The sequence below is a fragment of the Natrix helvetica genome, assembly GCF_964273705.1.
Source record: "Natrix helvetica genome assembly, chromosome: 14".
Classification (NCBI taxonomy): domain Eukaryota; kingdom Metazoa; phylum Chordata; class Lepidosauria; order Squamata; family Natricidae; genus Natrix; species Natrix helvetica.
The window spans coordinates 2,934,816-3,006,904 of record NC_138564.1 but is presented as its reverse complement, the minus strand read 5'-3'; positions in this window follow the sequence as shown (position 1 = coordinate 3,006,904).

The window sequence follows — 72,089 nt, the reverse complement described above, 5'->3', positions numbered from 1 at the left end:
CAATTACCGACCTTTATGAGGCTTGGAGAGTGGCCAGGCCGAGATCTTTCAGACGCCGCAATACTTGGCAAGAATGCAGGAATGAACTCATGGTCTTCTGCAAACTCCACTCCCCCTTTGCTCCTCTTTTATTCCCTCTGGGAGGGGCCATTCACCGTCCACCTGTGGCTTTACCCCCAAGTCTACCCTTGTTCCTTAGATGTTCCCTTTGTCTGGCAACTCTGAGCATGCGCACACTGGGAACAGGCTCCAGTTGTTCTTCTGCCTAACTGATGTCTGAGTCTGAAAGCAGCTGATAACTGTCAGATGGCTGTGGCCCCCTCTCTGCCTCTGACACAGAGCCCTCCTCAGAGCCTTCCCCAAACTCCAGGACTGGCCCAGGTTCCTCCCCAACCTCCTCACTCTCTGAATCTGCTGCCAACTCCACTGGCAGGCCAAAACAGGAGTATTGCTGCTGGAGGAAGGAAATGCAGGATATTTTCCAAAGGACCAGAAGGGAACACAAGAAACAATGTATGGAAACTAATCAAGGAGAGAAGAAATCTGGAACTGAGGAGAAATTTCCTAACAGTGAGAACAATTAACCCATGGAACGGCTTTCCCTTCGAAGTTGTGGGTGCTTCATCCCTGAAGGTTTTAAAGAAGAGACTGGAGGGTCACTTGTCTCAAATTGTATAGAATCTCCGGCTTGGGCAGGGGGCTGGACTAGAAGACCTCCAAGGTCCCTTCCACCTATATATTGAATGAAATGAGTTTGCCTTTGATAGTTAGATGTTCGCAGACCTCCAAGGTCCCTTCCAACTCCGTTGTTCTGTTACGATGGCACACATGACTTGTCTGACATGGTATAGGGTTTTCTGTCTGAGCAGTGGGTTGGACTAGAAGACTTTCAAAGTCCCTACTCCCCCTTTCTGTCCTTCGGCTCATTACAGAGGACCATCCAGGCAGAAAACCATCTTTTTATTTTTAATGTTGCCTTTTTATATTTGTGTTGTATTTATGCTGATAAATAAATAAAGGGAGACTAGTATAGATCTATTTCAAGCTATTTAGCTCTCATCAGCTAGCCATACCCTTACTGGGAATCGAACCAGGGCTGTATTGCATATTAGGCAGATTTGTTAGCCTCTAAGCCACAGGCTCTCCTCCTTATCAGCTGAGCCAGGGAAATAGGTATGTATTTGTGTTACAACCCCTGGTATGCCCAAATATGAGAGGGAGCTCACTGCTCCCCCTTTCTGTCCTTCGGCTCATTACAGAGGACCATCCAGGCAGAAAACCATCTTTTTATTTTTAACGTTGCCTTTTTATATTTGTGTTGTATTTGTGCTGATATATATATATATATATATATATATATATATATATACACATACACATACACATACACATACACATACATACACGTATGTATGTATGCATGTATATATGTATGTATATGTAGTATTTGTGCATATATATATGAAGAGTCTCCTGATCGTTTGCGGCGCATCTAAGAGCCAGGTAACTTGGCAACCGTGGCGCTTATAAAACTGCTCTCCCGACGTTGTATGTTCCAATTACGTCCCTTTCTTTGCAAGTTAAAAAACCTTTTCATCCCCCCCCCTCCTTCTCTCCCGCCGTTCTGTCTCCGCTGAACAAAAATTCCCCAGACGTTTCCTCCAATCGCGGCTCGTAGAGAAGCCCCTTCACGAGCAATCTGCAGAGAGAAAGTTCCCTTTCTAGAATTCGGTCTTTGGGGGATCAAAAACGCCTTTGGTTTTCATTCCGGGGAACATGAGAAGGATCACAATTTCCACCGCAGCTCTCAGTTCGGGCTTTTAATTAGCAACTCAAACATGTGTTCGTGGCTCTTTCAAAGGCTGCTGTGGGATGCTTCGTCAGTACCTCCCAGTGTCTGAAGCAGACATGACAAGGGAGCCTGCGCACACAAGGAACAAAATAATAATAATAATAATAACTGGCCAAGAGAACCGCTGGGCCTTTCAAGAGAGTCCCGGGGCTTCCTTGCCTTCCATGATGCTACAACATTCAGACATGCACCCGAGGAGCAATGCCAAAGCCAGGAATTGGACTTCTTTCTCTCCCAACCTCCACCTGCTGCTTTGTCTTCCAGCAGCATCATTAGCGTCAGGCAGAAAAAGCCTCCTGCCTCCTTTTTTTCTTCTTCTTCCCCCAATCAGGTCTCATTTAATTTGATGAAAGGGAGCTTGCTTGCTGCAACTCCTTTTGGAGAAAAGAGGATTTTGAGGATGCTTTCCTGGGGAGAAGGGGTGCTTCCTGCACTTGCTGTGTGACGGAGCAGGTGAGGGGGGCGTCCTTTCATGAGTCCGTCTTTGAGCCAGGGGAGTCTGCAGTGGGAGAAGGTCAGGACAGGCTTAAGGAAGAAGCTCTCTTTGGGCGGGTGGGGGTGGGTGGGGGGATGGGGGGGTGGAGAGATTTTTCAGTTCAGACAGTAAGGATGGGCAGGGAAGCTGCGGAGGGATGAGAAGGTCTGTGAAAGGGAATCTGCTCCCCGGCAGCCTTTCAACCTGTCCAGAGGGGAAAGATTTGGTGGGAAGTAAGAGCAGCCGGGCAGTCTGCAGAGGGATTGTAGGGGAGTAGCAGGAAACCCACCTCCCCAGGATCTTGTAAGGGGCAAACCTTATTTCACTGAAATAGAATAGAATAGAATAGAATAGAAACAATGGAATGGAATGGAATGGAATGGAATAGGAATAGGAATCGGAATAGGAATAGAATAGGAATAGGAATAGGAATAGGAATAGGATAGAATAAAGCAAAATAAGGAATGGAATAGAATGGAATGGAATATAGAATTAGAACAGAACAGAACAGAACAGAATATGGAATGGAGTGGAATGGAATGGAATAGAATAGAATAGAATAGAATAAGGAATGGAATGGAATATAGAATTAGAATTGGAATTGGAATTAGAATAGAATAGAATAGAATAGAATAGAATAGAATAGAATAGAATAGAATAACAGAGTTGGAAGGGGTCTTGGATGTCTTCTAGTCCAACCCGCTGTTCAGGCAGGAAACCCCCTACCATTTCAGACAAATGGTTATCCAATCTCTTCTTTAAAACTTCCATTGTTGGAGCAGTTACAACTTCTGGAGGCAAGTTTTGAAGACATTTGAAGCATCATAGACAGCTTTTGATGTTGCACGGTCAAGAATTCTGTTATTTTATATTTGGCTTGTCCTTCTTTAGTTCTTTGGCAGATCTATTTTCCTTGACATGAGCTTTTTAAATGCACATTTTCCAATAAAAGCTCTCACTTGGAAAAAAAAATCTCTGCTGGTTTCCTGCAATTTTCAGTCGCATGACTTCCTGGATTTTTGTTCAGAGAATCTGGAGGGAATGACACATCTAAATTAGGTGACATAAACATGAAGAGCCCCAAATCCTGGCATAAACACTTATTGGTCCCTAAAGCTGGGAACGTCATCTTCGGATCTTAAATCTTAAGCTGAAAGTGTGAGCAGAGTGGAAGAAGCTTAAGCAGAGGCAGAAAATGAAGGAAATGCAGTTTGCTCTGTTTTATCTGGTAACTCAGGAGGAGATTCCAGATATATCAAGAGAATCTCTTTGCTTCCCAAACATAAACAATGAAGGACTAACATGCTTATCCAAGACCAGTGCATTCACACAATGCTAAATCTCCTTATGATTAATCATCTATTAGTTTATCCATGGTTTAACATGCTGTGCAAAGCCAACCAACTTAATCAACTTGTAATTTAATCAATTTGATTAATTCAATCATCGTGAAATGTGTTATGTCCAGAAACTGGGCATGGCTAATCTAGTGAAGAGAGGATCAGGGGAGACATGTTAGTAGTCTTCCAATTTTTGAGATGCTGCCACAGAGAGGAGGGGGTCAATCTATTTCCCAAAGCCAGACAAGGCCAGACAAGGAATAATGGATGGAAACAGAACAAGGAGAGACTCAACCTGGAAATAAGGAGGAATTTTCTGACAGTGAGAACCATCTATAGATAGAACAGAAGTTGCCTTTGGAACTTGTGGGAGCTTCATCATTGGAAGCTTTCAAGAAGAGATTGGACTGCCATCTGTTGGAAATGGTGTAGGATATCCTGCTTGGGTGGGGGTTGGACTAGATGGCCTACAAGGTCCCTTCCAACTCTGTTAGTCTGAATCTATCTAAGATGAGCAAAAGCCTGGAGAGTAAAACATACAAAGAACTGTTGCAGGAACTGGGCATGGCTAGTCTGGTGAGGAGAAGGTCCAAGAGAGACATGATAGCAGTCTTCCAATATTTGAGGGGCTGCCACAGAGAGGAAGGGGGTCAAGCTATTCTCCAAAGCACCTGAAGGCCAGACAAGGATTAATGGATGGAAATTGAACAAGAAGAGATTCAACCTGGAAATAAGGAGGAATTTTCTGACAGTGAGAACAGTCAACCAATGAAACAGAAGTTGCCTTCAGACGTTGTGGGAGCTTCATCACTGGAGGTTTTCAAGAAGAGACTGGACTGCCATTTGTCTGAAATGGTGTAGGGTCTCCTGCCTGGATGGGAGCCTGGACTAGATGACCTACAACAGTGTTTCTCAACCTTGGCAACTTTAAGTCCTGTGGACTTCAACTCCCAGAATCCCCATAGCTGGCTGGGGAATTCTGGGAGTTGAAGTCCACAGGACTTAAAGTTGCCAAGGTTGAGAAACACTGACCTACAAGGTCTCTTCCAACTCTATCTCTCTGTTACCATTTATTGAAGTTGTACATGCTCCAACACTGGAGGTTTTAAGAAGAGATTTGAGAGCCATTTGTCTGGAATGGTAGAGGGTCTCCTGCTTGAGCAGAGGGTTGGAGTAGAAGACCTCCAAGGTCCCTTCCAACTCTGTTATTCCGTTGTTATTATGAGAGTGGTTAAGGCATCAGGCTAGAAGCAGGAGACCATGAATTCTAGTCCCACCTTAGGCACAAAGCCACTTGGGTGACCATGGGCCAGTCACTTTCCCTCAGCCCTTGGAAGGAGGCAATGACAAACCAATTCTAAAGCACCTTGTTAAGAAAAATTCAGGGACTTGTGCAGGCCAAAATCGGAGATATTGAATAGAATACAAACCCATCAAGTTACAGAAATTCTCCCGGGTGAGTCTTATTGAACTAAATAGACTATACAAGAGTATCATAACGGAAATGTCACTTACTGCTTGCAAATGACAGGTGATTCTCTATTAAAACCATCAGTGGCAAGGCCTCAAATAATAGAACTGTCACTGACTTGATGTGATGGAGGAGTGCGTGTTTCTGGTTCCAGGGCCTTCCTGCAAAAGGCAATCCCTGACTGCATGTCACAAATCTCTTGGCCACAATTCAAAGGAGCCATCATTTCTTTCCCAAAGGAGTTGGAATGTCACATCCTTTCCAATATTAATGATCAATTCCAATATTAATCAATTTAATGGAATAGGTCAGGGGTGTCAAACTCCATCTCATTGAGGGCCGTGTCAGGGTTGTGCTTGACCTCGTGGGGGCCAAGGGTGTGGCCATGGCCAGCTTGATATCACTCATGTCAGGGGCACCTGTGATGGCCCAGGTGGGGCTTGGGTGATCCAGTGTCTTCAGCAGAGGAACTTCTCAATGCCTCCTTGCCTTGTGATCAAATGCCACTTTTGCTAGTAGTTTCTTTTGCTAGCCCTCTGTTGTGGCCAGCCAGTGGCCAGCGGATCTGGCAGCAGATTCGGACAGTGAGGAGGTTGGGGAGGAACATGAGCCAGTCCTGGAGTCTGAGGAAGGCTCTGATGAGGGCTCTGTGTCGGAGGCAGAGAGGCGGCCAGGGCCGTATGCCAGTTATCAGCTGCCTACAGAATCAGACAACAGTAAGGCAGAAGAACAGCTGGAGCCTGTTCCCAGTGTGTACATGCACAGAATTGCCAGTCAAAGGGAAAAGCAAAAGAACAGGGGTCGACTTGGGAGTAAAGGCACAGGTGGACGGTGATTGGCCCCCATAATGAATAAAGAGGAGCAACTGGGGAGTGGAGTTTGCAGGAGACAGTTAGTTCAACTCATTAAGGTGAAGATCTGTTCCTGACTTCTGGCCAAGGAATTGCTGCTACAGCGTGGAGTTTGGAAGATATCAGCCTGGCAGCTCTCCAAGCCTGTTCAAGGGCTGTAGTCGTGAAAACTCATGAAAGACTGCTAGCCAGGACTTTGCTGGAGAGGAATTCCCTTTAAAATGAAATAAAAGGGGTTTTATCGAGATGAGGAGTCGGCTTCATGCTCTTGGGAAGCCTAGGTCAGAACACCCTCTGCCAGCAAAATGGAACTCTGGAAGGTCATGTGTGTTTTCAGCCGGAGCCTTTTCCCGGTGAAAACAAAGTGTGCAAGACCTCCCCAAGCTCAATTTTCACTGGCAGAAGCAACACGGGTCGGTCCTTTGCTGTTTCCCTGGTCAGGAAAGCGGCGGGTGACCGTCCAGGACTGTCCAGCATGGGCGGCGGTGACAAGCAGTAAGGGAAGTGGGTCTTGGGAGAGACCTCCCCTCCCCCTCCAGAGAGCCCATGTGGGGAGAGAGGAGGCGGGCTGGTTTGAATGCAGGCGGTTTGTGGCCAGCGCCTCTTTTGCCCTTGGTGGCTCGCCTGGAAATTCCCAGGGTGGCACCAGGGCAAGCGATGGAAGAAGAGGGGCCGGAGAAAGAAAGGAGGTGCGTGATAAAGCAGCCCCCGCTGCCATGAGCGAAGGGGCAAACCTCTGCTATCACGTGCCTCCTTTCCCAAGACGAACCGAGGCTGCGGGGAGCTCCCCGCGTGTTGCATCCCCCTCCCAGTCTTTGCTCTCCTGCTAAGGGATTGAGGGGGGAGTCAAAAAATGTGGGTGGGCTGCCCTGAGCTGGCTTGCCCTGTTCTGGTGTAGTGCCAACAACTCAGAGTACCAGCCTCCAAGCTTGCAAAACAGAAATTTTCACCGGTTCGGTGGGCGTAGCTAAGTGGGGTGGGTGGGTGACTGAGTGGGCGTGTGCCTGAGTGATGTCAAGTTGGCCACTCCCACTCAGTCACATGGCCCCCACCTAGCCACGCCCACCGAACTGGTAGTAAAAAAAATTAAACCCACCCCTGGCCTGCAGGCCTTGAGTTGGATCCCTCTGGAATAAGTGTATGCAATAGATGGGAAGGATATAGAACAAGAAGCAATGGGTGGAAACTAATCAAGGAGAGAAGCAACTTAGAACTGAGGAGTCAGAACAATTAATCAGTGGAACAGAAGTTGCCTCCAGAAGTTGTGAATGCCCCAACACTGGAAGTCTTTAAGAAGATGTTGGATAGCCATTTGTCTGAAACGGTATAGGGTTTCCTGCCTAGGCAGGGGGTTGGACTAGAAGACCTCCAAGGTCCCTTCCAACTCTACTATTGTATTGTATTGTATTGATATCATTAAAGGAAGATAATCTTTCGGAGACCTGATCATTTGTTCTTCTAGATCTCCAGCCTTGGTCCGTATTAGATCTCTGGGATGAACTGGCCAGATGTTCAGCAATGGAGGGGCAGTTGGGGAGATCCCTCCACCTCTGGAGAACCTCCAGTCTTCCAGCTCCTTAGACTGTTTTACAAAGAAACCTTTGATATGAAGCATTTTCTTGTATGAATGTCAAAGCAGAATTGGGGGAGGGGAAGACTTGTTTGATTTACATCCCAATGCAAATGTATCTAATTTTGCATTTTAACCAATACATTAAACAGCATAGTTATTCCTCAAAATGTGCACTTCACAAAATGCGTGGTTCATTAATTAAAAGAATATATAATAGGAGGGGGGGGAAACGAACCAAAAAAAGTCATATATTCATTAAAATGATGTACAGAAATGCATTCTATTTACATACACAATTCCCCCGAGCCTTTGTTTGAGTTGAGCAGCTATTGAAATGGAATAAATAAATAAATATCGTTTATAGTTTTGCCTATGGTTGGGAAGATATGCATGAATACATGCACAGATTGTCAAACTGTCACAGGGATTATTCGAAGCACAAAAATGGGAAACAAGAATCAAAAAATTAGGGCAAAAAAATTAGGGAAAAAAGGAAAAGCTATTCGCAATTGGTGAATAAATTATACCAGAAGGGGGTGTGGTTTAGATGGTTGATGCCTGAAGGTATGCTGATATTCTGGGAGGAGACAAGAATCAGAATCAACACACCCATAGAGGCACAGGCCTTTATGGAAAAAAATAAAGCGAACCTAGAAAAAACAGAAGACACCACAACGGTCACACAGGACACGGGAGGGGCCGGAGCTCTGCCAGCGGGGGGTGAAGGGGCAACACCAAGAAAGCTCAGATCACAAAAATAAATAAGAAAACCACAATGTTATAAACAGACCGAAAGTAATAATGAATTCATAACTAGACTATATATTATAATATATAAACTGATTGAAAATTATTTTTTCTAGAATTAATATGCTGATTTTTTATGATTATGTATTAAGGTTTGATATTTAGATGTAACCTAGGAGTTTGGAGGGAGGGGGCGTCTGCCACACTTGCAACTGCCAAAATTTGTAACCATTCCACTTACCCTTTTCCGTATAAATGTTTTAAAAAAACCAATAAAACTTTTTGAAAAAAAAAAAAGAATCAAAGCTGAAGGCTTTTGTCCATTCCTGGGAGCATAAGACTATAAGAAAGATGTTGAGACTCTAGAAAAAAGTGTAGAGAAAAACAATCAGGATGATGAGGGGACTGGAGGCTAAAACATATGAAAAACAGTTGCAGGAACTGGGCATGGCTAGTCTAGTGAAGAGAAAGACCAGGGGAGACAGGAGAGCAGTCTTCCAATATTTGAGAGGCTGCCACAGAGAGGAGGGGGTCAAGCTATTTTCCAAAGCACCCGAAGGCCAGACCAGGCATAATGGATGGAAACTGATCAAGGAGAGATTCACACTGGAAATAAGGAGGAATTTCCTGACAGTGAGAGCAATCAACCTATGGAACAAAAGTTGCCTCCAGAAGTTGTGGGAGCTTCATCATTGGTGGCTTTCAAGAAGAGACTGGACTGCCATCTGTCAGAAATGGTGTCGGTAGGATCTCTTGCTTGGGCAGGGGGTAGGACCAGATGACCTACAAGGTCCCTTCTAACTCTGTTAATCTGTTAATCTCACAGTCTCATCAGGAGGTTGGTAAAATAAGCCAGAACAGGAGCTGAATATTCTGTTGAGGGCTAAGCCAACAAGGCTGAACCCAAGTTGAGAAGGAGGACTTAGACAGGCAGGAAACTGTAACATTGATGCTAATAGGAAGGATCACTCACCAAAGCAGATGTTTTTGCATAAATGCAACAAGAAAGCCAGGAAAGAGAATTTTGAATCCTAACACAGGAGGACCACGATAATATAACATAAGCATCACTGAACAACAAGGGATGAGAAAGTTGATGGGATCCTAGCCCTGGAAGGGTTGGGAGAAATATCCATCTGGTTCAGTTCCAAGCTGGGAGAAAGACACTAAAAACATGGAGGCTAATTGGAAAGAAGGTTTAATGGCAAAGCAGACCCACCAAGCCAGAGGTGGTATTCAGCCGGTTCTTACCGGTTCAGGTGAACTGGTGGTGGTTGCTGGAGGCTCTGCCCACCGGCCCTGACATAATGTGCGACCTTCTGCGCTTTCACATTTGCGAACCGGTAGCAAAGGTAAGTGAATCCCACCACTGCACCAAGCACGTGAGATTCTGGGCAGCTGACCACATGGAGTTGAGAATTGGGGGTTTTTATACCTTCTCTTGGGCTTTGGGGAAGCCCAAGCACTTGAGCGTCCTGTTCCTGTGCAAGAACATGTATTCTATTGGCTGTTGTTATGTAGGGGTCATAGCTGGCTCTCTAGGTTGTCTGAGCTCCCAGGTTTGGTTGAGGTTTTGTGGGGGTGGAGCAACTGAGATGATGCAATGAAGGGGCTTGTGTTCTGAAAGGGAATTGGGCAATTTCTATTACGGCTGAGGGCTAATCCTACCTTTGTTGGATCTTGGGTGAGGGCATTTGCTTATGAATAGAGCTATCTATCTCTTTATCTCTGCTGAGGGCTATTCAGGAAGGTGGGGGCTGCTTCCCAAGAGCATGCTCCTCCATTTCTCATCCAGGGAAATATAATATTCTGCCTTTTAAAAAACATTTCTCAAATTGTTTCATTCTTCTAGGAGAGGGCTGGGTGCTAACTTACTACGGAAGGCTACCATTTATTCGAAAGGAAGAGGCTCAAGAGGAAGGGATTGGAGTGTTGTGTCGTGCATAAAGAAAGCACATTCCTGCACAGAGATCAAAGCGGGAAAATCCCCTTGGAACTGACCAGGAAAGAATAAAAAGAATGCCCCCCAACGGTGCTTTTTCTGGAGGCAACTGGATTTCCTTGTTTTTTTTTCTTTGAGGACATTTCGCTCCTCATCCAAGAAACTGACTGTCAGATCCGTGCATCTTCAGGGCAAGCGGGGGGACCCTTGCTTATTTTTATACTTTATTTCTTTCTCGCTTATGTCTCCTGTATCCTGTAGTCTATTGATTTATAACCTTTAGCCTGGCGCTTAGGCACTTGGGCAGTTTCTCACCTTTTGGGCCAAGCCGGCAGAGGATGACCGTGAGAAAGTTCCCTTCTCGCTTTCTCAGAGCGGCCAGTACAATAACCTCTTCACACCTGCGGATTGGCTGAATCCACCTTGGACTGTTGAGAAGGGATCCTAATCCCTTTTATTCTAACTGTATGGCCTGAGGGCCCTCAGAACCTGCTTTGCTTTCGCTCCACTATCACTTCTATTCAATAAAAGGTTCCTTTTGAAATGCTAAGTTTCGAGAGCGTTTACTTTCTCGAATAAGGAGGAGAGGCCGGGCCTTACCCTGGCTGAGAATCTCTGCAGACTTTTAATAAAAGGAGAGGGAAGCAGAAGTGCCATTCTCGTGATGGTTTAATACAGATCATCATAAGGACAGGCAGAAGATACCAACGAGATCTTTATGCCACAGTTGACCAGCCTTTCGAAGAGGCACGAGTTGATGCTGTGGTGGACATCAATTATCACGACATCTGCTGGGAGCAAACTCTGCCCACAGTAAGAAGTCCATAAAAATGTCTTCTTCTCTCTTCTTGACAGCTTCATTTGCCAGAAGGTGGAAGAAAGAATAAGGGGTTGGAGGCTTTGGGCCTCATTCTTCCCAATGGGCAAGAGTTGGTGGGAAGTACCCCACAAAAGGACAGTGCCAGGAACCATTAAAACTGTGCCAAAAGACTTAAAACAGCCCTTTCCCCTGGAGGAGTATATGAATCGATATTGGCTATTTGCTTTTATTATGAATTGCTTACGTTACTATATAATTGTTACTGATTAAACCGATATTTGCTGTTTGCTTCAGATATGATATACTGCTAGAAATCATTTATTAAGGATTAAGCTTTGTGATTGGCTTCTGCTTATATTATATTGCATACCGTCAGAAATTAGTTGTTTTCCAGCCTAGCAAATTGTAACCTTAATACTGGACGGCAAGTGTTATCTCACTGCTTTTGGGAAGCCTAGGTCAGAACAACAGCTGAAGCACCAGTGTGGATGCGCCCAGAGCTTTCAGGAAAGAGCCCGAGGCAGGCGTGGAAGGATGCCTGGATAACCAGAGAAGGAGGCAGCCACAGAAACTGCAGAGATGGGAAGAGAAACACTGAAGCACAGAATGAGATGTGGCTTGAAAGAACCCAAGCCTCCAAAGGCCACAATCAAAAGGGAAGACGACCCATAGCCGTGATGGCGAACCTATGGCATGCATACCACAAGTGGCACATGGAGACATCTCTGCAGGCATGTGAGCCATCACCCAGGTCAGCTCCACTCCTCAGGTGCACACGCCTCCTGCCAGCCAGCTGATTTTCGGGTCTCTGCTGAGAGACAGGTTTGCATGCGTATGTGTGGGGGTCAATGTGCATGGGTGGGAGGTTGCACACCATGTGTGGGGAGTGGGGGGATGCAGCACCCCCCCATACTCCATTTTCGGTCCCAGGAGGCTTCAGAGAGGCCTGCTAGTTCCAAAATGGGGGTCGCGGGCACTTGCGGGCGGCGGGGAAGTACGAGGGTCGTGCGTGCATGCGTGGAGGGTGTGGCCTGTGGGGGAGCATTGCATTATGGGTGTCGGCACCTGTGGGGAAGAAGGTTCACCCTCACTGACCTATAGTCTCTGGAGTGGGGAAAAGGGGCAGGAGGAACAGGTGATGATAAGGAAGCAGAATCTAAGCTGGGGGTGTCAAACTTGATTTCTCCCTCCCTCCCTCCCTCCCTCCCTTCCTTCCTTCCTTCCTCTTTGCATTGCAGATCTTGCCACTGGAATCTGCACCCAGAATCTACTGCCTGCCTCTTCTCGGCTGCCAACCACACAGGTCCAAAAACTCAGCCCTGTGGGGGCTCCCATTTCAAGCTGTATCCCCGCTTTGTGCAACAATTAATTACTGGCTAACACAAAATCAATGGTCTTGATGCTCTTCCTCTCCACCCTCCCAGCAGAAGCGTTGATGGATCCAATCTCCCCGTCTGACGGAGAAAACAGCCCGTTTGAGTGACAGGTGCCCCCATATTCCCGCCCAGACTGATCATCTCACAGCATCCAGCTCACTTTTCCGAAGGGTCAATGCGCACCGAAGACTTCCTGAGGAAGGAGGGAGGCTCTCTGCCGCTGGAGAGGGGGGAGCTGTCATTGCCCCATCAGCTGGCAAAGGTCCCAGTGATGTGGCCAAGATGAGCAAAAGGGACACAGCCCAAGAAGCTCTTTTTCTTTCTTTCTTTCTTTCTTTCTTTCTTTCTTTCTTTCTTTCTTTCTTTCTTTCTTTCTTTCTTTCTTTCTCTCTTTCTCTCTGTCTTTCTTTCTCTCTCTCTTTCTTTCTCTCTCTCTCTTTCTCTTTCTCTCTCTTTTCTTTATTTCTCTCTCTCTCTCTTCTTTCTTTCCTTCCTTCTTCTTTTTCCTTCCTTCCTTCTTTCCTTTCTTTGTTTCTTCCTTCCTTTTTCTTCAAAAATTAAAACCAATGCATCTAATTGGATATTGCAGAAATGTTTGTCTGATATTTTGGACATGTCCATTCCCATTCCCAGGGCGAGAGAATCCCATCATAGCTCTTCTGCAAAGAATACAGCTCTCGGCATATTGCACAACTGAGTTGTGGGTCCGAGGCAGGGGTGGGTTCCTGCCAGTTCTAACCTCTTCTATAGAAGAGGTTCCCCAAATCTACAGTGCCATTTAGAACCGGTTCCAGCTCCCTGCCCCCACCCGTCTGCATGTCATCAAGATGAAGAGTGAGAAGAGGAATTCTGGGAGTTGAAGTCCACAAGTCTTAAAAGTGCCAAGTTTGAACACCCCTGGGGTTTTTTTTTCCTAAAGGGTTAGGGGTGCAAAGGTCTTGTAACTTGACAGCTTTAAGACTTGTGTGCTTCAAATGCCAGAGTTTCTGAGCCAACATTTTGGCTGCTAAGCAAAAACGTTGTTAAGTGAGTTTCACCACATTTTACAAGTTGGCCTCGCCCCTGCTGACATGGCTGGCAAGCCACTCCCACCCAGTCACATGGCTGGCAAGCCACTCCCACAAAGCAGGCCACACCTACAGAAAAGGTTTTAAAAATTTTTGAAAGCCACTACTGGTCCCAGGTCTACGTGAACAGAAACCCAGTTTGAAACTAATTTATTTGTTTCCAGCAGAAGCTGACATCAGTGATTGTTACTCAAGAAAAACTGCAATGAAGGCATTTTCTCCCAAGAGATCTTGAGGCAAACAGTCAAATCCAAGTAAAACTGCAGGTATCAGTTAAGATTTTTCTGCTGGTAAAATGTTTCCTGCCAGTAATCCTTTCTACCCTTAATCTACTAAAATTCTCCTCCTTCCTTCCTTCTTTGTTTGTTTGTTTCTTTCTTTCCTTCCATACTCACTCTCCTTCCTTCCTTCCTTCCCTCCATCCCTCCCATTCAACCTTTTCTCCCTTCCTTTCTTTCTTCCCTTCCTTCCTTTCTTCTTCCTTTCTTTTTTATCCTTCCTGCTTTTTCTATCCTTCCTTCTTCCTTTCTATCCTTTCTTTCTTTCTTTCTTTCTTTCTTTCTTTCTTTCTTTCACTGTTGTTGTTTTTTAAAGTCAGAAACATGACTGTAATTAAAAGGTTTTTCCTGATTGAAAATGAGAACCTCCAGGTTTCCCAGAGGAAGCTGGGTCTCCACACTGCCCATGGATATAATGTTGTGTGATCTCTTCCTCGGGATATTGTGAACAAAATATTGTTTTTATTTATATAGTGTGTCTTCAAATCCCCTCACCTTCATGGGTTAGCAATGGACTGCAGCAGAGCTAATCTGGTTTGTTATTTGCACTCAGCTCTGAGACCAGCCAATCTCAGGAAGGGCAAGGTGGTCGTGGGGAAGGGCTTCCACTAGCACAAGGGGTGCTCAAATGTGAGGAGCATATGTGAACTGCTAAAAAAGTCTTGAATATTTTAATAGTAGCTTTGGATTCATCTATACAAATGTCAACCATTTTTCCTGCTCTTACTTCCTTTTGCTCAACAGCAAAAGAATCAATTAAACCTTCTAAATGGGGAAAAGAATACTGTATATACAACTTACTTATTTACTTCCTTCCCTTCCTTCCTTCCTTCCTTCCTCACTCTCCTTCCTTCCCTCCCTTCCTCCCATTCAACCTTTTCTCTCCTTCCTTCCTTCCTTCCTTCCTCACTCTCCTTCCTTCCTTCCTTCCTTCCTCACTCTCCTTCCTTCCCTCCCTTCCTCCCATTCAACCTTTTCTCTCCTTCCTTCCTTCCTTCCTTCCTTCCTTCCTTCCTTCCTTCCTTCCTTCCTTCCTTCCTTACTCTCCTTCCGTCCCTCCCTCCCTCCCATTCAACCGTTTCTCTTCTTCCTTCCTTCCTCACTCTCCTTCCTTCCCTCCCTTCCTGCCATTCAACCTTTTCTCTCCTTCCTTCCTTCCTTACTCACTCTACTTCATTTCTTCTTTCACTCCCTCCCATTCAACGTTTTCCCTTTCTTCCTTCCTCCCTCCATCCCTCCCTCCCATTCAATCTTTCCTCTTCTTCCTTCCTTCCTCCCTCCCAGTCAAACTTTTCTCCTTTTCCTCCCTCCATTCCTCCCTTCCCTCCTCCCTGCCATTCAACCTTTTCTCTTCTTCCTTTCTTCCTCCATCCTTCCCTCCCATTCAATCTTTTCTCTTCTTCCTTCCTTCCTTCCTCCACCCCTTCCTCCCATTCAACCTTTTCTCTCCTTCCTTCCTTCCTTCCTTACTCACTCTACTTCATTTCTTCTTTCACTCCCTCCCATTCAACATTTTCCCTTCCTTCCTTCCTCCCTCCATCCCTCCCTCCCATTCAATCTTTCCTCTTCTTCCTTCCTCCCTCCCTCCCAGTCAAACTTTTCTCTTTCTCCTCCCTCCATTCCTCCCTCCCTTCCTCCCTCCCATTCAACCTTTTCTCTTCTTCCTTCCTTCCCTCCTTCCTCCCTCCCTCCCTCCCTCCCTCCCATTCAACCTTTTCTTCCTCCCTCCCTCCTTCCCTTCCTTCCCAGCACAATGAAAACCAAACTAAACCTTTAATTGCAGAATGTACAGTCCTTTGCTGGGATGATGTTCTGGAAACAGTTGGGAATTTGAGGCAAATTCTTTGAGGATGAGGCTATGCCTGGTCCTGGGGATGGCTTCCCTCTCAAGAATGGTGGTGGGGCAGCCCCTTTTACCCCATCCACCCCCTTCCATTCAATCAGGTGGAGTTCAGCTACCTTGAAATCAGGCCAAACACACACACACTACTCCATTTCCATCAACTCCTTAAACGTAACTATGGAATTCATTCCACTCTTCATTTGTTTGACAGAACGTATTTCCCATTTATTATTTCCAAGTTATTCTGACTATTTTCTGAATGCATTTTTTAAAATAACATTTGCATTCTAGAAAGCCAGATGTGCGCACATGGGCTGTTTTGACAAAGCAAATATAAGTTTGTGAGTATTCCATTACTTCACGAGAAGGAATTTAACGAAACATGTTTATGAGTAAGAAATGTTGCACTAATTTGTCATACTTGGATGACATTTCAAAATGTTATTATTATTATTCTTTTACTATGCTTTTAAAAGAAGTGCTATTTTTGGTTTAAAAACACAGACATGAAACAGCATCATAAGGCAAAAGGGCTGCCCAAGAAGAAATATCATTATCCAGCATAATCATTAATTTATACTAATGTGTACGAATTTGGCTTCCTTTCTCTTTTCCTTCTTTCTTGATAGACTAATTGACCAATTAAACAAAATTTATAGCTCACCTTCTCTCTAAGCTGCACCTAACCTCAGAAATTAATAAGGCTAAAGACAAATCTATTAATTCTTCAATGCCATCCTGTAATAGCATTTATATATTTTATCTGTGCCATGGATAAAAAAGGGGTGGGGCTTTGATGACATGACAGGGGCTGCCAATTTGACTTCCTGAGCTTCCTCTCCCTGTGGAGGAAACAAAAAACGTGAAGAAACACCCAGAAACAATAGGTCATATATTTATAGAAGTGCTATATTTTTCTGTTTCTTTTTATATATTCAATCAATGGCCAAAGAAGCCTACCAACCACCGCCCTTAGGGTTATGTAGAAGGCTATTTATATGAATTTTAATTTTTCTATTTACTTTTACTTTTATTAATTCAACATTCCGGTTAATTTTTCAGTTCTTGAAGCAAGAGCGGTGCTTTTCAAAGGTGCTTTTTTTTCCAAAGAGGCAACGGGACTTTCTGGTTTTTCTTTGAAGACGTTTCACTTCTCCTCCAAGAAGCTTCTTCAGCTCTGACTGGATGATGGGGAATGGAAGGATTCAAAGAAAAAACATCTTCAAAGAAAAACCAAAAAGTCCAGTTGCCTCCTGAAAAAAGCATCTTTGGGACAACCAAGACCTGGAGGATGGAGAATCTCCATAGACATTTATTCAAATAGATCTGTTAGTCTACCTCTCTGTCCTTCAATGCCACCCAAAGGTAGTGGAGATGTGCCAGCCAAGTCTTACCTCTGTAAGAAAAAAAAAATTGGTGCAGTTGAGTAGAAGTATAAATCTTTATTACGGTCCAAGACCTGCAATACACATTACTTTTTGCCATATGTTAAAAGTACTGACATTAAAATATAATTAAAAAGTAATGACATTACAAGTGGATAATGATAACATACATGTTCTCAAATTGTTCGGGTCACTCCCTGGTTTATGGGAGTAAATACAATAGTCCAGAAATTGTTAGAGATATGTCCAGATAATTGGTACAAGATGAAAACTGGCCTGGCATAATCATAACTGCTACCTCCTGGCAAACATATTTTAATCTGGTATTGTAGGGAATTGTTTTTTAAAATTTAATTTTATGGGATATTTGTTGGGGTTTTAAATTATTTACTCAGCTGTACAGTTCTTTAAACCTTTTATCCTCCTTCGTATTTATTTATCTATTTATCTATATAATAATTTTAATTGCTTAATTTTATAATTATTTATATGTTGTATTTCTAATATGAACTGTACACCGCCCCAAGTCCCTTTCGGGAGAGGGGGCGGTCTATAAGCGCTCAGCAAATAAAAATAAATAAATAAAATAAAACTATACTTCTTGTGGACATTGCAGCAACACAGAACTTTGCCACTGCAAACGTCGTAGCCGGGTTTGTGTCCTGGAGGAGAAAGCCTACATAAAAATCGTCTGCCCTCCCTGGCAATCTCTCTAATAAGGGGAGAATATGTGCAGACCTACAAACCCTGTATAGCTCGCAGTGTAATAGAACATGTGAGATACCTTCCACTTCTCCTTTACCACATATACAAACCCGTTCTGCTATAGGTGTTCTCTTATACCTGCCCTGGAGTGATAGGTGCAGTTGAAGATCAGGATTTCCACCAAAAAATTGTTCAATCATTGAAGGTGGAGGTTCCTTCTCCGAGCTTGTGGCTTGGTTTAACATATGCTTCATTGCCCGGCTAGGTAACATCTTCAGCAGAATTTAGGGGATGTTGGTGTTGATGTCCTTCTACTTATAAGGGCTTTATGTGGTTAGTAGGTCCTGTGATGGGAAGGTCGTGTCAGGTGAGGGTCTAATGATGGGTCTTGTGAGGGGTCAGGTGTGGGTCATGTCAGGTGAGATCAACCTGGAATTAAGGAGAAACGTCCTAACAGCAAGGACAATTAACCAGTGGAACAGCTGGCCACCAGACGTTGTGGGTGATCCATCACTGGAGGTTTTTAAGAAGAGACTGGACAGTCACTTGTCTGAGGTGGCATAGGACAGTGATGGCGAACCTTTTTTGGGTGCTGTGCCAAAAGCGGGTGGAGGAATGGGGGGGTCGTGCGCCAGCGTGCCACACCCATAATGCTAAGCCCACCACCTTCCCCCCTGTGTGCATGTGTGCAACCAGCAAACACCCCCCCCCCATTTTGCCACAGGTTTTTTTGCCCTACCAAGGCTCCAGATGCTTTCTAGGAGCCTAGGGTGGGTGAAAACAGCCTTCCCCTACCCCCCCGGACCTCCTCTGGAGGCCTCAGGAGCTTCCTTGAAGCTCCGGATGGCAAAAAATGGACCTACGGGGAACCCAGAAGTTTGGGAATGGTGACTTCTGGTTTGTCCGTAGGGCCGATTTTCGACCTCCGGAGCCTTCAGGGGCCGTCAGGAGGTTTCCTGAAGTATAGGAGGTATAGGGTATAGGGCCTCCTGCTTGAGTAAGGGACTGTACTAGAAGACCTCCAAGGTCCTTTCCAGATTCTATTCTATTCTGTTCCATTCCATTTTCTATCATATCCTATCCTATAACAAAGAGAGAGAAACAGAGAGAAAGAGGGAGGAAAGGAGAGAGAGAGAAAGAGAGAGAGAGAGAGAGCACCACTTCTAAGTGAAGTTTCCTCCCCATTTTTAAGCAGCTGTGCTGTGTCTCCTCACAGGACAAAAGAAAAAAAATCCCTCTGCCCAGGACAGATGGCTCTTTTCTTGAAGTAAGTGGACAAGCAAAGGATTTGGTCTCCCTCACAGAAAGCATGTGCCCTTGTCGTGTATGCAAATACGCAGAGAGACAAATCCTTCCATTTTTGGAGAGGAAGGCGTATTCAAAAGGAAGCTGAAATGAACCTCCACCAGGCTGTTGCTTCCTTCATTGCGCATGCACACCGCACGTGCAAAGACATGTCACAGGGATTCCGAGTGAAGAGAATCTGCTCCGGTGTCCCTTGTGCAATGATTTCTTTTTTCTCTCTAGTGGTTTCAGACTGGCAGATTTCCTGTCAGTTTCTGTTGCATGCAGAGTTTGCAGGTCCCCAGATTCGTACGGCTGTCCAGAGCACCAGTTGCAGCTCATGGTTGGGAAGCATGTTTTATGTGTCCTGTTCAAAAGCTAAGACACCGCCACAGATCTAAATTATGGCTCCGCAGCACACGCATAACTCTGCATCATGTTCTTTAGTCAAACACAAAGGCAGGGATATAAATTGTGGAAAATCCCAGACGGTCAGCTTGGATCATCTGTGGCAGCAAGAAAGAAGCTGGGAGCCCCTTAAAACTGAGCAGATTTATCGTGGCAGAGGCTTTCCGATGCCATAAATCTTTGGCTCTTTAGTGTGCCACAGGACTGTCGTATTTTTTGGGTGTAAACTGGATAATGGATGGAAAAAGCATAGAAAATAATTGTTGGAATTAAGGCAAGGAACCAAGATAAGCGCAGACTTATAGTGGAGGGAAATGGTTTCTCTATCTGTAACGGTCAAGGAATCCTTGGAGGTTGGCAGTGCCATGTGCCCATCGGCTTGGCAGCTAGTGGAAAAACTGCCCCTTGCAATTGGTGTTCTTGTTGAGCTGTAGAGAAAAGTAAAGTCTTACACCTAGGAAAGAAAGCCAAAAAGACACATATAGACTGGGTGAAACCAGGCTTAATAGCAGCGACTGTGAGAGGGATCTTGGAGTCTTAGTGGACAATCAATTAAATACGAGCCAGCAGTGTCCTGCGACAGCCAAAAAAGTCAACACAATCCTAAATTGCATTAACAGAGCGATACAATCAACATCAAGGGAGGTATTAATACCTCTCTATAAAGCCTTAGTAAGACCACACCTAAAATATTGCATCCAGTTTTGGTCACAACGCTATAAAAAAAAAAGATGTTGAGACTCTAGAAAGAGTGCAGAGAAGAGCAACCAGGATGATGAGGGGACTGGAGGCTAAAATATACGAGGAATGGTTGCAGGAACTGGACATGGCTAGTCTAGTGAAGAGAAGGACCAGGGCAGACAGGAGAGCAGTCTTCCAATATCTGAGGTGCTGCCACAGAGAGGAGGGGGTCAAGCTATTTTCTGAAGGCCAGACAAGGAATAAATGATGGAAACTGAAGAAGAAGAGATTCAACCTGGAAATAAGGAGAAATTGTCTGACAGTGAGAACAATCAACTGATGGAACAGAAGTTGCCTTCGGAAGTTGTGGGAGCTTCATCACTGGAAGCCTTCAAGAAGAGACTGGACTGCCATCTGTCAGAAATGGTGTAGGGTCTCCTGCTTGGGTGGGGGGTTGGACTAGATGACCTACAAAGTCCCTTCCAACTCTGTTAATCCGTGTCTGTATCCGCATGCTCATTGCTCCATTAGGGTGATTCAGCAGGAAAAGAATACAAACTTGGGTTTATTACCTGCATGTGGCCTTTTGAGTCCCCTGTGCTCGGACTGAATAAATAGCAATTAGACCCGAGGCTGACCGTGTTGTGCTTGTTTCTGATACGGTGGGCAGTTAAATCAACCAATTGTGTGTTGTATACATGATGTACAATGACAATAAAGGCTCTACTATACAATAGCCAGCCATCTGATTTAAACAGGCCAACTTGTGTCTTCGCATGGCTAATTATCATTAGGGAGATTATCATCGCAGAGTCATTGCCACTGGGTGGGAAAAATAATGGGGATATTTCCCGTGAAGGTCAGCAAACACATCCAAGGGGGGTAGAAATTCCACATCGCTGAATAAGCACAAGGGTTCATCACCATCAACATCTGGTAAAAATGGAGAAAATCTCTCCGTTCCCACTCGATGAGAAAAACATTGTGTATTCTGCTCACCAATAGTTTGATTGTAATGTTGATTTATTTATTGTGCCTGCGCCAGCCGGTTCTACATGGTAACCAATCAAATTGGCTTTATTTGTTTTCACACTGAATCAAGTGTGGGGGGAAAAAATGAGCATTTTCGTTGAACCTGTTGGCTGGAAAAGACTGGAGGAAAGGGCAGAGTTTTATTTATTCGAGCAGAAATAAATGGTACAAAGAAGAACATCTGTCAGGTGAAATCCTGTACAGAATGTAGACGCAGGCAGAACTCCTAGCTATTATAGCTATTGCTATTCCTTTTCTCCTTAATTCCTTCCTTCCTCTACAGTGGCATCATGTGACATATCATGATTTCCCCCCCTTTTGCTAAACCCCGGCCAGGGTGTGGCCAGCCTGTGACGTATCTGGCCCGCAGGCTGCAGATTGGACAGCCCTGCTCTTAAAAGATGCAAATGACCAGCTGTCTGCAAAGAGTATAAATCCTTCTATTCCCCACCCTCCAGTCACTTGAAGAAGCTTCTTGGATGGTCTTCAAAGAAAAAACAAGACAGTCCAGTTGCCTCCTGAAAAAAAGCACCTCTGGGGCAACCATGACCCGGACAATGGAGAAGTTCCATAGACAGTTAAGGTCCTTCTTCAAAGTTCACTAAACTAGCCATGCCCAGTTCCTGGACATAACACATTTCCCTTTTATAGAATTAATCAAATTGATTAAATTACAACTTGATTTGCATCCTTTTAGAGGGTCATTGAAGCACTAAAAGGAAGCTAAAAAGATGCAAATGACCAGCAGACTGCAAAGAATATAAATCCTTCCATTCCCCACCATCCAATCAGAGCTGAAGAATCTTCTTGGATGAGAAGCGAAATGTCTTCAAAGAAAAAAAAAGAAAGTCCAGTTGCTTCCTGAAAAAAACACCTTTGGGACACTCAAGTGCAAAAAGAACTTAGGGTATAAAGGTGAAGGCAAAAACCTCCTATCGTTAGGAAAAGGGAGAGCTGGGGAAAAAAATGATAGGCCGTTCGAAGCTCCTAAATTTCCATTGTGCTTCTGTCTTCTTCCTAAAGCGGGGTTCTTCTCAAATGGGACAAATCAAAACAATTGCCACAAGGGGGGCAATTCTGGGTCAACAGAGACAGGTCAATGAGTTTAAGAAGAGTTTTAGGCCCAGGAGGTTGGAAGGAGCTTGTTAAAGCTACCTCGGAGCTCTCCTGCATGATTTGTGAGCTTCTGAGAGAAGGACGAATGGCTTCGGACAATGATGGCTTGGTCAGCCTGAGGTCAACCCTGGGCAAACGTCTGCAACAAATAAGTAAGCAGTTGCTTTAGGAGCGTTTAGGGGGAAATGCCAGGCCTGGCGAGAGCCAACGAAGGTTCATTAATAACAAATCATACAACCCCCTCAAACAAACAGACCATCAAGAACTCCCATCTCTTTTTATGACTGAGTGGCCTATTTGGTGAACCACGAGAAAGCAGTGAAGCTGTGTGGGCCTGGATTTCAACAAATGATCCAGCAAACTCCCACGGGGTTGTAGTCGAAAAGGTGAGAAAATGGGAGTCGGGCCTTTGTGTGAATCCTGAGCTGCTTGCGTTGCTGTGCCCGACTGCATCAAACTGGAGAGAAATGCTGAGCTAACACATTTATGAATCACTTAGGTGAGGGATTAGAAAATATGATTATCGATTTTGCAGATGATGCAAAATGCAAGTCTAAAGGTTTGCATTGGTCTCCCTTGTCCAAAGCAGTTTCTTCATCCCTCCTTGATTTTGGTCTTGACTCCATCTCTAAATTGGCTCTTCTCTGTTAGTTGATGCGTTTCCCTTTGGGAGGCTCTCTCTGCTCCCTCTGAGCATGTGCCCCAGGGATTCCTTCCAAAAGTAATCCTAAATTTTGATACGGAGAGGGAGGGAGGGAGGGAAGGGAGGGAGAAGGAGTGGGAGGGAGAGCAGGAGAGAGGGAGGGGAAGAGGGATAGAGGGAGAGGGAGGGGAAGGGGGAGGGTTGGAGAGAGGGAAGGAGAGAGAGAGGAAGGGAAAGGGGAGGGTTGGAGAGAGAGAGGCAGAGGGGGAGAGAGGGAAAGGGGGAGGGTTGGAGACAGAGAGGGAGAGGGACGGAGAGAGGTGGAGAGAGGGAATGTGGAGTGTTGGAGAGAGGGGGGGAGAGAGAGGGAGGGAAAGGGGGAGGGTTGGAGGGAGAGGGGGAGGGTTGGAGGGAGAGGGGGAGAGAGAGGGAAAGGGGAGGGTTGGAGAGAGAGACAGAGAGAGGCAGGGGGAGAAGGTTGGAGAGAGAGAGGGAGAGGGAGGGTTGGAGAGAGAGGGAGAGGGAGAGAGGGAAAGGAGAGGGAGGGAGAGGGAAAGGGGAGGGTTGGAGAGAGAGGGGGAGGGAGGGACAGAGGGAAAGGGGAGGGTTGGAGAGAGACAGAGAGAGGCAGGGGGAGAAGGTTGGAGAGAGAGAGGGAGAGGGAGGGTTGGAGAGAGAGGGAGAGGGAGAGAGGGAAAGGAGAGGGAGGGAGAGGGAAAGGGGAGGGTTGGAGAGAGAGGGGGAGGGAGGGACAGAGGGAAAGGGGAGGGTTGGAGAGAGACAGAGAGAGGCAGGGGGAGAAGGTTGGAGAGAGAGAGGGAGAGGGAGGGTTGGAGAGAGAGGGAGAGGGAGAGAGGGAAAGGAGAGGGAGGGAGAGGGAAAGGGGAGGGTTGGAGAGAGAGGGGGAGGGAGGGACAGAGGGAAAGGGGAGGGTTGGAGAGAGACAGAGAGAGGCAGGGGGAGAAGGTTGGAGAGAGAGAGGGAGAGGGAGGGTTGGAGAGAGAGGGAGAGGGAGAGAGGGAAAGGAGAGGGAGTGAGAGGGAAAGGGGAGGGTTGGAGAGAGAGGGGGAGGGAGGGAGGGACAGAGGGAAAGGGGAGGGTTGGAGAGAGACAGAGAGAGGCAGGGGGAGAAGGTTGGAGAGAGAGGGAGAGGGAGGGTTGGAGAGAGAGAGGGAGATGGAGAGAGGGAAATGAGAGTGAGGGAGAGGGAAAGGGGAGGGTTGGAGAGAGAGAGGGAGAGAGGAGGAGGGAGGAGGAGAGGGAGGGGGAGGGAGGGAGAGGAAGAGGAAGAGAGAGATTCAATTGCCTACAGTCTGGCTTTTATTTTATTTACTTACTTATTTATTTGGAAAATTTATATAGCTGCCTGCTTGTTCACAGTGATTCTAGGAAGCTCACAGAAAACAAAAACACAGTGTAGAAGAAATAAAAACAATAAAAGTATAAAATACAAAATAATCATAAAATAATAACCCCCCACCACCACCATGCTCCCCTCAGCGATAACACACACTCAGACCAGCCATTTCATGGGCTGCATCATGGCAGCCAGTCCCAATTCTTGGAGGGATGGCTGTTTCAGAGGAAGGGAGCCACCATGGAGGAGGCCCTTCTTCTGGGAGGGGGGGGGAGCAGATGTATCTCCTTAGGGGATGGGACCCCCAACATTCTTTGCCCCCCCTCTAGTGGGTCAGGTGGATGAGATGCTCCCTCAGATCACCTGGTCCCAAGCCATGAAGGGCTTTAAAAGTGACAACCAGCCCCTGGAATTGAACCCGGAATGCAATTTTGTATGGAGAGTGGCACTCCTATGTAGCAGGTGTGTGTAGGCAGGCAGCACATCTGTAGATGCTTAGAAAGTTGTACATTGAGATGATGTTTGTTGAGAAGCCTGTAGGTTGTCAAATGACGTAGGGTTGTGTGAATCGATGAAGAATGGAGATTATATTGATCTACACATAAGATGGTTAAAAAAACTTGTGTGATAATGTACATAGAAGTAATTCATGACGTTTGATAGTAAAGATGGGTAAATGCTTGGATATTCATGTAGGGGAAACTCAGTTGGAGAAGAGCTACTGGATTGAGGGATGGGTGGGGGGTATCAGAGTTCCTTATCAAAATATTGTCCTTGAGGGAGGTGGCATAAAGTGTTTCAGGATCTCATTCCTTCCTTTAACCCAGGAGTCCCCAAACTTGGCAACTTTAAGACTTGTAGACTTCAACTCCCAGAATTCTCCAGCCAGCAGAGAATTCTGGGAGTCGAAGTCCACAAGTCTTAAAATTGGCTGCAGAATTCTGGGAGTTGAAGTCCACAAATCTTAAAGTTGCCAAGTTTGGGGACCCCTCGCTTAAGATGTACAAAGTTTAGAGAAAGGCAAAATGTGGGACCATCATTTAGGGACAACTGAAGCTTGCTGATATGCAGGTGACTTTTTCCATATTACATTTATTCACGCACACCAGTAGGTGAGTTTAAAAGGCTCTCTGAACGTTTGCCTTGGTGTTGTGTACCCTGAGCCCAACAACCGAGGGGAAATGTTACAAAAAAAGAAGCGTCTTTCCATACATACAACAGCCCACATCTTGACTTGCTTCCTAGAAAGTGTCCTTGGGGACAGACCCCACTAAGGGGGTGGGGGGAAGGGCCCCCAACTCCTTCCTCTCTTTCCTATGCACAACAGACTCCTTCCCATATGCAAGTCGTTTCTTCAAACATTCACACCCACACAGCAGAAACCCTCTTCCCTCCCTCCCATTCTCCTTGCAAATTAACATTTATTAGTTCCAATTTAAAAAGAAAAAGTCTATTAATAGGTAGAGAGGAGGGGGTCGCAGCTTGCCTGTCCTCGCTCCACGGTCTGTTACGATTAGACATTGCGAAATCATTTCAGCCACTGAGGTTTGTTATGGAAGCAAAGTGCAAGGGGAAGTTTCGAACACAGCAGCAAGAGAATGAATCACCCAGATTCGCTTCCACAGCTGCAATATATACTTGCATCCAGTTTTGGTCACCATGTTACAAAAAAAAAAGATGTTAAGTCTTTGGAAAAAGTGCAGAGAAGAGCAACTAAGATAATGAAAGGCCTGGAGACAAAAACATATGAAGAACGGTTGCAGGAACTGGGCAGTAGTGGGGTTCAAAAATTTTTACTGCCAGTTCTGTGGGTGTGGCTTGGTGGACGTGGTGGGGGAAGGATACTGCAAAAACCCAATTCCCTCCCCACTCCAGGGGAAGGTTACAGCAAAATCCCTATTCCTTCCCCACCCCACTAACCTGCTTTCCAGCTCTGTTCAGGGCAACAAAAGAAGACCCAGCCAATCAGCTGGGACTCAGGAGGCAGCAAATAGATTGGGGGCGGGGCCAGCCAGAAGTGGTATTTACCGGTTCTCCCAACTACTCAAAATGTCCGCTACTAGTTCACCAGAACCAGTCAGAACCGGCTGAATACCATCTCTAGAACTGGGCATGGCTAGTCTTCTCAGACTTCTAAAGGTACTCTTCTAAGACCTCTAAAAGAAGGATTAGGGGGGACATGATAGCAGTCTTCCAATATCTGAAGGGCTGCCCCAAAGAAGAGAGGTTCAATTTATTCTCCAAGGCACCAGGAGGGCAGGACAAGAAACAATGGTTGGAAACTAATCAAAGAGAGAAGCAATCTGGAACTAAGGAGAAACTTCCTAACAGTGAGGACAGTTAACCAGTGGAACAGAAGTTGTGGGGGCTCCATCACTGGAGGCTTTTAAGAAGAGACTGGACAACCACTTGTCTCAAATTGTACAGGGTCTCCTGTTTGAGTAGGAATTTTGACTAGAAGACCTCCAAGGTCCCTTCCAACTCTATTCTGATCTCAGATGTCTCCCTTGCCAAGATGATTGAGAGGACTGTTCCGTGCAGCCTCTTTCTTAGAGCTGTCCAAGGTGCTGACTTAATTTTTCTGCTTTCTCCTGAGCCCCCATCTGGTTGCAGCTGGGGAAAGTGAGTTCCTAGACACTCCTAGACAAATCCAAAGGCATACAAGATGGACTGAGCACTACTCCTAAAAATGGCATCATCTTCATCACCACTCTTGTCAAATCAAGTATAAGTAATGAGTCTTCTGGCATGTAACCTCCTTCCAGCTGTCCATCTCTAGACTAGCCTTGTAACACTGCCTGGGTTTAGGGGAAATTAAATTCAATGTATCTAAAGGTAGCATGTCAGGTATGGCTGACCCAAACTACATTGGGAATTCTTCATTTTATCTTGGTCAATGCAGTACTTGGCCAATAAATTATTCTATTCTATTCTATATCCCTATTCTATTCTATTTATTTTCTATTTTCTGTTTTCTGTTTTCTATTTTCTATTCTATTTTCTATTCTATTTTCTATTCTATTTTCTATTCTGTTCTGTTCTGTTTTTTTCTGTCCTGTCCTGTCCTATCCTATATCTCTATTCTATTCTATTTTCTATTTTCTACTATTTTCTATTCTGTATTTTCTATTCTATTCTATTCCATTCCATTCTATATTCTATTCTTTCCAACATCAATGCTGTGGAATTGGGCTGAAAAGTAGCAATAGGCCCAAAGCCCCTGGAATTCTCCCATGGCAGGAGATGGGCTACTGAGCCTTGGACTTCCCAGTCTTCATCTAATGCTTTAACTACTCTATCGCCCTGTGAGTTCTGAGCATAACCACAGCATGCTGAGGCTTTGAAACAAGGATTCATTGGGTAAACATGTTGGAGCAGCTCATCTGGAAAATCCAGCAGTTATGTGAAAAGCAACAGGAATTCTGTTTAGAGGGAACTTCCAATCTTCCCACCAGCTGAGCTGTTCCAATGTTGCCTCTTCACTACGTTTCTTCTCTCCACCCTGCTCCCCCCCCCCCCCCAAATCTGGCAGCCAATGCTCAGATCAATCTTCAGAATCCATGGGCAGGAAACAAAAAGATTCCAAAGGATTTTAAGAGACACTGCAAGGACAAATGGAGCTAATTTGGTACAACCCTCCTTCCCCCAGGAAGCCAATTTGTATCAGAAAGAGGGGTATCAAATCCTGCTTGCAGCTTTCTGATAACAAGTCGACTTGCAACAATTTGTTTAGTGACCGTTCAAAGGTGCTGAAAAAATTGACTTGTGGCCATTTTTCACATTTACAACCTTTGCAGCATTAGATGCTTGGAAACTGGTTCATATTTATGACCATTGCAGTGTCCCAAGCAGGGGACACTGTATTCACTTACTTTCCCTACCGGTTCGCAAATGTGAGTGCACATCTGTCTATGCATGTGCTCGGCCTTCCGTGCATGTGCTACAGGGGTGGGTTCCTGCCAGTTCTAAGCTCTTCTATAGAAGAGGTTCCACAAATCTACAGTGCCGTTTGGAACTGGTTCCAGCTCCCTCCCCCCCCCCCCCCGTCTGCACATCATCAAGATGAAGAGCGAGAGGAGGAATTCTGGGAGTTGAAGTCCACAAGTCTTAAAGCTGCCAAGTTTGAACATCCCTGGGGTTTTTTTTTCTAAAGGGTTAGGGGTGCATGGATGTTGTAACTTGACAGCTTTAAGACTTGCGTGCTTTAATGCCAGAGTTCCTGAGCCAACATGACTGGAGGAGGAATTCTGGGAGTTGAAGTCCACAAGTCTTAAAGCTGTCAAGTTTGAACACCCCTGGGGTTTTTTTCCCTAAAGGGTTAGGAGCGCAAGGGTCTTGTAACTTGACAGCTTTAAGACTTGTGTGCTTCAATTGCCAGAGTTTCTGAGCCAACATTTTGGTTCCTAAGCAAGAGCATTGTTAAGTGAGTTTCACCACATTTTACAAGTTGGCCAGGCCCACCCAGTCACATGACTTCCAAGCCACTCCCACTCGGTCACATGACTTCCAAGCCACTCCCACCCGGTCACATGGCCGGCAAGCCACTCCCACAAAGCAGGCCACACCTACAGAAGAGGTTCTAAAAAAAATTGAAGCCCATCACTGATGTGCTGTGATTGCGCATGAGGCTTGCACACATCCACGGGGCTTGAAAACGTGCCTAAATAGGACGGCATAGAGCCAGGACATGTGGGCGGGCTGTCCCGCCATTTCCACTACCAGTTTTGGCAAACCGGTCAGAACCAGCTGAATATCACTTCTGTTCCCAAGGTCACGCGATCCCCTTTTGGGACTTTGGGACAAGCAAAGTCCATGGGGACACCAGATTCACTTAGCAACCGGGTTACTCGCTTAACAACTGCGGGGGATTCACTTAACCACTGAGACAAGAAAGGTGGTAAAATGGGGCACAACTCACTTGACAAATGTCTCACTTAACAACAGAAATGTGTGGCTCAAATGTGGTCATAAGTCAAGGACGACTTAGGCCAGAGTTAGAAATCAAATAATTTTCTTGTGATCATTAACCAGATCAGAAAACCAAAACTACAATGCAGGACTGCAAGATGGCTGGTGCGATATCAGCATTCAAGCCCTCTTTGCGTTTGGCAGGACTTGGATGCGGGACGGCTAACCTAAAGGAGCATTGCAGTAGAGGGAAGGTGGCATTCCCCGCCCAACTTTCTCTCACTGTCCAGAGCTGCAGAAGCAAATCATCCGTGGGTATGTCCCGCCTAACCCTGACGGGGACCAGGGTGGCAGGCAGGGAGGCGCGAGGACCCCCGAAAGACAAGGTGGAGCCAGCTCACATGCACCGGACAGCTGGTCTTCATGCACGCATATGTGTCAGAAACCAGCAGACCAGATGGCCGGTGTGCATGCGCGTGCCGAAGACCAGAATATCATTTGGTTTTTGGCATGCGCACACACATGTGCAGGCACCCATTTGGGCACTTGGTACTGAAAATGTTTGTCCATGCTCCCGTTTGGCACTCAATGCCGAAAAGGTTTGTCATCATGAAGCCATGTCTGCCATCTTAACAGAATAACAGAGTTAGAAGGGACCTTGGAGGTCTTCTAGTCCAGCCCGCTACTCAAGCAGGAGACCCTATACCATTTCAGACAGGTGGCTTTCCAATCTCTTCTTAAAAACCTCCAGTGATGGAGGGCCCACAACTTTCGAAGGCAACTTCGGTTCCACTGGTTAATTGTCCTCGCTGTTAGGAAGTTTCTCCTTAATTCCAGGTTGCTTCTCTCTTTGGTTAATTTCCACCCATTGTTTCTTGTCTTGCCTTCCAGTCCTTTGGAGAATAATTTGACCCCCCTCTTCTTGGTGGCAGCCCCTCAAATACTGGAATGTTGCTATGATGTCACCTCCAATTCTTCTTTTCTCTAGACTAGCCAGACCCAATTCCTGAAGCCGTTCTTCATGCGTTTTAGACTCCAGGCCTTTAATCATCTTCGTTCTTCTTCTTTGCACTTTTTCCAAAGTCTCAACATCTTTTTCTCTTAGCAGCTAAACCTGGAATGCAAATGAAGCAGCCTACCTTGCTTGCCTTCACCTTCCCAGCTTCACGGGTCAATCAACCCTACTTAGCATGCAAGAAAACTGAAGTGTCCCACCTGCCTTCGTGAAAAAGTGGATGCGATTAGATATGGCTCGGAGAGCAGACCTTGTCCCCTCCAATTGTTCTGGCGTTCAGCCAACGTGCTTGCCGATAGTTCTCTGAAACATGAAAGCCTGCAATTTCAGCTGACCTATGAAAGATATTACTTCTGTCAATTTGAGGGCTTGTCCCCACTTGATCAACCAGCTGCTATTATTTTTGTGTGTGACACAAAAATAGCGCAGCAAACAACTCAAACTTCACTATCTTTCAAAATATTTTATTTTATTTAACATATTGATTTAATCCATGTTTATGCCCAAGTCATGCTTCATTCAAAAGGGGGGGGGGGGGGTTGGACTTCTGTAATCAAGTTGTTCATACTGAGATGGACTTCTTTTTTTGCCTCTCCAATTAATTTCACCCCCTGGGTTATATATTTGTACTATTATATGGAGCTCTTCAAAATGTTTGGATGTCCCTCTTTAATACTACTTATTTTGTTTGCAATTAGCAATAAAGATTTTCTGTTGGGGCATATTTGTTCCTCTGGCCACTAGATGGGGCTAGAGAGCAACAACAGTATATGTTGCTCTCTACCCCCATCTAGTGGCCAGAGGAACAAATATGCCCCAACATGCAATCTTTATATACTGTTGTTGTGCTCTAGCCCCATCTACTGGCCAGAGGGATAAATACCACGTGTATTGTTTGAAGCTGACTCACCCCTTTACCCATCAGCCTGCGCTCTCAAAACAAGTGCACACTGGGAAGCCAGACTCCATTTCCTTTAGCATTTGAAGAAGGCAGAAGCACAAGAAGAATCCATCTTAATCTGTGGCACAGGATCATCCAAGGACAAATCTACATCCCACTCACAGAGCATGGCTGGTGAGATTTAAATTGCTTGTATTTAATTATTGTTATGTTCAGCAGTAACTTAATACTGCCTATCTTGTATTTGGTTCTCATTGTATGTATCCCTATTTTCCCCAGTTTCGTCATATCCTGTTCTTTCAATAAAGCCTTCAGATCAATGCACACGGTCTGTTTTATTGGGGGATGGGTGGGTTTAGCTGCATGTCAAACTGCACACAGACTAACGTGCAGTAAGGACAGAGCAATTATCATAAAATTGAACAAATCACAAAAGAAAGTTAACCCAACAGCGAAACTGAATAGCGAGTAGCAGACTTCCTAGACTGGAACTTCCAGATGTCTTGGGTGCAACCTCTAACTCCCAGATGGGGCTACCTTGGGGATACAGGAAATTGCGGTCCAAGACATGCTTGAGGGCACCAAGGGGAAGAGGGCTGATATGTACCTTCTCATTTGGCTGTAGAGCTTTGCTTCCTGCCTGATTTGACAGGATAATATATCTGCTAAACAGGAACAGAGACTCGGTGATATAGTGAGACACATTTAAAGGATCCACATGAGTTTAGCTGACATTCTTATCAGTTAAAAGCCCACACTTCCAATTATTATCTCTGGACAGTTTGTCTCTTTGGATAATTGGCTTCCTACCATGGTTGAGAACAGTGACGTGCGGTGAGGGTTATGGCTGGTGAGGCTGGTGACGTCATCAGGAAGGTGGAGCCTCAGCCTCCTGCTCACGTGGTCCCATTCCCCGCCTTCCTGAGTGAACATTAAAGGGACCGCGGAGTGCACTGTAGCATTGCTTCCTCCACCGGCCCCAGTCCCTTGCCCCCCCTCCTTCAAGGTCTCCTACCAACCCAAAGCCCGATCCCCAGCTCTCTCGGGCAAGTCTTGAGCGTTGCTTTCCCACCCGCCCTCGCTGCCTTTCGTTGCTTTCACACCCGCTCTCGCTGCCTCTTTCGTTGCTTTCCCACCCGCTCTCGCTGCCTCTTTCATTGCTTTCCCACCCGCCCTCCCTTTCGTTGCTTTCACACCCACCCTCGCTGCCTTTCGTTGCTTTCCCGTGCCCGCTCTCGCTGCCTCTTTCATTGCTTTCCCACCCGCCCTCCCTTTCGTTGCTTTCACACCCGCCTCTAAAGCGCGCCAAAGCCTCCTTCGTCCCCCCCAGCGCGCACCCTTTTTATTTCCCGCAACACCCCCCCCATTTCGGGAAAGCTTTCCCCATTGCCTGGGGGGTGAGGGGGGTGGCTCCTCTCCCCCCACTCCCTCCGTCCCTGCCTCTCTCCTCAGCCCCAAAGCTCCGTCCGCGAGACTCACTTCCAAGGCGAAGCCCTTGTGGCAGCAAAGCCCTTGTCGCCCCGAGCTCTTGTTTGCACTTCCGCCCCTTATCTTCGCTCTTCCCCGCTCTCTCCCGCCAACCTCACCAGCTGCTTCTTTTGCCCTGACGTTTCCCGGCAAGGCAAAAGACTTTTGCATTGCAACAAACTTTTGCAACATCATTTGCAGCTTGGCCCGGAGCTCAGGCATTCTAAAACGCTTCCTTTCGCCCGTGGAAGAGCTCATGCGGGCGAAAGGAAGCCCACATCCCGCGGACTAAAACGCTTCCTTTCGCCCGCATGAGCTCTTCCACGGGCGAAAGGAAGCGTTTAAGTCCGCGGGGTGCGTGCAAGAGGAGGAGAGAATATTCAGTGAATATTCTCTCCTCTCGCACGCACCCCGGGGACTAAAACGCTTCCTTTCGCCCGTGGAAGACCTCATGTGGGCGAAAGGAAGTGTTTTAGTCCGCGGGGTGCGTGCGAGAGGAGAGAAGCGAAAGGAAGCGTTTTAGTCCGCGGGGTGCGTGCAAGAGGAGGAGAGAATATTCAGTGAATATTCTCTCCTCTCGCACGCACCCCGCGGACTAAAACGCTTCCTTTCGCCCGTGGAAGAGCTCATGCGGGCGAAAGGAAGCGTTTTTAGTCCGCGGGGTGCATGCGAGAGGAGAGAATATTCACTGAATATTCTCTCCTCTCGCACGCACCCCGCGGACTAAAACGCTTCCTTTCGCCCATGGAAGAGCTCATGCAGGCGAAAGGAAGCGTTTTAGTCCGCGGGGTGCGTGCGAGAGGAGAGAATATTCACTGAATATTCTCTCCTCCTCTTGCACGCACCCCGCGGACTAAAACGCTTCCTTTCGCTTCTCTCCTCTCGCACGCACCCCGCGGACTAAAACGCTTCCTTTCGCCCGTGGAAGAGCTCATGCGGGCGAAAGGAAGCGTTTTTAGTCCGCGGGGTGCGTGCGAAAGGAGAGAATATTCAGTGAATATTCTCTCCTCTCGCACGCACCCCGCGGACTAAAACGCTTCCTTTCGCCCATGGAAGAGCTCATGCGGGCGAAAGGAAGCGTTTTAGTCCGCGGGGTGCGTGCGAGAGGAGAGAATATTCACTGAATATTCTCTCCTCCTCTTGCACGCACCCCGCGGACTAAAACGCTTCCTTTCGCTTCTCTCCTCTCGCACGCACCCCGCGGACTAAAACGCTTCCTTTCGCCCGCATGAGCTCTTCCACGGGCGAAAGGAAGCGTTTTAGTCCGCGGGGTGCGTGCGAGAGGAGAGAATATTCAGTGAATATTCTCTCCTCTCGCACGCACCCCGCGGACTAAAACGCTTCCTTTCGCCCGCATGAGCTCTTCCACGGGCGAAAGGAAGCGTTTTAGTCTGCGGGGTGCGTGCAAGAGGAGAGAATATTCTCTCCTCTTGCACGCACCCCGCGGACTAAAACGCTTCCTTTCGCCCGCATGAGCTCTTCCACGGGCGAAAGGAAGCGTTTTAGTCCGCGGGGTGCGTGCAAGAGGAGGAGAGAATATTCAGTGAATATTCTCTCCTCTCGCACGCACCCCGCGGACTAAAAACGCTTCCTTTCGCCCGCATGAGCTCTTCCACGGGCGAAAGGAAGCATTTTAGTCCGCGGGGTGCATGCGAGAGGAGAGAATATTCAGGCATTCTCTCCTCCTCTTGCACGCACCCCGCGGACTAAAACGCTTCCTTTCGCCCGTGGAAGAGCTCATGCGGGCGAAAGGAAGCGTTTTTAGTCCGCGGGATGTGTGCGAGAGGAGAGAGTATATTCAGGCATTCTCTCCTCCTCTCGTAAGCACCCCGCGGACTAAAAACGCTTCCTTTCGCCCGCATGAGCTCTTCCACGGGCGAAAGGAAGCGTTTTAGTCAGCGGCAGAGCTCAGAGCTTTAGAGGCTTTTTTAAAGAGGCAGTCATTCACGGTGAGCTAGCTAAGCTCACTTCAGCACTTGCCTTTTCCCCGTTTACATTTTTTTTCCTTTTCATGATTGACAGTGGTGAGGCTCTGCCTCCCCTGCCTCCCCTGACCGCACGTCCCTGGTTGAGAAAGGCTGACAAGAGGAACCTTTTCTATCAGAGAAGAATGAGGGACTGTGGAGATGGAGGGGAGTGGGAGCACTGGGCCAGATCCAGCATGAGTGAGCAAGAGGCAATTAGAGCCCTTCGCCTGGAACGGCGCATTACAAAGGCGGCTGTTGGAACTGTCAATACAGGAGATGGATCGGGCCATCCGGCATGCGCTGAGTGGTGAGATTGCAAGCACCCTTCTGCTCCCATGGAAAGTGTCCTGCGTTAGGCCCTGGATACAGGTGTAATTTTCCCCATCAAAGAAGGAATGCTCTGCTGAAATGCATCTTATTTTCTTTTCAAAGTTTTTTTTTGTTACATATTTTAAAAAAAAATTAAACAATTTTCCATCTTTAACATTTTCACATATACATAATTCATTTTACATTATAATTGCATTTCCAAGTTTAGCTAATTTCTTCCCATATTTTCCAAATTTCAATATGTGCGTGTGTGTGTATGTGTGTGTTTGTGTGTGTGTGTTGCATTTGTGCTGATAAATAAATAAAGGGAGACTAGTATAGATCTATTTCAAGCTATTTAGCTCTCATCAGCTAGCCATACCCTTACTGGGATTCGAACCAGGGCTGTATTACATATTAGGCAGATGTATTAGCCACTAAGCCACAGGCTCTCCTCCTTTATCAGCTAAGCCAGGAAAATAGGTATGTATTGTGTCACAACCCCTGGTATGCCCAAATATGAGAGGGAGCACACTGACAGAAAAGGGAAGCAGTGTGCTCCCTCCCATATTTGGGCATACCAGGGGTTGTGACACAATACATACATACATACATACATACATACATACATACATACATGTGTGTGTGTGTGTGTGATGTATTTGTGCGTGTGTTGTATTTGTGCTGATAAATGAATAAAGAGAGACTAGTATAGATCTATTTCATATGCAGGTTTTGGTGTATTCGGGTCTTTTCCCGTGTAAGATTGAGAGTATCTTGGCGACGTTTCGACGAGATCCCACTCGTCATCCTCAGGCTGGTGAGTTGGGATCTCATTGAAACGTTGCCAAGATACTCTCAATCTTACACGGGAAAAGACCCGAATACACCAAAACCTGCATACCTGTACCCGTGAAAATCTACGAAAACACCAGCCTGAGGATGGCGACTGAGACCTCGCTGAAACGTTGCCAAGACAATCTCAATCTTACATGGGAAAAGACCCGAATACAACAAGACCAGTATACCTACACCCGTGAAAATCTACGAAAACATATCTATATCTATATATCTATATATCTATATATCTATATATCTATATATCTATATATCTATATATCTATATCTATATCTATATCTATATCTATATCTATATCTATCTATCATCTATCTATCTATCTATCTATCTATCTATCTATCTATCTATCTATCTATCCATGTATGTGTGTGTGTGTGTGTGTGTGTGTGTGTGTGTGTATAATATGTCATTTTTTATCCCTTTAAAACTAAACCAAATTTATCATTTCATTTCCATCTATAAGCAACATGTATCTTCAAATTCAGTTTTTTACATAATCAACATTTTACTTAATTAATTAATTTGCCCCATCAAAGAAGGAATGCTCTGCTGAAATGCATCTTGTAGTTCTATCCAAAGAGCTTGTCATTCTGAAAGGGCAACGGGAGTGATTTTTTTGAGGAAAAAGAAAACATTTTAATCAGAAGTGGCATTCAGCCGGTTCGGACCGGTTCGGGCAAACCGGTAACTCCGACAATCAGCTGGCCCCACCCACTCACCCCCGCCTTATCCTGTCCTTTATTTCCTACTTTCTAGCTCATCTCAATCACGCAGCACAGCTGATTTCCCCCCCAGCTGTTTTACTTACCATTGCTGACTTGAAAGGTAAGCTGCTCAGCTTCTAAATGCTCCATTTTCAGCACCGAACCTGTTGTTAAACTGGCAGCATCCTACTACTGGTTTCGATTCCTATCCTAGAATCTTCATCATTGGCCTTGGATGTTGTGGGAGATGCAAGGACAGTTGTGGACTGTTGAGATTAGTTGGTGGGAGGGGGAATGATAGGTTCTGAGAAGGGGGGGGGAATAGAAACGAAAAGATTGTGGTTTCTTTGCAGTCAGCTGGTCTTTAATCAGAATCAGAACAGTGTTGGAAGGGACCTTGGAGGTCTTCTAGTCCAACCCCGTGCTCAAGCAGAAGACCCTCTACCATTTCAGACAAATAACTGTCCAGTCTCTCCTTAAAAGCATCCAGTGTTGAAGCAACTTCTGTAGAGAAGCCATTCCTCTGGCTAATTGTCCTCACTGTTTCTCCTCAATTCCAGGTTGCTTCTCTCTGGTTAGTTGTGCCAGTCCCTCAAATGCTGGAATACAGCTATCATACAGAGCCGTGGTGGTGCAGTGGTTAGAGTGTGGTACTGCAGGCTACTTCTGCTGACTGCCAGCTGCCTGCAATTTGGCAGTTCAAATCTCACCAGGCTAAAGGTTGACTCAGCCTTCCGTTTTTCCGAGGTCGGTAATTTGAGGACCCAGATTGTTGGGGACATTAGGTTGACTCTGTAAACTGCTTAGAGAGGGCTGGAAAGCACTGTGAAGTGGTGTAGAAGTCTCCTATTGCTATCCTTCCTTCCTTCCTTCCTTCCTTCCTTCCTTCCTTCCTTCCTTCCTCTACCCACTGCCAGGAAGTTCAATCCTGACTTGTTTCCATCCTTCCGAGGCGGGTAAAATGAGGACCTGGATTTTTGGGGGCAAGAGGCTGTCTCTGTAAACTGCTTAGAGAGGACTGTAAAGTACCGTGAAGCACTGTATAAGTCTAAGTGCCATTGCTATCATGTCACATCTAGTCCTTAACACTCTCTGAGAGCCATTGTGATTACTTAGGGTTTTATCTGTGACCTCAGGGTCACCTGAATCAAATCAAATCATCTGTTTTTCTCCCCCCCACACACATACAAAATCCCTCTTGATACATCTATGACCTGGATAACTGGGAATCTTCATAGACAAATTGTTCCTTAGATGCTTCCTGCCCCTGTAAATGCTCACACAATTTTTAAGCATGTCTTTTCTTTTTGACTGTGCTTAAGCGGATTTATGTGTCAGAAGGGTCAAGGTGCGTTACTGTTGGGGGCTACTATTTTGGAGAGACATCTTTTTGCATTCATGTGACAGGAGAAGAACAGAAGGATAATAAATGATGCTATTTGATAACCAAAAGAACCAAGAAAATATTGTATATGATCTTAGTTATCAAGAGCCCAATATTATAGTTTTTATGAATCAGGGTTCCAAATCGCATCCAAAAGTAAATCAGAGTCCGAGGCAAAGTATTCCTCAAAGTTCCAATTTATTAAGAGAGTCATGTTGACATCTGGGAAAACCTGAATCTGAAAGCTTCCCAGTTTTCCCCACCCAGTTGAAAGTTCAAGATCTTGCCCCCCACACCCACAAGTCCATCCCATGGTCCAATCGTCCACTGCCATGCTGGCAGTTGCACACATCCAGTTCCGGTCAGGTGCAGAGATACAAAGACAAAGGATGACCTTGGCTTTCTAGAAAGAATTTTGCTATGCCTACATATCATCTAACTCTGTGTAAACCCCCCCCCCCATTTTCCCACAATAGAAAATGCATAGGAGAATAATAGAAACTGTGGCAGGCCTGAGATCCACAAGAAAATATGGCTGCAGGCCTGACATACTAGCTGAACTGGACAGATTTATCCACTCTGCAACCCTCCTGGCAACCCAATCAAATTAAGGCACCCCAGGCAGGTAGCTTACAATCACACCTGCCTCTCACACAGGACCATCCCCTCTCTCCCTCACTACTGGGCCACCAATAAAGAAAGTTTGAAACCACTGATCCATCCCCTGCCCTACAGATAACCACCCAAACCCTTGGGTGATATACAGATAGTTGTCCAAGAAGCTGTCATTCATGGTTGATTTGAGATTCCATCTCAGTTCTTCCTGTTTCATAACTCAACTCTTTTCCTTTGTCTCTCAACCTTGGCAACTTTAATATTGGGGCTCCCCAAAATTACCCAACCAGCATGCACAGGTTCCTGGAGAACTCTGGGAGTTGAGGTCCATATCTCTTATAATGGCCAAACATTACAATTTTGATCTTCAATCTTGATCTTCAATCAAGAACAAGGAAAGTACTAATACTATTCTACAAAGCCTGAGTAAGACCGCACCTAGAATATGCTGCATCCAGTTTTGGTCACCACGCTATAAAAAAGATGTTGAGACTCCAGAAAGAATGCAGAGAAGAGCAACAAAGATGATTAGGGGACTGGAGACTAAAACCTACGATGAACAGTTGCAGGAACTGGGCCTGGCTAGTCTAGTGAAGAGAAGGACCAGGGGAGACATGATAGCAGACTTCCAATATTGAAGGGGCTGCCACAGAGAGGAGGAGGGGATCAAGCTATTTCCCAAAGCACCTGAAGGCGAGACAAGGAATAATGGGTGGAAACTGAACAAGGAGAGATTCAACCTGGAAACAAGGAGGAATTTTCTGACAGTGAGAACTATCAACCGATGGAACAGAAGTTGCCTTCAGAAGTTGTGGGAGCTTCATCCCTGGAGGCTTTCAAGAAGAGACTGGATGGCCATCTTTCAGAATTGGTGTATGGCCTCCTGCTTGGGCAGGAGATTGGACTAGATGACCTACAAGGTCCCTTCCAACTCTGTATCTGGTGATCACATGAACCTACCTTGGATTACTTCCCGAATGTTATATTGGTGAATAAGGGGGAAAGATCCCCGTTTGTTTGCAGATACTTAATGAAACAAACATATGTTCAATTAGGAAAACAACAGCAGCAATTATTCAAGCCATTTAAACTGTACAAATGCAAACACTTTCGCCTGAGCATAGCAACATGGACAGACTAAAAGTGACAAGCGGGCAATGAATTAGTAACAGAGCTGGTATCTAGCCAACATCAATGGATCAAAGCGTTGTCCTCCAAGAAATAATATCTTGGGTAGGCTTGTTCCAAAAGCAAAGGGAGAAGATCCAGACGTCCATTCTTTCATTTCAGAAGGCAGGACATGGAATAATGTCAGGAAAGGTGCTTCCTCGTGGTGTATTTGCTAAACCAGGCGTGTCAAACTTGATTTCATTGAGGGCCACACCAGGATTGTGGTTGATCTCTGGAGGCCGGGTGAGCATGGCTGGGGTGGGCGTGGACAGCTGAACATTGCTTGTGTCGAGGGGCACCTGTGGTGGGGCTGGGGGAGAATCCACTGTCTCCAGTGGAGAAAAGTGAGACCATGGCCACGCCCACCCGGTCCCCCGAGGTCAGCCACAACCCTGATTCAGCCCCTCAATGAAATCGAGTTTGACACCCCTATCCTTGAGGTTCCTGCTGCTGTACTCACTCTCCTTGGCCAGGTTGCTCATGGTGTATGCGGGAGCGCAAAATGTGTGTGCCAGGCCAAGGTGCAAACAGAGCTGGCAGCAGATTCAGACAGTGAGAAGGCTGGGGAGGAACATGGGCCAGTCTGGGAGTCTGGGGAAAACTCTGATGAGGGCTCTGTGTCAGAGGCAGAGAGGGGGCCAGAGCCGTCCGACAGTTATCAGCTGCCTTCGGAGTCAGACATCAGTGAGGCAGAGGAACAGCTGGAGCCTGTTCCCAGTGTGCGCATGCGCAGAGTTGCAGACGAAGGGAACAGCTAAAGAACAGGGGTTGACTTGGGAGTAAGGCCACAGGTGGATGGTGGATGGTCCCTCCCAGAGGAAATAAAAGAGGAGCAAAAGGGGAGTGGAGTTTGCAGGAGACACTTAGTTCAATTCATTAGGGTGAAGATCTGTTCCTGACTTCTTGCCAAATATTGTCTGCTTCATTGGTTCATGACTCTCTGAGGCTCCTTGCCAAGTTCTGCAGATATTGGCCTGGCAGCTCTCCAAGCCAGATAAGGTCTGTGACTATAAATCCTCCCTTGCAAGTCTTTGCTGGATGTGAATGAGCAGAATTCACAGTCAATTAATAAAAGGAGTTTTTGTCGGGACCAGGAGTCTGCTTCATGCTCTTGGGAAGCCTGGGTCAGAACAGGAGCTGTGAGCCAGTCCTCCACAGTTTCCAGGATGCCTCCATGGGCTGGAATCTAACCACCTGGATCTGGCCCCCTAGGGCTGGTTTTTCATGCTCCGGAGGCTTCAGGGAAGCTCCTAAAGCCTCCGGAGGGCCTCCGGCGGAGGGGCAGCGGGGGAGGCTGTTTTCGCTCTCCCCAGGCTCCTATGAAGCCTCTGGAGCCTGGGGAGGGTGAAAAAAGGACGCCAAAAATGGGGGGGAGTGCCGGTTATGAGCGCATGCACGCTATGGCCGTGCTCATAGCATTGTGGGTGTGGCACCCCCATGCACGACACACACCCCGCGCTCCCCCCACTTTTGGCACACGAGCCAAAAAAGGTTCACCATCACTCACCTACAAGGTCCCTTCCAACTCCGTAAATCTGTATCTATATCTTAATGTATTGTAGCCTTACCAAAAAAGTAGTTCATCCAATTCTGTTTCCTTCCTGCTTTATCTGGGAGAATTGATAGCCATCTATGATCTTGTATGGTAAGGCACACCAGATGCCCCAGGGGTGTCATGGGAGGTCAAAAAAGTCAAGATGGAAGCCATGACCAGGCAACCAAAGTCCCACCCCTCGGAGAAAGAGGGTACAGTGCAGTTCAGCGGGTACTGTAAAATGTCTGTAATATTTTTTTTCCCCTTGATAATTCCATATTGTCTCCTACTAAAAACCATGCGTTATTTTCTAAATATTCAAAATCGATAGCTGGGTCATCTACTCTGATCTCAAGCTGGCTGATTCATAGGCCCTTTCCCTTCTCTTTCCCAGTGTTTAGGGCTGGGATCATGAATGCCGCTCCCTTCATGTCTTCTTCAGTTTTCTAGCAAATAAAAACAGCCAGCAAGACCACTGAGGAGTTGGGGGATAGGGGGTGGGCTTGCACTCTTGGCAGAGTTGGGTTTCCAACAGATGCACAGATAATTGAATCCTCTTTTTTTCCCCCTGTCTCTCCTGCTTGAAACTTCTATAATCTGGTCAGGCATGGCACTGCCAGGATTTCTGCCTACTTGGTGAACATGGCATTTCTCACAATAACATCTTCCTTTTATTCTTACTGAAATGCTCTCAATTGGGTTCCTGGATCTCAGTCCTTCTATGCCCCTGATGGCGAACCTGTGGCACATGTGCCACAGGTGGCACATGTGAGCCATATTTGCTGGCACGGCAGCCCTCAGCTCCGGTGTGCATGCACATGCCGGCCAGCTGGTTTTCAGCCTTCCGGAGGGCTGGGGAAGGCCATTTTCGCCCTCCACAAACTTTAGGAAAGCCTCCGGAATCTAGAGAGGGTGAAAAACAAGCAAACTTTCCTGAAGCCTGAGGAGGGCATAAACGGCCCAATGGGCAAACTGGAAGCTCATTCCTAAACTTCCAGTTGGGCCATTGGGCTGTTTTTCACCCTCCCCAGTCTTCAGGAAAGCCTCTGGAGCCTGGGGAGGGCAAAAATCCTTGGGGGGGGGGGTTGTTCATGCATGCACAGGGGGGTGAGGACTGGCGTTTGATAGTGCGCACGCACACAAATTTGGCACACCTTTAGAAAAAGCTTAGCCATCACATGTGTTCCTTCCACATTCTCCTGCTGTTCACTGTTAAGTTTAAAACAGGATCACATTTGTAAAGATTTGTAAAGGTGCTTTCCGAACTCCTTTTTGTTTGTTGGCTGGCATCCTTGCCTTTATTATTTTTACAAAGAGCTCTCATCTTGTGAAGAAACTTTCCTATTAGGGAAAGAAGGCCTTTCAACAGAAGGGAATAAAGCAAGCATCACCACTGCCTGCAGCTCCATCACTCTCCTGCTCTCTATTAATCGTCTCTTGCAAAACCACGTCTGTATTATTAGTTCTTGCATGGGCATCGATATTTGTCACCAGGCTCAAAGATGTTGTGGCTCCTTTGCTTGCGTCCTGCATGTGTGTCCTAGGAAGGTAGCACATCTCGACAGGAGTTGTGGCCCACCAGCAGCCAGTGGATCTGGCAGCAGATTCGGACAGTGAGGAGGTTGGGGAGGAACCTGGGCCAGTCCTGGAGTCTGGGGAAGGCTCTGAAGGGGGCTCTGCGTCGGAGGCAGAGAGGGGGCCAGAGCCGTATGCCAGTTATCAGCTGCCTTTGGAGTCAGACATCAGTGGGGCAGACAAACAACTGGAGCCTGTTCCCAGTGAGCGCATGCACAGAGTTGCCAGATGAAGGAAACAGCTAAAGAACAGGGGTCGACTCAGGAGTAAAGGCACATGTGGACAGTGAATGGCCCCTCCCATAGGGAATAAAGAGGAGCAAAAGGGGAGTGGAGTTTGCAGGAGTTCAATTCATTCGGGGGAAGATCTGTTCCTGACTTCTGGCCAAGGAATTGCTGCTACAGCTTGGAGTTTGGAAGATATCGGCCTGGCAGCTCTCCAAGCCTGATCAAGGTCTGTAGTTGTGAAATCTCTTGGAAGACTGTTGGCCGGGACTTTGCTGGAGAGGAATTCACTTTAAACCAAATAAAAAGAGGTTTTATTGGAAAGAGGAGTCAGCTTCATGCTTTTGGGAAGCCTAGGTCAGAACAACAGGATCTATCCAGATGTCCTAGAGAAGAGCTTTGCTTGATAATCTCATGCCCCCATCAGAGCCTGAATCCCTCCTGATCCTCAAGCACGGAGAGTGGAGAGAAGGTGGGAGCAGCGCAGGCTGACCTGACTACTTGGGAGGAAAGCATGCCACCCCTCTTCACAAGGCACGCCTGGGGACTGAGCTTTGCTGTGGGGAGGGGCATTTGTCAGGAACAAATGCTGAATTCATGGAGTGTTGTGTGCCGTTGCCGACGTTGGCCATTTCCTGGACTTCTTGCTTTATTTCTTGTTTCCTGGATTCATTGCATTGTTCCTTTGCTTCCGGGACTCATTGACTTACTCCCTTGCCCTGCTGGATTTCTTGTTTTGCAGCCATTGTGCTCACAGCTTTGTGCTGGACTGCTGGACTTTGGGCCAGAGGCTGGGGGAGATGTGTGGGTATGCGTGTCCTCACTTTGCTCTGGGATTTGCCAGAAACATGGGAGAATTTGGGAAACATTTGGAGCAATAAAGGGGCGGTTTGAACTGTCAGCTGACTGTGTTGCCTCTGTGCCATGCCCCAGGTCATCACAGATAGGCTTGACCATCCTGCCCCCTTGCTCCATCTCTTTGACCCCCTGCTTGGCTTTCTTCTATCTTCTGTGAAGCTCCGTGGTGCCGTTGTTCCTTCTGAGCATTCCTTGTGTCCAGTTCATGAATTTCCTAACTTTCTTGATAAAGTCATGGGGGGAGGGTCAAGAGTTTGGTTCTAGTTCTTTCTCTTTCTCTTCCAAAAGAGTGACCAACTGGCACGTATAGAATGTCTAGTATTTGTTGCCTTCAGGTAGGCAAGTGGACGTGGTACACTCTGCCCAGTTCACAGAAGCTCTTCTGTCTATGGAAACAATTAATAAGAAATGCTTCCCTCCTGACTTCCATGTCATACCCTCAGTGGAGCCTGAATCTGCAGAGGAGGATGAGCCGGAGCTGGAGCTGATGGAAATCGAGGTGGTGGCTTTGTTGGCTTCAGAGGAATATGGGGAGCAGCAGGCCGAGGTAGCCCAGGGCCCCTCAGGATTGGGATGGCTTGTTAGCTGGAACGGGGACAGGAGGACCGAGAGAGGGTATACAGTGGACATGAGGAGCAATGGAGCTCAGGCGATGAGAAAGGACCTCCCACTCCTGATCCTCCAGCATGGAGAGTGGAGAGAAGGCAGGAACAGCATAGGCTGTTCCCTACAACTCAGGAGGAAAGCACCCTGCCCCTCTTCACAAGGCACACCTGGGGACTGAGACTTAAGGAGACGCTGTGAGGAGGGGCATTTGTCAGGAAAAAAGGCTGAATTGGTAGAGATTGGTGTGTCGGTACAGACATTTGGAGTTTGCAGGACTGCTTGCTTCTTCCTGACTTCATGGACTCAGTACCTTGTTCCTGACTTTGTGGACTCATTGTTTGTTCTTGGTTTGTGGACTCATTTCCCTGTTCCCTTGTTTTGCTGAACTGAGCACAGTCAAAGGCTGGTGTGTGTGTGTGTGTGTGTTTTGCTCTGGGACTTGCCAAGAACATGGGAGCTTTGGGGAGGAAATTTGGAGCATTAAAAAGGAATTTGAACTTTCAGCTTGCTGTGTGACCTTCATGCCTTGTCCTGGGTCATCACACTCCCCATCAAACTCCTGTTCACTCTCTCTGGTCATTCCCTCAGTGAGTTGACTGTCTAAGGAACCACCTTCCTTCTACGTCTCCTGAAGCTGTCTCAGCTAGGCCACAGGGAAGTAAAATTGCACTCACACACAATGGACTAGCAGCAATAATCAATCAGCTTTCTCTCTTCCTCCTTGGTTCTTTGTTATCTCTTCTTCCTGCTCCCCTGTTCACGTTTAAATCTCAACTGCAGCGTTTAAATCTATAAGCTTAGAAGAAGTGTGTGTGTGTTTGTGAATGTGTGTCTCTGGGTTATCTATAATAAAAAAGATGCACATGTCTCCTAGGAAATCACCTTGAGAAGCCACTATTATCATTATTTCTGTAAATAACCTTGATAATGGGAGTTTGAATGGCACACACGGATTTTTTTCTCTCTCCCAGATACTTGGCTGAGACGTCTTCCTTATAGTGCTGTTTCTTGAAGTGTTTGCCAGAAAGCAACTACAAAAAAAGGGGGCCAAGAGTGTATTTTACAGAAGAGGCTCTATCTGTTCTGTAAACATTGCCTACACACTGTAAACAAATGGTAAACACTCCGCATCTTGGTTTCTGGAAAAAAAAAAAACCCAGTGATGGTTGAAAGAATGCAGGTCCCTCTCAAGGATGTCTTATTTGCTATTGCTGCGTTTGTCTCTGTAATGGAAATGGGGAAAGAGATGCAGTTTTGAGGGTATTGGTGGCGCTTCCAAAATAGCTGTGGGTTTAATGATGTGCTGAAGTCTGTTTTGTAATTTTTCAGATGTTTTCCTCACCTGCAAAACAAAAAAAAATATGTCCTTCTGTTTCTTTACTGTTTCCCCAAGGGGAGAATTATCCTGCTGTTTCCTGAGAAGCCTCTTCACATCCATTAACAGCCAACCCCCCTCCCACCCCCCATCCCCTCACCTGTTTGTACCTATTTGTTTTTTTATGTATTCACTAGCTGATAACCTGGCGTTGATCAGGTATTTATAGACGCCGAAGTGTTTGTCTAATAGGGAGCCAGTGAAAGAGGCCTTCCTTCCCACTACTCCCATGCCCATCATCCCTGCCCTCTCCCTTCCTCCTCTCATGTGCTCCCCCTTCCCACCCTGTCTACGACCCTGGCACATTGCCCCAAATCCATCAGGCGATTCCCCATTGGTCCACTAGAGGGCAAATGTCACCGCTGGCTTTCCAGAGGAAGCTGTGAAGGAACTGACATCACAAACTCTGGGACACTCTAGGACACCTCACTCACTCTCCTTAATGGCCCAAGCTCCCCCTTCCTCCTCCCATGTGCTCCTCTTTCCCTCCCTGTCTATGATCCTGGCACTTTGTCCCAAAGTGTTTGTCTGACAGGGAGCCATTGAGAGGGGCCTTTCTTCTCCTTACTCCCATGCCCATCATTCCCGTCCTCTCCCTTCCCCCTCCTATGCGCTCCTCCTTCATGCCCTGTCTATGACTCTGGCTCATTGCCCCAAATCCACCAGGCACTTCCCCATTGGTACATTGGAGTGCGAACGTCACAATTGGCTTTCCAGAGGAAGCTGTGAAGGAACTGACATCACAAATGATTGTCGCTCTAGGACGCCACACTCAATCCCCTTATCGGTCCAGGTGTTCCAGAGTTAAGCTAGAACACACACACACACACACACACACACACACACACACACCAGGGGTGTCTCCAGTATTTGCGTCCAGAGGGTAAGTCATCTATGTACCAAATTTGGTTGAAATTGCTCAAGGCACTCCAGACTTATGCCGGAATATATATACGTACATACATACATACATATATACATACATACATACATACAATAGAAAAGAAGAAAGAGTTATTTGTATGAAACAGATTTATAAACTCCCCAACGCAAACACAGGTAACTCCAGGAAGCTTTAAAAGAAAACTCTGTCATATCATAAAAATGTAAAAACAATAACCTTAGCCCACCTTTCAAGGCAGCAACAATGCAATCAGATCAGCCACTTGATCAGTTCCATTTCCCCCAGGCTTCAAAACAGTCAGTTGGCTGGAAAAAATATCTATGATGATCTCCGCAGCTGCTTCAGGGCTAAACATGATTTGTCTACCGAGATATGATGCCTTTCGTTTTGACTTTACTGCATTACTTGACTGACCTTTAAACTGATAGCAGTGCACTCTAAACTGTAAACTAGAATTTTGGAACATAAAATAACAAGGTTGGAATGGACATAGAATGAAGAATGAACCGAGAAGGAACATAGAATAAACCAGATGGCGGCTCAGGAGAAGGCAGGAAAATTAAGAGGCAGCACCTTGGACAGCTCTAAGAAAGAACTCTGTGGAACAGTCACCTCAATCATCTTGGCAAGGGAAACATCTGGGATCAGAACAGAGTTGGAAGGGACCTTGGAGGTCTTCTAGTCCAGCCCCCAGCTTAAGCAAGAGATTCTATACCATTTCAGACAAGTGACTATCCAGCCTCTTCTTAAAAACCTCTAATGATGAAGCACCCCCAACCTTTGAAGGTCAGCTGTTCAACTGGTTAATTGTTCTCACCATTAGGAAGTTTCTCCTTAATTCTAGGTTGCTTCTTCCCTTTATTTCTCTTCTTGATTAGAATGAACTGATAATGAACATGGAATAACAGGTCCCAAAGTGCTTTTTCAAGGAGGCAACTGGACTTTCTGGTTTTTCTTTGAAGACATCTCGCTTCTCATCCAGGAAGCTTCTTCAGCTCTGTTTCCTCTTGAGAAAGCATCTTAGGACAACCATGACCTGAATGACTGAGAATCTCCATAGACATGGAATAACAGGCTTGGAATGCTGTCATTAATCAGAGGGGTTCAAAATGTCAACATGGTGGCCACCCCCAAGAGACTGAAGCCCCACCTTGGTGACATGCTATACACGTGAAAAGAGTGGGGCTGTCAGGCATACCTCCATCAATAACCAAGAAAGAAAACTCCCAACTCCATTGTTCATGGAATTAAAATACTTTTACTGGTTATGAAAAGATAGCAGCGAAAGTAAAGCAAGATCTGAGCCAGAAAGGCGCAAACAAGTACATATCAAATGATAACCCAGCCCCCTCCCTCCAACGACCCCAGCCCAGTGTCCAATCTGCAACTCCCTTAGGTGTCATGTGGATTGAATCTCCAAAAGGCATCATCATGTTGGTATGCAGGACGGTTGGCCTTGACCAGGTCTAAACACCGGCCACCAGCATGCGCAGAAGATGGTGAGAAGAAAACTCCCTTTTCCATATCATATTATTCCACTGAATGGCATGGTTGGGGCTGTCTCTTGGTTATTTTGAGCCCCACCCTCTCTTCAGACACCCTTGCAAGGTCCTTGTGGATGGTTTGCTTGATTACAGAGTGACATGCGGAGATGGACAGACTAACACTAAAAATAAAAGACAAAGGAGATACAGAATACTGTGCCACCCCCTGAAGTATCAAACATGGTTCATCTTTATTTAAACAGAGGCTTCAGGTGCATCCTCTCCTCCTCCCAGTTTACTCCCCACCCCCCAGTGGCTGTTCCTTTCAGCAACACACTCTCTTTTTTAATGGCTACGCCATACCTCGCTCGCAAAGCCCTCAACCCTACCGAAGAAAATTAATTGCTTGCTTCTTGACTGCCGATATATTTTTATAGGAATGCTTTTATTTTCAGATTCCCCAAAGGCCCAAGTAAGTATTCTGCTCCTAAGTACAATTACAGCACAGTTCTTGTTAGGAAGGGTCACATATACGGAGAATTGTCTGCAGTCTCATCATCTTGTAACCGCAATCATGACACGCTTCCATAAATCAAAACAAAGAACGAAACAAGGTCACTTTGAAGATAACCCCAATTTGGGAAAGGAGAAAAGGAGGGAACGAGAGAAGGAGAGCTCAGGATCACCTCAGGGAGGCCTGGAGGAGGAAGGAAGGACCTGCAAAGAATACTAACTTCAAACAGCAGGCAAGCTCTACCCTCCTTCATTCGTTTCAGAGTAAGTAACCACAAACGATGGTTCCTTCCAGTCTTGGTTATCATCTTTTAAAAAATAAGTTATTTTTATTTTCATACAAATAACCACATGTATGCCATTACATCATAACCAAGGCTATTTTGTATTATTCAATATTATGTCAGTTCATCTTACCATCAACTTCCAAAGACTATCATTTGCTCCTCTGCTTTCCATACACCATATTTATACCCCGTCCATCGCTTTCTTGCCTCTTCTCCCTCTCTCCTCCTCCTCCCTACCTCTTTTCTTCCCTCTGTCATCCTTCTCTTCTCTACTTCCCCTTCCTCTCTCCTTCTCCTTTCTCTTCTTTCCACTCCTTCTTTCTCTCCTCCTCTTTCCTCCCCTCTACCCTCTCTCCTAACCCCTCTCTTCCTCCTCTTGTCTCCCTTCTCTCTCCCGCTCTCTTCATTTCTCTTGCATGGTGTATTTCAGCATCTGAGCAGGCTCCATTTAATGTTGATGGTGTTAGCAATTTCATTTCAATAAACTTATTTCATATTATTAATTTTAACATATATCCTCCTTTTAAAAAAAAGTATACATATGTAGCAATTATATTTTTTATCCCCCCTCCCCCCAAAAAGCTTATTTTTGGGCCAAAGTGTGGGCCTGGTCCAGCTATTCTCATAATCATATTGTGTAGTTATACATCATTACATGCCCCATGTTTTTAGTTCTCTCTTTATAATCTCAGTTATTTGTTTTCATTAAAAATATATTTCAAGTGTTGGGTGTTGGTTATCATCTTGAAAACCCTTCATGGAATGGGACTAGCTTATCATGGGATCTGTCTTCACCCACCTACTCCCATTTGTTCTAGCAGGGGAGTCTTGCCATGGACCTCACCAGTCAAATAATTTCAGCTGGAAGGGCTTTTCTGATCTGCCCTCATCCTTTGGAACGTCCTGTGGCCAGAGGGGAGGTCTGCCCCCAGCCTTATGGCCTTCAGGAAGAGCTTTACAAATTGGTGTCAGGCCTGTAAGCCATCTTTTGCATTGGGCCTTCAGGCCTTCCACACTTAATGCTGTGGGAAAATGGGAGGGGGGATTATATGGAGATATATAGTCTAAATAACATTCCTTTCTCAGAGAGTCAAGGACATCTTGCCCTGCACCTGGAGTGGTGTGACTGGGGGGCACCTCCAGTTGGGACAGTGCCTGATTGGACCATGGGATGGATATGTGGGTGCTGGGCAGGGACTTGGACTTTCACTTAGATGGGGAAAACCTGGAGGCTTTCAGATTCAGGCTTTCCCAGATGTGCCAACATGACATCTCTAATAAAATGGAACTTTGAGGAAACCCAAGCCTCTGAGTCTTCTTTCATTGGGGGTGTTACTTGGAACCCTGACACAAATGTTGCCAGAGAAAGGGGAAAAAATGCTTCATTGGATGTTTTAAAGGTTGAATTAGAAGGGCAATCTTTTCAGTGATGGAGGCGAATCTACATGACCCAGAATAATGTTGCAGGATCCAATCTGGGTTGGTCATCGGGACCAGAGGTTTTGTCTTCTGAGCTTTTGGACTCGTGCTGGAGCCCATCCTCAGGGAATTTCTTCAAACAGAGTCCAAAAACTCAGAAGACAAAACCTCTGGTCCCAATCACCAACCCAGACCATGCAACATCCCCACTCTTGAAGAAGACTCTGAGATCTTTCACCGGGAACCTACAGAAGCTCAGGGACCCCCGGAGACTGAAGCCCATTGAAAAAATGGGTGAAACACTTAGATTGAACACTCAAGAAGTAGATGCAGACAGAGATAAAAGTCCAAGAGAGGAATATGGGAGGCAAGTTTTTAAAAAGGCATAGCAATTAAAGTATTAAAGCGGGCAAGAGACAATGGATAGGTGATTTTTCTTTTTTGTTGTTGTTCTGATTTGCTTTTCTTTTTGCCTCTCTTTCCTATCTTTTTTAGGTAGGTGACATGATTAAAATATAAAATAAAATTTTAAAAACTTGAAAAAAACAAAGAAAAAAACAGGTGTGCTCTGAAAATCTGATCACCCTCTTGGATGAATTTCTCTTTTCCTTCAAAATTAATGTTGAAAGCAAATTCTCTTTGATGAATTTGATGAACTGAATAAGTAAAAAAAACTGCGGAACTTTTCTTGGCTAGCAAAATAGCAGAATGGAGAGAGGAAGAAGGAGAAAAGTACATTAGGAAAAGAGTAATTTTTGAACAAGTTGGAAGGAAAGCCCCGTTATTATATAAGAGCCACAGTGGCGCAGTGGTTAGAGTGTATTACTGCAGGCTACTTCTGCTGATCACTGCCAGCAGTTTGGCAGATCGAATCTCACCAGGCTCAAAGTTGACTCAGCTTTCCATCCTTCCGAGATGGGTAAAATGAGGATCAGATTGTTGGGGGCAAGAGGCTGACTCTGTAAACCACTTGGAGAGAGCAGTAAAATATTGTAAAGTGGACTATAAATCTAAGGGCTATTCCTATTCCTTTTGTCCGTCCTTCCTTCCCTCTGCCCACTGCTAGCAGTTCGATCCTGACTGGCTCAAGGTTGACTCAGCCTTCCATCCTTCCGAGGTGGGTAAAATGAGGACCCAGATTATTGGGGGCCATAGGCTGACTCTGTAAACCGCTCAGAGAGGGCTGTAAATGCACTGTGAAGCGGTGTATAAGTCTAAGTGCTATTGCTATTATTAGATTCTGTTTTGCTTTATAAAACCCCAAGGCAACATGCCTGGAATTGCTGCCATTCTCCAGAGAGCTCTTAAAATGTACAGTAACATTGTTCCTCCCATCGGTGATGAGCGGTGTTCCAATTCTTGGTCCGCTATCAAACTAAACAAACTTAGTTTAAGTCTGAGAAAGTGTCGGGCACTCAGTTATGTAGGAGCTGCACATAACTCAGAAAGCCTGGATTGATCTCTCAGATTTCCCCCTCAGCATGTTGGCGTGTCCTCTGATGGGTCAGTAAAGCTCAGAAGAGACATTGCTTCCACTTAGCCAAGTCCGGGGCTAAATGTCAGCCAAAGAATCGGTTTTGGATTCTCTTGTAGAGGGGAGAATTCACAGCTCACCCTGACACTTAAGATGCACGCAGCAAGAGTCAGCTTTGATCCATGGCATTTCCAGTTCAAAGGAGCACTGAAAGCAGGAACTGGAAATTGTTAGTCTGTGGTGGCAAAAATATAAAATCAGGAATTTAGTAGCATCTCTCCGGATTTAAGTCAGTCTTTTCTACAGAGAGCCAGACTGGTGGAGTGGATAAGGCATCAGGCTAGAGAGTGTTTTGACTTAGGCTTCACCAAATCATGAAGCAGACTCCTTCTCCTGACAAAACCCCTCTTTATGAAGCAAATGTGAATTCCTTTCATTCACATCCAGCAAAGTCCCGGCAAACAGTCTTTCAAAGGTGAATTGACAACCACAGACCTTATCAGGCTTGGAGAGCTGCCAGACCGATAGCTTCCAAACGCAACTGCTGTACATGAAAATACTTGGCAAGGAGTCTCAGAGAGTCACAAACAAATCTTCACACTAATTAAGCGAACTAATTAATTATCTCCTGCAAACTCCACTCCTCTTTCACTCCTCTTTATTCCCTATGGGAGGGGCCTTTCACCGTCCACCTGTGCCTTTACCCCCCCCCCCGAGTCAGCCTTTGTTCCTTAACTGTTCCCTTCTCCTGGCAGCTCTGTGCATACACACATCGGGAACAGGCTCCAGTTGTTCTTCTGCCCCACTGATCTCCAATTCCAAAGGCAGCTGATAACTGTCAGATGGCCCTGGCCCCCTCTCTGCCTCCGATGCAAAGCCCTCATCAGAGCCTTCCCCAGACTTCAGGACTGGCCCATGTTCCTCCCCAACCTCCTCACTGCTGCCAACTCCACTGGTAGACCACGACAGAGAGTAGGAGTCTGAGTTCTAATCATAGATCTACGATTTCTTGGGCCATGAAGCTAGCTGGGTGACCTTGAGTCAGTCACTCTTTCTCAACCCTAGGAAGGAGCTAATGGCAAACCACTTCTAAAATATCTTCCCAAAAAAACCGCAGGGACTTGTCCAGGCAATGGGTATGTTTTAACTAGTGAAAAGAAGGATTAGGGGTGACATTATAGCAGTGTTCCAAAATTGGAGGGGCTGCCACAAGGAAGAGAGGATCAACCTAGTCTCCAAAGCACCAGACAATCAGGCAAAAAGCAATAAATGGAAAGTAGCAATTTAGAACTGAGAAGTTTCCTAACAGTGAGAACAATTAACCAGTGGAACAATTTGCCTCCTGAAATTCATTACTGGATATTGTTAAGAAGAGAGTGGACAACCATTTGTCTGAAACAGTATAGGGCTTCCTACCTGAGTGGGGAGTTGGACAAGAACAGGGCTCTCCAACCTTGGCAACTTTAAGACTTGTGGACTTCAACTCCCAGAATTCCTCAGCCACAAAAGCGCCAGAGTCCCTCCAAGACGTCAAAGGTCCCTTCCAACTCTGAGATTCTGTCCTGAGAACCAAACATGATTGAACAGAAGTGGGAGCGGGAGGAGTCCACTCTATAGACATCTGGTGAAGTTTATGCCTAATCATAAAAAAGTGTTAGTTTGAAAAGGATACTACCAGATTGCTGGGGGTGGGGAAGGGGGTGTTTGCCAGGACTTGGAAAGGTTACTTGTCTGAGATTCTAAGCTCTGTTGCCATCAGTCCATTTGGATAGATAAGATTCTCTCTTTAATTCAAGAGAAGTTATTTTCTGACCGGCATATCAACCAGCAGCTACTGGTGATAGAATGAAACCAGCAGTTTCATCAAAAACCCAACCCGTTCCTCTCATCCTGAATACTCTCACCCTTGTTAAGTATATCTCCTTTCAGAGATTAGAGTTGAGTAGCAGAAGGTAGCAACAAAGGTGCCGCTGAATAGTCACTCACGGCCACCGAAGGTAAAACAAGGATAGCTTTACTTTCATTAACAAAAATAGGATAAACAGTCTCCAAAACAAGCTATAAGTAGTCTTGAATTATATACGCAGTCTATGATACAACACGTTGATTTACAGATGCTCAACTCACAATTTACCATGTAGACAGGTAAATAATATACAGAGTAGCCACCATCCAATACACAGTATTCTATCCCAATGCCAAGCACAGAGAACATGCAGGAACAACCAGGAACAATCAGGAGCAAACAGTAACAGTGGTTACTTCCTTTTATGGCTGCTTAAAGCAACAGCATCCAATTACATCTCACTTGCATTTAAAGTAACAGGTACATTGTTACAATCATGGCTTATGCATATATATATAGTAGGAGCTCCTACTCCCCCATTCTGTCCTTCGGCTCATTACAGAGGAACATCCACGCAGAAAACCATATTTTTATTTTTAATGTTGCCTTTTTATATTTGTGTTGTATTTGTGCTGATAAATAAATAAAGGGAGACTAGTATAGATCTATTTCAAGCTATTTAGCTCTCATCAGCTAGCTAAATAGCTTGAAATAGATCTATACTAGTCTCCCTTTATTTATTTATCAACACAAATACAACACACAAACACACACACACATAAATATACATACATACATACATACATACATACATACATACATAGATACATACATACATGCATACATACATTGCCAAGCCAAGACTAGGGTTACATCCCTAACAACCCTTCCAATCCCAATACTGCCCCAGTTTAGGCTTATGTTGGAGGAAAGGCTTTTATAACACGTCAGTTGTTGGTGGTGGATTTTAATTTCTGCTCTTCACATTTCATTCTGTCCCCCCTTTTTCATCCTTTCTTTAATGATTCTATTCCATCATTTCTTTGGTACTAGTGTAACTCTGGTCCAGCAGTGAGTTGCCCTGCAGAGAATTGGCAATGGCGAGTTGACTGTGGCGCGTTAGCCATAGTGGATTGGCCATGGCAAATTGTCATAAACCCGAATGCCGACAGGGACAGCCCTTCTGGTGTGGGAAGAGGGAGAATGGAAGGATCATCCAATGGACGTCAGGGTTCCAAATAATAAATCCATTGCATGCAAGACTCCAAGGCACTCTGGGGCCTCAAAGATTACTTTGATTGGAAATAGCATATTGGCACACATCTGGTGAAAACCGACTCTGAAACTCCCACGGTTTTCACCCCATTAAAAGTAAAAGTTTTTCTACTTTCTAAAAACAATCAGTCACATGATCCAATCATCATGTAGTGCAACAACTGGGTGGCATCACTCTGCCTTCTTCCAACCAGGTGTGAGAATATCCTTGGTTCCCAAGAGAAAGTATTTTGTTTTGGCTAAAAAAAAATCCCTCTATCTCAAATCCCCCCTCCCTGACCCTCAGCTCCAGTGTGGCAACCCGGAAGTGGTGAAAATGGCTTCAGTCAGGGCAGCTTCACGGTTGACAGTCAGTTCTCCAGCTCTCCAGCTTTAAACAGGTATCTATTCATCTGACTCAAAGCCTTTGTCTACTCGTGACAGAACGGTGATGGCCTTTGACGAAGTCCTTCTGATGTTCCTCCCAATCTTCTAATCTTCCTCTCAGATCACCCCTCCCCGACCCTTAGCTCCAGTATGGCAACATTGAAGTAGACAAAAATGGCTTTGGTCAAGACAGCTTCAAGGTTGACAATGGGATTGATATCTCTGTTGTAGCCCTCTAGCGGCAGCAGAGTCAGACAGTGAGGAGGTTGGGGAGGAACATGGGCCAGTCCTGGAGGCTCGGGAATGCTTGGATGAGGACTCTGCATCAGAAGCAGAGGCCATCTGGCAGTTCTCAGCTGCCTTCGGAGTCAGACAGCAGTGAGGCAGAGGAACAGCTGGAGCCTGTTCCCGTTGTGTGCATGCGTAGAGCTGCCAGAAGAAAAGAACAGCTAAGAAATCAGGGTTGACTTGGGAGAATGGTGAATGGTCCCTCCCATAGGAAATAAAAGAGGAGTGAAAGGGGAGTGGCCTTTTGCAGGAAACAATTCATTCGTTTGGTCTTTAGATTCGTTTCAGGAATGTAAAGATCTGTCCATGAATCTCAGAGACTCTGTGCCCAGTCTTTCCTTGTACAGCACCTCATTTGGAAAATATTTACATGGCAGCTTTCCAAGCTAGATAAGGTCTGTGGTCATAACTTCACCTTTGAAAGACTGTTTGCCAGGCCTTGGCTGAATGTGAATGAGAGGAATTCACATTCGTTTAGAAAAAGAGGTTTTGTCGGGGCCAGGACTCTGCCTCGTGCTTTTTGGGGAAGTCTAGGTCAGAACAATCTCAACAATGTTGATCACCTGGAACAGAAGGAGAAAGGGGTCATCCTCAGCCAGTGTGAGGATGCTAGGAATACGAAGCACACATGTATGACCATCAGTCTTGGAAAGCCTTTTCTATTGGTCTTTCAGAGTGAGACTGTGGGGAGACTGGGAGGCAAGGGGTGAGTCATAAACAGCAATTCAGTCCAGGTGGGGAGACATCTGGGGAGGGAGTTCGAAAAAATTGCCTTCATTAATTCACTATAAAGGAGGCCAGGAAATCTTCTTTTACTGTCTCCAAAGCTTTAGCTTCAAAGATACTTATCAAAAATCCATGTCGTTTTTGCTTCGTTGGTCTTGCTGGCTTTGAGGTTTCGACAACAATCTTGGAAACCGTTTTGAAGCAGCCTGGCTTTTCCACTCCTGTAAAGGAAAGAAATTAAACCATTCTCCTACTTGGAGAGTCTTCCAGGTGAGGAGAGCCCTCCTGAAGTCTTCCTCTGGAGTCCACAGAGGGATGAGCAATCAAGGAGGCCCAGAGCACTGTGGAGAAAATAGAATGTGAAAGTTGAGACATTCACTTCCATCTCATAATTCTGGACCGGAACAATCAGAGTCCTCTCGTGAGACTGCCATGAAACTGCTCTTCTTTAAAAGAACATTGAAAGTATTTTCAAGGTTGACTCAGCCTTCCCTCCTTCCGAGGTGGGTCAAATGAGGATCCAGATTGTTTGGGTCAATAGGCTGACTCTGTAAAACCACTTAGAGAGGGCTGTAAAGCACTATGAAGCGGTATATAAGTTTAAGTGCTATTGCCCTTCCTTCCTCCCTCCCTCCCTCCCTCCCTCCTTTCCTTCCTTCCTTCCTTCCTTCCATGGTGCACAGTGGTTAGAATGCAGTATTGCAGAGTAATTCTGCTGACTGCCAGGAGTTCAATCTGAGAACAGAGTCCAGAATAACAGAGTTGATAAGGCCTCTAGGTTCTCTAATCCAACACCCTGCTCAAGCAGGAGACTCTATATACCATCCTGGACAAATTTCTGTGGAGTTCCTCAGTCCTTCAGGTCATGGTTGTCCCAAAGGTGTTGTTTCAAGAGGCAACTGGACTTTCTTGTTTTTCTTTAGAAAATGTTTTCTTAGATGAGAAACGAAACGTCTTCAAAGAAAAGCAAGAAAGCCCAGTTGTCTCTTGCAAAAAAAAAGCACCTTTGGGACATTCTGGACAAATGTTAGCGAAGCATCTGAGCAACTTCGGACAGATGTTCTGGCATCTGTGTATGCGAATCTCCCAGTTCAATTACTGAGGTGGTTTAAGCCCCTTTCCACTGATGGGTTGCTTGGCTGAGGCTCTTCCGTTTCCCAAGACCTGGAAACATTGGGAACATTGTTGGTGCCTCTAACTCTCTTGCCAGAGGTGCTTGTCCAGCAACAGGAGGAAATATTCCATTAGGGAGACGTCAGGAATTCCGACAGCGCAATTGCTCCCTCGGACTTCCCTCATTGACCCAGGCTGTTCTTCTAATGCAGGGGTGTCAAACTTGATTTCATTGAAGGCCACATCAGGGTTGTGTTTGACCTCGGGGGAGGAGCAGGGGGCATGCCAGCTCGATGTCACTTGTATCAGGGACACCTGTGGTGGCCCCGGTGCTCTGTCAGTTAAAATGGGCTCCTGACAGAGGTGGGTTCCTACCAGTTCAGACCAGTTCAGCTGAGTAGGTAGTAACTCGGGCAGACACATGCCCAAACCGGTTCTATCCTTGGCTCCGCCATCTTCGTTTTCTGTTCTGCACATGCGCAAAAGAATCTTCGTTGAAAAAAAAAAGGTAATTTATTTTCCTTTTCTAATGTTGTGCGCGTACGCAGACCTTTTTAGGTGCAAGTGTGCACCCGTGCGGAGCATGTAGTAATGCCAGCAGGAACCCATCCCTGGCTCCCGAGCTCCGTTTTCTGCTGGGATGGCTTCCTGCAACCCTCCGCCAGTGAAAACGGAGATCAGGAGGGCTGCCCGCAATCCTCCTGAGCTCTATTTTCACTGGCAGAGGTACTGCGGGCAGGTCCTTTTCTGCTTCCAATTGGCCCTCTGGGCCAGATCTAAGCACCCCGTGGGCTGGAGTTTGAGTTTGATACTCTTGTTCTAATGCGTACATTTTAGATTCACTGACCAACAGCTTCCAGGTAGTTCAGTCATGAGACCTTCCACTCTCTAAGTGTACAAAGGTTCTTGGTGTTTATTTGTTTTACTAGAATGAGGCACACATTTGTTTTATTTATTTATTTATTTTGATCCAATTGCTACAATGGAGGATAGGGGCCATTCCATTTGCCAGCTTAAGTCAAAATAAAAGAATAAGGACCTTCCAAAATTCCCCATCAAGATTAGGGGCAGATGAATTGGCCAGACATCCCAACGGTGCTTTTTCAAGAGGCAACTGGACTTCCTGGTTTTTCTTTGGAGACGTTTCGCTTCTCATCCAAGAAGCTTCTTCAGTTCTTGACTGGATGGTGGGGAATGGAAGTCAGAGCTGAAGAAGCTTCTTGGATGAGAAGAAAAATGCCTTCAAAGAAAAACCAGGAAGTCCAGTTGCCTCTTGAAAAAGCACCTTTGGGACAAGCGTGACCTGAGGACGGAGAATCTCCATGGACAATTGGCCAGATAAATTCTCCCAATTTCTGCAGGACGAGGAGAATGTCCTCAACTGCTTCTTAACAGGACGCCTTCACCTCAGGATGTGAAAAAGGCTCCTACAGAAGAAGCTCCTTTCTCAGATCTTCTCCTGAGACTAAAAGGGGGGAAAGCGGGTGCCAAGGAAACCTGTCAGGGTTCCATATAGCATCCAAAAGTAAATCAGAGTCAAAGTATTGCTCAAAGTTCCAATTTACTAAGACAGCCATGTTGGCACATCTGGGAAAACCCAAATCTGAAAGCTTCCTGGTTTTCTCCACCCAGTTGAAAGTTCACGATCTTGCCCCCACACCCATAAGTCCATCCCATGGTCCAATCTTCCCCTGCCATGCTGGCAGTTCCACCCCTCCAGTTCCGGTCAGGTGCAGAGGTGCAAAGACAAAGGATGACCTTGGTTTTCTAGAAATAATTTTGTTATGACTACATATCATCTAACTCCTACAATCCCCCCTCCCATTTTCCCACAATAGAAAATGGATAGGAGAATAATGGAAAGTGTGGCAGGCCAAAGATCCACAAGAAAAGATGGCTGCAGGCCTGACAAAAACCACAGTCTGCTGCAATGGGGTGGGCCACAATATTTCATCAAAACACACACACACACACACACCATTCTAAGGGTAAGAACATGAAATGCCACTCGGGAGAATTGCATTGAAATTTGTGAGAATTTTATTTGAACCAGAAGGACAACTTTTCCATCTGGCAACACTATGGATACTGGCTGATTCTCTGCTCCCAATTAGCAGCTCTTGCTTTGTTTGGCTTCTGCCTCCCATCCTCCAAGATCCAATGCTTTTTCTTGGCAAGTGCTGGCAGGAGTCCTGTTTGCTCTTTATCAGGAGCCCCAGAATGGAATGGGATGTATCACAGCAGCCAAACTGCCATGACCAACTTGCCACAGTCAACCTGCTGCAGATAACTCACCATGGCCAACTCACTGTGGGACAATTTAACAATTCAGTTTAATTATTTAAAGCAATGGTTATTTTGATTTTTTTTGTTCACATTTCATTCTGTCCATTCTTTTGCATCCTTTCTTTAATGGTTTATTCCACCATTTCTTTGATATTAGTATAACTCTTGCCCACAATGAGTTGTCCATGGCAAGTTGGCTCTGGTGAATTGGATGTAGTGAGTTGGCTATGGTGAGTTGGATATGGCGAGTTGGCCATGGTGAGTTTGTTGTGGTGAGTTGGATGTAATGAATTGTCTATGGTGAGTTGGTTGTTGTGAGTTGGACGTAGTGAGTTGGCTATTGTGAGTTGGATATGGTGAGTTGGACGAAGTGAGTTGGCCATGGTGAGTTTGTTGTGGTGAGTTGGATGTAGTGAGTTGGCCATGGTGAGTGTATTGTGGTGAGTTGGACATAGTGAGTTGGACAGGGCGAGTTGGACGTAGTGAGTTGGCCATGATGAGTTGGTTGTGGTGAATTGGATGTAGTGAGTTGGCCATGGTGAGTTTGTTGTGGTGAGTTGGATGTAATGAGTTGGCCATGATGAGTTGGACAGGGTGAGTTGGACGTAGTGAGTTGGCCATGATGAGTTGGTTGTGGTGAATTGGATGTAGTGAGTTGGCCATGGTGAGTTTGTTGTGGTGAGTTGGATGTAATGAGTTGGCCATGGTGAGTTGGACAGGGTGAGTTGGATGTAGTGAGTTGGCCATGATGAGTTGGTTGTGGTGAATTGGATGTAGTGAGTTGCCCATGGTGAGTTTGTTGTGGTGAGTTGGATGTAATGAGTTGGCCATGGTGAGTTGGTTGTTGTGAGTTGGACATAATGAGTTGGATATACTGAGTTGGACATGGCGAGTTGAACATAGTAAGTTGGCCATGGTGAGTTTGTTGTGGTGAGTTGGATGTAATGAGTTGGCCATGGTGAGTTGGACAGGGCGAGTTGGATGTAGTGAGTTGGCCATGGTGAGTTTGTTGTGGTGAATTGGACGTAGTGAGTTGGCCATGGTGAGTTGGACATAGTGAGTTGGCCATAGTGAGTTGGATGTAGTGAGTTGGCCATGGTGAGTTGGTTGTGGTGAGTTGGACATAGTGAGTTGGACATAGTGAGTTGGACGTAGTGAGTTGGACTTAGTGAGTTGGCCATGGTGAGTTGGTTGTGGTGAGTTGGACATAGTGAGTTGGACATAGTGAGTTGGATATACTGAGTTGGCTGTGGTGAATTGTCATAGATGCATCTCAGAAGCCGGGGATAATTTGGCCTTTAGAGTCTACATTCTGAAGGAGCTTTTCAAATAAAGAAGGATGAGATAAAGAGGTTGATAGAACAAGGAGAAAAGGGAAATTAGATTGGCATTTGCACAAATTGAAAATAATTAAAGATTCAGCATAATTAATATTAATAGTCAACCTGGATTTAACATATTTCACCTCGTTTACTTGAAAAATGGCAATTCATGGAAATCACTGGGGACACTTGCAAAAGCTTTGGTGAGAAAGGATTTGATCCTGATGATAGAAATGCACTTGGTTAACTAACTCAGGTTGCAGTCCATTTTCCCCAGAAACAATTCTGTACAGGTAGTCCTCGACTTATGACCACAATTCAGCCCAAAATGTTGGGCGAGATGTTGGTTAAGTGAGCTTTGCTCCATTGTATTACCTTTCTTGCCTCACACTTGTTAAGTGAATCACTTCAGTTCATAAGTTAGTAACCGGTTGTTAAGTAAATCAGCCTTCCCCATTGAGTTTGCTTGTCAGGAGGTCGCAAAGGGGGATCACTGTGACATAGCAACTGTCATAAATATGAACCGCATGTGCGGAGGTTGAGCGGAGGCATGGACGTGGCGTGCTCACATTTGCAAACCGGTAGGGAAGATAAGTGAATACCACCGCTGAATGCGTTACACGCTGGCCATGCCCATGCCGGGTTTAACGAAGAGGAAAAAATCATGTGATGACACCCTGACAATGTGAGGGACACCCCTGACTTATACTGTATCTGTCCATTCTATTTGTTTGGTGCCTAAGTGTTGAAAAGGTAAAGGATCCCCTTCCACATATGTGCTAGTCGTTCCCGACTCTAGGGGGCGGTGCTCATCTCTGTTTCAAAGCCAAAGAGTCAGTGCTGTCCGTAGACACCTCCGTGGTTATGTGGTCAGCATGACTAAATGCCAAAGGCGCATGGAACACTGTAACCTTCCCGCCAAAGGTGGTCCCCATTTTTTCTACTTGCGTTTTTTACGTGCTTTCGAACTGCTAGGTTAGCAGAAGCTGGGACAAGTAACAGGAGCTCACTCCATTATGTGGCGCTAGGGATTCGAACCACTGAACTGGCAGCCATTTTAATTGACAACTTCAGCATCTTAGCCACTGAGCCACCACATCCCTAAGTGTTACACTTTACTTTTCTTACCACTGAATTGCATTTATGAAGATGCTGAAGAGTGCTGAGTCTAAGACAAAATCTTGAGGTACCACATTGTAGGCTCCCCTTCATAAAAACATCTGGTATTTAAGAGCATCTCTTTTGGGGCTGAGACAGCAGTGACTCTCAGGTCAAACTGAAGGCTGGTTGCCTCAGACAAAAATCCTTGAAGGTCTCCTCAGATCCCAAACTGACCCACACAGTTCAAATCCAGGTGACAATCCCCATGGAATTAATAACCTACATTGGCCCTTCTCAACCTGGAGAACTGTAAAATGTGTGGATTTCCTGCTGGTTGGGGAATTCTCAGAAAACTCTGATAACCCAGACATTTTAAAGTTGCTCAGGGTTGAGAACAATGGTAGGATCCTGCAGGTTTAACAACCGGTTCGGTGGTTGTGTGCTTCGTGCGCTTGCATAGTTTTAACAAAACTGTCAGGACTGCAGCCATCTTTTCTTTTGGGTCTTTGGCCCCCCCGTACTTTCTATTATTCTGCTATGCCTTTTCTATTGTGGGAAAATGGGAGGCGGGGGTTGTATGGAACTAGATGATATGTAGCCATAACGAAATTCTTTCTAGAAAGCCAAGGTCATCCTTTGTCTCTGCACCTGACCGGAACTGGAGGGGAGGAATCTGTCATCGTGGCAGTGGGAGATTGGACCATGTGATGGACTTGTGGGTGTGGGGGCAAGATCTTGAACTTTCAACTGGGTGGGGAAAACTGGGAAGCTTCCAGATTCGGGTTTTCCCAGATGTGGCTCTCTTAACAAATTGGAACTTTGAGCAATACTTTGCCTTGGACTCTGATACTATTTAGAACTCTGACAGGTTTCCCTGCCACCTCCCTTGCTTCCCATTTAGTCTCAGGAGAAGATCCGAGAAAGGAGCTTCTTCTGTGGGAGCCTTTTTCACATCCCGAGGGGGAGGCATCCTGTTAAGAAGCAGTTGAGGACATTCTCCTCGTCCTGCAGAAATTGGGAGAATTTATCTGGCCAATTGTACATGGAGATTCTCCATCCTCAGGTCACGCTTGTCCCAAAGGTGCTTTTTCAAGAGGCTACTGGACTTTCTGGTTTCTCTTAGAAGGCGTTTCACTTCTCATTGAAGAAGCTTCTTCAGCTCTGACTTCCATTCTCCACCCTCCAGTCAGAGCTGAAGAAGCTTCTTGGTCCGAACCGGCTGAATCCCACTCCTGATTGAGAACCCTGATCTGGATCTGCAAGTAAAGCACTAAGTCAGAAAAATATCAATGATTCTGGCGAGAGACCGAAAGGCTGATTGGAAAGAAAGAAAGCTGCATTCCCCATCCAGATCTGGCCCAGATCTTTGAGGGCATTTTATCAATGAGATGCGGAACTAGGAAAGATCATAAAATGTGGGATGTTAGAGTTATAAACGACTTGCTTACGTGTTGGGGTTGCAGATCTCCGCAAATGGCCCCAACTTGTACAAAAAGCTATTTTGGAGATATCCCAGATCCTAGGAATGTAGCTTTACCTACATAAATCTAAGCTGGGTGTGTAAGAAGCTATAAATATGCTTGACGCAAGTCTATTTTACAGCTTGCGGAGAAGAGGTGGTGTTATCTTTCCATAAATATCTGTCAGATATAGGATCTGAACAATTATGTAAATATTGGATTCAGAAGAGTGGAAAAGGAAAGCTTGCTATCGCTAATGGAAAGGAAGTAATTCTGCCTTCTCAGAGTGTGGCTCAGATAGATCTGTTGAACAAATTAGTTTACACGCCTTGATGTAGAGACGCGTCGCTAATTTCACTGTGGATCTGCTGTGCCATGGTAACCTTTGTAATTTTCGGGGTCAATTGAACACTGTTTTCACTTAGATTACATCTGTACTTTAACAGGAAGGCGGGGGCACTTTCTGCCACAGACCATGATTGAGAGAGACGCGTGTCTGCAAAACGGTCTGCGGCATATTTCAAAACTCTGATCGATGTCGCCTATAAAAAGAGCAGGAGCACAGGGAGTTGGTCAAAAAAGTCAAGATGGAGTCCACAGCTAGGGAGTCAAACTTTTTATGTATGGCTGAAATCTTGTTTTATTTATTCCCCCTTCGATGCCTTCTCTCAATGTTCCTGAAACAGAGACATATCATAGTTTGAGAGAGACAGAGAGAGACACAGAGAGAGAGAGACACACAGAGAGAGAGACAGAGAGAGAGAGAGAGTGAGAAAGAGACAGAGAGACAGAGTGACAGACAGAGGGGGGGAGGGGGGGAGGGAGGGAGGGAGGGGGGGAGGGAGAGAGAGAGAAAGAAAGAGATTATAGATTTAACAGACTAAGAAGACCTCTTCCAGGTCTTCTTCCTGGAAGGGTTAGGGTTAGGACTAGACATAGCCATATTCCTGCAACCGTTCTTCATATATCAAACAATCAGAATAGAGCTGAAAGGGTCCTTGGAGGTCTTCTAATCCAACCCCCCGCTCAAGCAGGAAACCCTATACCATTCCAGACAAATGGTTGTCTTGAAAACCTCCAGTGATGGAGCTCCCACATCTTCAGAAGGCAAGTTGTTCCACTGATCGATTGTTCTGACTATCAGGAAATTTCTCCTTAGTTCTAGGTTGATTCTTAATTTAATTCTTGTTCTCTTCATCTCTTCCTCCCTCGGCTGCCGCCACTTGTCTTCTTCACTTCCCCTCCTCACTTCCTCTCTGCTGATTCCAAATTCCCTGCTGCTGTTGACACCATTATCATTCCATTCTGGGCACACAGCTGGACTATGTACCCTGGAGATTGTCCTGGGCTGTGCATACCTTTGGAGTGGCTTTCCACTTCATTGAGGTGTTTGGAAGGAAGGAAGGCTGAATCAACCTTAAGCCAGTCAGGATCAAACTACTGGCAGTCAGCAGAATTAGCCTGCAATACTGCATTCTAACCACTGCACATCATGGAAAGAAGGAAGGAAGGAAGGAAGGAAGGAAGGAAGGAAGGAAGGAAGGAAGGAAGGAAGGAAGGAAGGAAGGAAGAAAAATAGCAAGAGACCTTAGACTTATATACCACTACACAATGCTTTACAGCCCTCTCTAAGCAGTTTACAGAGTCAGCCTCTTGCCCCCAACAATCTGGGTCCACATTTATCAATCTTGGAAGGATGGAAGGCTGAATCAACCTTGATCCAGTCAGAATCAAACTGCTGGCAGACAGCAGACTGAAATACTGCATTCTAACTGGTGCATCACCACGGCTCATGAAAGCTTATAAAGAAAGGATTTCATTAGGATCCACAGCTACTCTCAAGAGGCATAATTGGAAATCCTGACCTGCAGAACGCCTAGAGCTCCTTAGTTCCTCTTTGGTGGCCCCCAGAACTCCCCTAGAGTAGACAGACCAAAATGTTTGGCCCTAAGGACGAAACAGTTATGTTTCAAGACAGGATGAAGGAACAAGCTGCCTGGGGGAAAAAAAAACCCTCTCACCACGACTTTGTGCCCAACAGAATAATGTGATAAATGTGGCTGTTATAGAAGCTAAAGTGGCATGAGTCAACACCTGTGACTGTGAATCTAAGCATCGGTATCTACTACTGGGACAAAAAGGCAGGGGGAATTAATAGGGATAGGACCACAACTGATGGATCATTTCCAAATCATAGGAAGTAACCATTTCATGGCATTCAGCATTGGTCTGAGTCTACTGGGGCAGGAGAGCACACCTGAAGGAAGATTCAGGCAGTCTGGAACACCTGAAGCTGGAAACTATGAAGAAAGACCAAAGACCAAAGGGGATATTTTAGTCCCCTTCAAATACCTGAAAGGCTAATGCAGAGGTCAGCAACCTGCGGCTCTGGAGCTCCATGTGGCTCTTTCATCCCTCTGCTGCGGCTCCCTGTTGCCAATTGGCTCCATAATTGATAGGGCTTTTGGTTAGGACAGGTAGAGTAGGATAGAATGGAATGGAATGGAATGGAATGGAATGGGATGGGATGGGATGGGATGGGATGGGATGGGATGGGATGGAATGGAATGGAATGGAATAGAATAGAATAGAATAGAATAGAATAGAATAGAATAGAATAGAATATAGGAGGAGAGGAGAGGAGAGGAGAGGGGGAGAAGAGAAGAGAATTCTTTATTGGCCAAGTGTGATTGGACACACAAGGAATTTGTTTTTGGTGCAGAAGCTCTCAATGTACATAAAAAGACAAGAGACATTTGTCAAGAATCATAAGGTACAACACTTAATGGTAGTCATAGGGTACAAATAAGCAATCAGAAAACAATCAATATCAATATAAATCGGAAGGATGCAAGCAACAAAGCTATAGTCATGCTGTAGAGGAAAAAGGATGCCGCACTAGGAGGAGACTTCAGTTCGGCTCCAGAATTAGAAGGGGGGCTTCCAGTTAGGACCTTTGTGGCTCTTTGAGGGTTGAAGGTTGCCGACCCCGGGGCTAACGCAAAGAAAAAAATGCCGATGTGTACTGTGATCCAGAATCTAGGATGCAAAATAATAAATTTAAGTTACAAGAAGGCGTATTTTGACCATTAGAAGAAAATAAAAAGGCAGTTTGATACTAGCTCCAATTGCTCCGAAGGCTGCTGAGTGGTCCTGCATTCGATACTTCCAAGCAGAGAATGGGCAAAATCTGAAGGCGTGTGCTTTAATTTTTCGACCCCAGCCTCTGCAGCACGAATCCCAGATGGAGGGGGAGGGAGAAATTTGGGAGGGAGCCAGATGAAAAGGAGGCGCATGGAAAATTGGTCTCTCCAGTTCAGGCTCTTTAAATTAGGCCTCCAGCCCTTCGGAGGCTCAGGATTAGTGCAGGAACATCAGCAAAAAAATAAAATAAAAGTCTATCCCACCTACAGAGTGCCAAATTAGAGAAACAATGCCAACTGCTTCAGTGGGCACTAGCGCTTTTAATTAGCAGCAGCTCCTCGCTGATAATTACTTTTGGGAAGTGCTCCAGGCAGCCTCGCGGAGCGAGAGCCTCTTCGCGGCTTCTCTAACGGCAGCAGCCACCATGCCCTGCTCAAGTTCCCTTTCCCCCCACCCCCTGAAATCTTTGCACTCAAGCGATGCTGGTTCTTCTCCGGGGTTATAATCCAACAGGGTTGCCTCCATGTTCCCACCAGTTTGATCCTGGTGATTAACAGAACCGAGCAACAGAGTTAGAAGGGGCCTGGGAGGTCTTCCAGTCCAATCCCCTGCTCAGGCAGAAGAACCTATATACCAGTGATTCCTAACCAGAATGCGCATACATGCATGCGTGCATGTGCGCACCGGACAACTGGAAACCTGAAGGCCAGCTGGCCAGTGCATGCATGCCTGTTTTGAGGGCAGTGTTCAGGCCGTTATTTGGACATTTGGGGGCCAAATATAGCCCAGAAACAGCCTGAAAATGCCCCCCAAACTGCCTAGAAAATGGCCTATTTTCTGGGCATTCTTCAGGCTGTTTGCAAGCGATTTTTTGGTGCTCCGGTGTCCAAAACGACCAGCTGGCCAGTGTGCATGTAGGCATCAGAAACCAGAAAAGCAGCTGGCAATGGCATGTGCGCCCCAGAGAGGGCTCTGTGTGCCACCTCTGGCACCCATGCCATAGGTTCGCCATCACGGCTATATACCATTGCAGAAAAATGACTGTCCACTCTCTTCCTGAATTCCCCCAGCGATGGAGCACCCACAATTCCAGGAGTTCAGCTGGTTAGTTGTTCTCACTGTCAGGAAATTCCTCCTAATTCCCAGGTTGAATCTCCCTCTGATAAGTCTCCACTCATTGCTTGGGAATTTGTACCCATTTCAGCTGGGCAAATGATGTCAATCTGGAGTTTGGCTCTTCATTTTCTGAACACATTTTTAATGCAACAGAGGGATACAATCAAGATCACGTGAAATACTAATACCACTCTATAAAGCCTTAGTAAGGCCACCCCTAGAATACTGCATCCAGTTTTGGTCACCACGCTATAAAAAAGATGTTGAGACTCTAGAAAAAGTGCAGAGAAGAGCAACCAGGATGATGAGGGGATTGGAGGCTAAAACATACGATGAACAATTGCAGGAACTGGGCATGGCTAGTCTAGGGAAGAGAAGGACCAGGGGAGACAAGATAGCAGTCTTCCAATATTGGAGGAGCTGCCACAGAGAGGAGTGGGCCAAGCTATTTCCCAAAGCACCTGAAGGCGAGACAAGGAGCAATGGATGGAAACTAACGATGTAGAGATTCAACCTGGAAATAAGGAGACATTTTCTGACAGTGAGAACAATCAACCCATGGAACAGGAGTTGCCTTCAGGGGTTGTGAGAGCTTCATCACTTGAGACTTTCAAGGAGAGACTGGACTTCCATTGGTCAGAAATGATGTGGGGCTTCCTGCTTGGGCAGAGGGTTGGACTAGATGACCAAAAGTCCCATTCTATCTGTTAAATCTCTTAAACAGGGTACTTTTCATGCCATTTTTCAGTGGCTTCATCTTGTGTGCCTTACCCTCACCCCCCAGGGCGATTCATTCATGAATGGATTTTTTGTTTGAACACTTCTTTCAGAGGACAGTTTCCCAAGAGACCTCATAGAATTATAGCACCATAAAACAATTAAATCCCTGACAAGCACTCCACCCCAATCAAAACACAATGGCGATTAAAAGCCCCACTTCAACCAGAAAAGCCTTCAAATGCTTTTCAATGCCTATCACCAAAGCCTCGAGGGGAGGGCGAGGGCATAATGTGATGGAGAAGCACCGAGCCATACCATTGGTTGGACGAAACATAAGAGAGTGGAACTGAAGAGAAATAACCCTTAAAGGGAGAGATGGAGCCCTTATAACTCTGTTAGTCTTTAAAGAAAAAGAAATTTAATATTGATGGCAGCCTGGTGCCTTTATCCATCAGAATGATGTAAAATAAAGTATGGGCTTTGGGTTTCTCTTTTCAAAGAGGGGAAGGGGGAGAGAAATGATAGGACTGTGAGTTTGATATTGGTGCTTAAGGTCCTTGAGCATATTATCAATAGATAGGGATGCATGAATTAACAGAAGCCAATGTGGAGTTGGGCTAAACTCCAGAAGACAGCCTTAAGATACAGAAGGATCTTGACAGACTTGAACATTGGGTGCTATCTAACAAAATGAAATTCAATGCTGAAAAATGTAAGGTTCTACATTTAGGCAGGAAGAACAAAATGCACATGTACAGTATATGTAGTACCTTACTTAATAGTAGTAACTGTGAGGGGAATATTGGAGTCCTAGTGAACAACCATTTAAATAGGAGCCAGCCTTGTGCTACAGCTGCCAAAAAAGCTAATGCAATCCTAAGTTGCATTAACAGAGGGATAGAATCAAGATCACGTGAAGTGTTAATAACAATTTATAAGGCATTGGTAAGGCCACACTTGGAATACGGCATCCAGTTTTGGTCGTCATGATGTAAAAAATGTTGAGATGCTAGAAAGAGTGCAGAGAAGAGCAACAAAGATGATGAGTGGACTGGAGGCTAAAACATATGAAGAACGGTTGCAGGAACAGGGTATGTCTAGTCTGATGAAAAGAAGGATTAAGGGAGACATGATAGCAGTCTTCCAATAACCCAAGGGCTGCCCCAAAGAAGAGGGAGTCAAACTATTCTCCAGAGCAGCTGAAGGTAGAACAAGAAGCAATGGGTGGAAACTAATCAAGGAGATTAGTTTGACAGAACAATTAATCAGTGGAACAACTTGCCTCCAGAAATTGTAAATGCTCCCAACACTGGAAGATTTTAAGAAGATGTTGGATAACCATTTGACTGAAGTGGTATAAGGTTTCCTGCCTAAGCAGCGGGTTGGAATAGAAGACCTCCAAGGTCCCTTCCAACTCTGCTATTCTATTCTATTCTATTCTATTCTATTCTATTCTATTCTATTCTATTCTAATGAAGTAATGCCACGCTAACCTGATCTCCTTTTTGAGATCTAGCCTGGTTGACAGAGGGAAATGCCATGGGCAGAGTACAGAAGCTTCTTGGATGAGAAGGGAAACGTCTTCAAAATTCAAAACCAAGAAAGTCCAATTGCCTCTTGAAAAAGCACCTTTGGGACAACCATGACCTGGATTACTAAGAAGCTTCATAGATTATTCTCCAAAGCAGGATGAGAAGGCAGGACAAGAAGAAATGGATGAAAACTAGTCAAGGAGAGAAAGAACCTAGAACTAAGGAGAAATTTCCTCCCAGTTGGAGCAATTAATCAGTGGAATGGCTTGTGGGTACTCCAACATCTACAACCTCTGGAAGTTTTTAAGAAGAGATTGGACAAACATTTGTCTGAAAACATTTCCTGCATGAGCAGAAGGTTGGATTGGAAGACTTCCAAGGTTTCTACCAACTCTATTATTCTGTTATTCCCAATGACTCAACAGATTGAACACCATATGTGTTTTGGCTGGTCCTAAGGAAAACATACATGTAAGTACGTTAGATGTTTTTAAAAAATACTTTCTTTCACCAAAACTATGTATACATATATTACATGCCATGGTTCTTAAGTGAATCATTGCAGTTGTTAAATTAGTCACCCGGTTGTTAAATGAATCTTTCCTTTGCTTCTCAGAAAAGGGGATTGCATGATCCCAGGAACTTCAACCGTCGTAAATATGAATCAGTTGCTGAGCGTCTGAATTTTAATCACAGGATTATGGAAAATGCTGCAAGGGTTGCCACTGTGAAAGACGGTAGCTTTGAATGGTCCCTAAATGAACTTTTGTAAGTTGAGGACTACCTTTAGTTCATGGATATCATGTTGCTTTCCCCCTTATTAATGAGATTGTTTTAATGAAAAAATCCTCGTGTTTTTATTCTGGTTGTCACCCAAAGCAAGGGAGTTCTTACTTGTCAATGAGATTTAGATAAAGGTAAAGGTTACCTCGCATATAGTTGTTCCCGACTCTAGGGGGCGGTGCTCACATCCGTTTCAAAGCCGAAGAGCCAGCGCTGTCCAAAGACGTCTCCGTGGTCATGTGGCCGGCATGATTCAATGCTGAAGGAGCATGGAACGGTGTTACCTTCCCACCAAAGTTGGTTCCTATTTTTCTACTTGCATGTTTTACGTGCTTTCGAACTGCTAGGTTGGCAGAAGCTGGGATAAGTAATGGGAACTCACTCCGTTATGCGGCGCTAGGGATTCGAACCACCGAACTGCCGACCTTTCTGATCGACAAGCTCAGCATCTTAGCCACTGAGCCATCGCGTCCCAATGGGATTTAGCAACTTTTAAAAAATAAACCCAGAATCCATCAATCTGTGGGATCTCAGGCTTTCTCATTAATTCCGGAGTAATCCCCCCCTCCCCCCTTCAGCCTTGTTCCTTATACCTCGGTCTTCCTCTTCATAAATCTCCCAGGCGTCATCTTTTGCTATTACCTCCCTGCTGAGAATTCTACCATTGGGAACGCTGTAATTCTGGGGGAAATGCTCTTTTGCATATTGAACGCATATTAGCTGCATGTGCACAGAGAATGCTAATAAACAGAGTACGATGAGTTTGTGGAGGTGATGAAGAAAGGCATACAAAACACAAATAATCACCTCGGAAGGGGAAAAAATTGAATCCGTTCGGTGAGTAATGAGGGACTGGGTGGAGGGGAGCAGGCCTCAGCCGGTGCATGGCTTACAAGTTGATTGTGCTTCCCAAGAGCATGAAGCAAACTCCTTGTCCCGACAAAAAACCCTTTTATTAATTGACTGTGAATTCTGCTCATTCACATCCAGCAAAGTCTTTCGAGGGAGGATTTACAGTCACAGACCTTATCTGGCTTGGAGAGCTGCCAGGCGGATATCTGCAAACTTTGGCAAGGAGCCTTGGAGAGTCATGAACCAATGAAGCGAACTAATTGTCTCCTGCAAACTCCACTCCCCTGTCGCTCCTCTTTTATTTCCTCTGAGAGGGGCCATTCATCGTCCACCTGTGGCCTTCCTCCCAAGTCAACCCCTG